Genomic DNA, 72,089 nt, shown 5'->3' with positions numbered 1-72,089 from the left:
CCCTACTGTGGGTTTTCCGACGGCCGGACGGTCGGTTGACCCTCCCCGCCCCCTCTGGCTCCATGACCCGCCATCGCAAAAAAAAACAGAAAATAAAAATTAACGTAAAAATAAAACTTAAAGCTAGATCATTACCTCGTCTTCGAAATCCTCGTGTTCCAGAGTTTTCGGATCCATAATTTTCAATTTTCTGTTTTGTTCGGGAGAGAGGGAGAGAGGTGAGTTCAAATTTTTTTTTGAAAATAATGGGGAGAACGTAATGGGTATGTAGGAGGTGGTAACAGTAAAGAAGCGAGTAAATAGCAACACCCTTCTTTTTTCATATGTTGTTGAAGCGTTTTAAGCAAGTGTATTGGGTTAATAAATCATTATAACCACATGTAAATTAACCACATGTTAAGATAATTTATTAGAATTTGTGTTATTTATTTTTATTCTAAATATATATTTTAGAAGTAACCACGGCAGGTGATGATAATACATAGATGAAGTTGGAAAATGCAGAAGTGAAGCAGCAAGAAAAGAAAATGTGGGCAGAAAAAGAGTGATGGTTCACATTGGGATTAATTCAAATCAAGGAAGATTCTTGGGAACCTCCCTCCAAATTATAAGGAAAAATTACAATGAAATTCATCTTTTAAAAACTATTTACAACTGTATTTGAAGTTATAATTTTGGATTATATCAAATTAGTAAAATCAGTAATTTTAATATATTCTAAGGATTGGAATTTATAAATTAAAAGTCTAAAATATATTTTTTAAAATTTATGATTTATGAATTGGAATTTAGAATTTTTAAATTATGGTGTAAAATCATAATATATAAAAAATAATTATATATTAAAAATTAAGTTTGATAATATGACTCGATTATAATTTTATTCTTAATTTTAAAATTATAATTATAATATTTATGTATTTGATCCAAATTATAATTGCATGGACCAGATCAGAATTATTAAAAACTATGGCCAAATAAAAAATATAATAAGGTGTTGCTCGGTTTTGATCAAATGAACCTTAATGATCATGTAGTATTTGATCATTCACCATTAGATTTAGGTTTATTAAAATTCTAAGGTTGAGATTCAAAGCATCCTACGACTTAGATTTAATAAATCTAGATCTAACGGTGAATGACCAAATTCACTTGATCATTAAGGTCCATGTGAATATTTCTGAGGTGCTGCTATACCTAGTCGAAAGGTCAACTTGGTTGTTTATACTACTTTTCCTTTTTTGGGTAAAATTATCGCAAAAAATAGGTACATCTAAAAAATAGTATAAACAATCAAAAAAGGAAAAAGACTTAATTTGTGATCATTTATACAGTTCCATAAAATAAATGCTTAATTTGTGATTTTAAGTCTTCAAAATAAATTAATTTTTTATTTTGTACAATTTTATGGCGTTTTTATAGATTTAGAGACTTAATAATCATGACATTTTAAACAAGTTTAGGAAGCTAATGAGACACCATGTAAGTTTAGAAGGTCAATCAACTTTTTTAGACAAATTCAGAGACTTCTGATGTATTAAGCCCTTATATAATGAATTAAAAACTTAACAAAATGCTGATTGGAACATTTTTATCACAATTTCCTTTTTTCTTTATATATATAAGAAACCACAATTTTCACCCATCTTATATCCATGAATAACTAAAGTACATTTCATTATTTTACTTTATTTTTTATTTTTTATTTTATTGGATTAATCTTTATCAGCACGAATTTCATCCTCGTTCGTTATCTCTTTCTAGTCAAATATTGTCATTTTTCAAGGGAGTATTGAAAGAAAACTACATACGAATTTCACGAAGCCAAATTCGTCTAACATTTTATATTCATTTATTCTTAGGCCCATTTACTCTTTTTTTTCTTTTTTTAAACAGCTTATAGATTGACCAAATCTACGTAGTTATTCGGTTTTTATCGAGTTTTTCGTAAAGTTCAATGTATAATAAAACCTCTATAATTAATAATGTTGGGAACATAAAATTTTATTAATTTATTTTTTTTGAATCAAAAGATTAATGAATTAATGAGTCAACTCATGGCAAAATTGTAACAATGAATCAGAAACAGAACTCAGTAATAAATTAAAAAAAGAAGGACAAGTGGATAAACGAGAAGACTGTGCTAACACATATGACATACCATTAGCTTGCCGCCATATCCATTTGACTAAGTAAGAGTCATTTGATGTTAGAATCGGTCGTATTTGAATAATTCTATCCTCAAATTCGGAATCATCAACAGAACTACAATTTATTGCATCAATCACTTGTTTAGCATCAGATTCGAAAACCGCATTCCTTATTTCATCAGCTTCTATCCATTGCATAGCCTATAATAGAGCTTCAGCCTCATATTCTCGTGTTGTCGGACAATAATAACAGACCCACACATCTCCCCATTACAAACTGTCCATTTGCATCTCGTACTGCTGCTCCCATCCCTGCACGACCATCAGCGTTAAAACACGCAGCATCAACACAACACGAGAGAAATCCTTCTGATGGCGGGTGACAAGCCATGCAACCAGCAGATGAACTATTTCTGATCTGCTGTTCTCCCGTACCAGTCTAATTCTTCAAGGCATTGCTTCTGGCCAATCATTAAGTACCGTGCAAGCATGAGCCACTATTTCATCTATTGTGTGAATCTCATACTGCCAAAGACGTGTATTTCTAGTCTGCCATAAAATCCAGAAGTGCATAAAAAATGTTTTAACAATTTGTTCCGGTGCTGCTCTAATCATATTATGAAACCATGCTGTCAGGTTCTCAGCCACCGCCGCCTCCGCATTAATTCGATCCAGAAGTCCCGCATTCTGCCACACTCTTATAGCTCCTGCGCATTCAATAAAAAGATTGTTGAAACACCTTTCCACAAGATTTTGATTTGACAAAATCATTTAAGTTTAATCCATGATTAAGAGACAATTAAATTTAAGTGCCTTGATTTAATTGTACTAATCCGTTTGTTCAATATTGAGTATAAATGCAAAAGGAAATAAAAATCAAGACAGGTCAAAGTCAGCATGAGAACACAACACAAACTGAGTGAAGTGCGACTCAGCATAAGAGAAGATAAGTCATCTTCAAAACAACAGCTCAAGAAAGAAGCTAATCAAAGAAGCTGAGTGGAACGGAACTCAGCATAAAAGAAGTTTGCTTCGGAACTAGATCTTGCAGAACGAAGATGACCATGGAAGCTGAGTGAAAAGGAACTCAGTATAAGAATTGGTGACAATCAAAGACAATGACTATCGAAGTGAAGCTGGGTGATCTTCAGGACAGCATGAATGGTCCATTAGCTAAAAGACAAATTCGACAACTGTCTGCACCAATAATAGAAGCCTTGGAATTACGCAAAAGCCATATTCCGAGGTGTATGGGTCAACTGTTCTTTGCTATAAGATAAACTTCCGCAAGAAGACAAAGCCTATAGGAAGAAGACAAGCCTGACATCTGAAGAAATCAGAAAACATGATTGGCCTGCACATCTGAAGCTGACCAGAAGGTTGTCCCCCAAAAGAGCCATTTTGGATTCAACGGACAAATCAAATTCAAATCATTTGATCCTCAAAGTTCAACTATAAAAGGACAAGCAATCCTCTTGGATCATTGCCGAATTACAGAATATACAAGAGAGAAAAATACAAGTTCAAAGCACTCAAAAACAAGAAAGAAATCTTACACCAACTTTTTATTCCTGTGTAAATGCTAGATTGATTGTTTTGTAATCATCTAAAGTGTTCTTTATCCCAAAAAGAGCAAGTTGTATCAATTGTGAATTGAGAGTGTTAAGCTGAGTGTTTGGTTGTAAATACTCAGTAGTAGAGAAATCTAGGTGCTGGGTTGTAGCACTTAGTAGGAGTTGAGTAGACGAATAGAGGAAGGTACTCTTGCATATTCAACTGCCTTGTAACCGGTTTGTTCTCTACCCTTAAAGAGCTCGGTATTGGATTCTAAAAGCCTAGAGAAGTCTGGGGACTGGACGTAGGCGGAGAGACCGAACCAGGATAAGTGATACTGAGTAATTTCTAACTCTGTTAAAATATATATATATATATATATATGTGCGTGTGTTGTTTTGTTATATTTACTCAGCATATAAACTGTTTAAAGCTGACACTGAGTAAATCACAGTGTTGAGTTGGAAGCTGACCACTAAAGTGTCAATTCCCAACTCACAAGTGAAACAGTCTTAGTCAACATCTAACTAAAGCTGTCTTGCACTAAGATCGGTCAAACTGACCAAAGCTGAGTTAATAAACTCACCAAACTTATCAAGTCAGCAAGATTAATTAGCGAAAAAATTACATTAGTTCCTAACCCCCCCCCCCCCCCCCCTTGGAACTAATCACACGGGACCAACAAGTGGTATCAGAGCCTAAGCTCACTACTCAAAGATATAACTTTGTTGAGCTGATCCCGATAAATGGCTGAGAATAGCACTCGTTTCCTTCCCGGGAACCAAACAACACAGATACTCCCTGAGGGATTATCAATTAGTCGGCCTCTCCTATTCTTTGGATCCAATTATATATTATGGAAGAATAGGATGAAGAACTTTATTCAAGCCACAAACATGAGTGCATGGCTTGCAATAGTTCAAGGCCCATACGTGCCATATAAAACTGTTAATAATGAGAAAGTTGTTAAGAGTGAAACTGAGTGGTCAGAAGATGACCTTAGAAAACTTCAAAACAATGCTTCGGCTATCAATATGTTTCACTGTGCTTTAGATGCTGCAGAATACAATAAGATTTTAGGTTGTGAGTCAGCACATGAGATTTGGAAAAAGCTGGAAGTAACCTACGAAGGCACAAGCAAGGTCAAGGAGTCAAAAATAAATCAGCACATGAGATTATACGAGCTGTTCGAGATGAATGATAATGAGGACATCTCGGGAATGAACGCTAGATTTACCAACATTATAAATGAGCTGAAAATACTTGGAAAGAACTTCACCGAGGAAGAACAGGTGAAGAAGATCTTGAGAAGTCTTCCCAAGAGCTGGCAGGCCAAAAAGACTGCAGTGGAGGAAGCTCAGGACCTGACTACATATAAGTACGATGAGCTGATCGGATCGTTGCTGACTCATGAGATATCAATGAAAAACTTTGAAGAAAAAGAGAAGTCAGAAGACAAGAAATAAAAATCACTTGTCATGAAAGCTGACTCCACCGAAGCTAATTCATCTGATGATGAGGAAATGGCAATGTTCACCAGGAAAATGAAGAAGCTGTTCAGGAAAAATGATAGGAACAACAAAAGGTCATTCAGAAGAAATGATAAATACAAAGCTGAGCCCAGCGACAACAAATATAAGAAGGACAGCTCAAAGCCTGTCACATGCTTCGAGTGCCACCAAACTGGGCACATCAAGTCAAGCTGTCCCATGCTGAAGAAAGACAAGAAGGGCAGCAGAAAGGCTATGGTAGCCACATGGAGTGATAGTGATGAATCAACTTCATCAGAAGCTGATGCAAATGAAACAGCAAATATATGCTTCATGGCCGATGATGCTGACCACACTTATTTTGAGCAAGCTGACCTCTCTGACGAAACTGACCAGGAGGAACAAAATAATGAGGTAACATCCTTACTCTTGCTTAGAAATGAGATGATAAACGCCCTGAGTGATTTATATGCGCTAACTAAGAAGTGCAATAAGAAAGTAAAGGCACTTAGCAGGCGATGTGATGAGATTGAAGAGGTCAAGCTGAGTGACCTCCGATATCTTCTCCAAGACAACTCAACTTTGCATAGCAACATAGAACTTATGCATAAGTTTGTCTCGGAGGTCCAATCAGATTCAAAGAAACTGAAAAATGATGTCACTACCCTACAGAGCCAAATAAGAGGCTCAAAAAAAAAAAAATCACATGCTGAGTACTTAAGTACTAGTCAGCATAAACAGTTCACATAGTGTGACTGCTGCGGGAAAAAGGGGCACACAAGAAAAGCGTATTGGTTCAATAAGCGGACTGTCTAATGTGACTTCTGCGGAAGGAAAGGACATACCACTAAGGTATGTTGGCATGCTCAGCACAATAATGATGACCACACTCAACATCACCCTCAAAGGGTAATTCATTGTGACTTCTGTGGCAAAAGTGGCCACACTATAAAAGTATGTCGTCATAAATTAAAATATGACTTTGCACCTGTTTATGCTAACAAACAAGGACCCAAAAAGAATTGGGTACCTAAAGATGAATAGTCTAAAATGCAGGTGAGCCTGAGATGCGTGGAGAAATCAAAACTGCGGTATATCGACAGCGCATGCTCGAGGCACATGACTGGTGATGAAACTCAGTTCATCACACTAGAGCTTAAACGAGGTGGGAGTGTAAGCTTTAAAGACAATAAGAAGGGTAAGATAGTCGGCTCAGGTACTATCGGAGGTAACCCAATTATTGAGTCAATCTCCTTAGTTAAAGGTCTCAAATACAATTTGCTGAGTGTAGCTCAGCTTTGCAAGAGCGGCAGAAAGGTTGTATTTGATGATACTCAGTGTCAAATACTCGAGGGAAAAACAAACGAATTAATTTTAACTGCCCCTCGTGTAGACAATGTATACATGCTGAGTCTAGAAAAACAGTTTTCTAAAAATATATGCTTAGTGTCTAAAGAGGATAACTCCTGGCTATGGCATAGAAGACTTGGTCATGTAAGCATGGACCTTCTTGCCAAATTAGCTAGAAAGCAACTAGTTGAGGGATTGCCCAAACTTAAATTTGAAAAAGATCAATTGTGTAATGCTTGTCAGCAAGGTAAACAAACTAAGAAGTCATTTCAAAGTAAAAATATTGTCTCAACCAAAAGACCATTGGAATTACTACACTTGGATCTTTTCGGACCTGTCTAGCCACTCAGCTTGGGAGCTTTTCGGTGCACTTGGATCATCTTGCTGAGTAGCAAGGATGAAACATTTGAGATGTTCACAACATTGATTAAGAAACTTGAAAATGACAAAGACCTAAGAGTAGCTCATATTAGAAGTGACAATGGTGGAGAATTCAAAAACCAACAGTTTGATGAATTCTGTGAAACCAGTGGTATTGACTACAATTTCTCTGCTCCTAGAACACCTCAACAAAATGGGGTTGTTGAAAGGAAGAACAGAACAATTGTCGAAATAGCTAGGACAATGCTGAGTGAAAATAGGCTTCCAAAGTATTTCTGGGGGTGAAGCTGTCCACACAGCATGCTACATTCTCAATAGGGCTTTAGTTAGACCTATTCTTAAGAAAACCCCATATGAACTTTGGAAAGGATGAAAGCCCAACATTGGCTACTTTCGTGCCTTTGGGTGTAAATGCTTTATACTCAACACAAAAGATAATCTTGCAAAATTTGATGCCAAAGCTGATGAAGCGATCTTTTAGGGTACTCAACCAACAGCAAAGCATATAGGGTGTATAATAAACGAACTCAGGTTGTAAAAGAGTCTGTCCATATTGAGTTCGATGAAGCTGACCCTGCAGGAAAATCAACTCAGCTCAATGAAGATGAACCAAGCTCAGCTTCCGCTGAACAAATTGGAGCCTCTGAGTCATCAATACAAGGGCTGACTAAAGGTAAGCAAGAAATTGAAATAACCTTTGCTGACCAATCTATTCCTGCGGAGATTGTAGAAACACCTGTTCCAAACAACTCAACATTGCCCAAAGAAATAAAAATTCCAAGAGGACATTCGGAGAAGTCCATTCTTGATGCTGCTAACAACAAGCTGATGACAAGAGATCAGCTTAAGAAGTATCTCAGCAATGTTGCCTTCGTCTCAATACACAAGCCAAAGAATTTTGCCAATGCTGAGCACGATGAATATTGGATCAATGCTATGCAAGAAGAGCTTGATCAATTCACAAGAAATGAGGTATGGGATTTAGTTCCTAAGCCTAAGAATCAAAAGACCATAGGAACTAAATGGGTCTTTAGAAATAAATTAGATGAGCAAGGCAACGTAGTCAGAAATAAAGCCCGACTTGTAGCCCAAGGCTATTGTTAGACGAGGTGCCGCGGCCTAATCTCCCGGGCGGACCGGGGGGTGGACAACCTCATGGCGACGTATGCGGTGATTGGCGCCGAAAGCAACCAATCGTGGAATCAAGCTGCTCGGCAGGACCGGAGCTCGGAGATATGGAAGAGTCGCCACCCACGAATGGAAAAATGAACACCGATCCCTTGCGGGAGACCGGTGTGGGTTCGGGAAACTTAGGTACGAGCCGAGAAGGCTAGCTCCTTTCCGGAGAAAGGCTACTAGGCACCCCGACATCGCCCGGTTATGAACCACCGGCCTCCTACTCAGCATGTTAGGCGATAACGGACTAATCGTATACTTCTTTAAGTTTAAAATTCATTTGAAACCCTTTTCTTTCTCTTTTTAGAAACCATTTTGAGCATATGATATTGAAAAGCCACCTCAGTAAAGAATCACCCATTTATGTTTATACATACACAGAGAGGGGGGAGAAAGAAGTGATTTATTTGCAACCGCATTTAAAGGTCATGTTGTGTGTTTATTCTACACTAACTTATTTCCCCAAAACGAGTTTTATTTACAATGGTTCGCACCTTAATCGCCGTTGGAACGATTTAGGTGCGTTTTAAAACCCCGTTTGATGAAGCTTACCCGAATCGCCGTTGGAACGACTCGAGTATTTGAAAACGTTTGAGATAAAGAACCTTTTAATAAGAAAACGTGGTTAAACATACAAGTCAATTTCATTTTGTACAAATCCTTTAAGAAAATGATTCAAAAATCTATTATTTGCAAAGAAAACGATTTTAATTACAATGATCCTTTAATCCGCCTTTGGAACGGATTAAGGTTTTAAAACGTGGTGTTTTGAAGACGATTTGGAATATTAACAAGAATGACTCTATTTATTTACATTAGAAAAAAAAACTCATTAGTTTAAATAATTCAATTGAAATCTCTCTTTTTGTGATTTATTTTCCCCACTTATTTAATGGACTCTCTAATTGTTATAATTATAACAATAAACTTATTTTAACTAATATTTACACTTAAATAAAGCCCATTTGAAATATGGACCCATGAATGGGCTCAAAGGGTAAAGAAAATAATTTGTACATACGTATATATATTTAAATCAAAAATAGAATATAAAATAAGAGTTAATACAAAAGAAAATAATAGGTGCAATATATCTATACTTCGAAAATGTGAAAATGATAAGTAAATCCTATAACTAAGAAAATAATTCTTATCCAAAAATAATTTTATTCCATAATCACTAAAATAACCCAAATGTTCCAAAAACTATACATATACATAACTACTATAGTTTTAAATACCAAAAATATCATATGCTAATATATATTAATTATTTCTCAAAATACCCAATAACTAACATTTAAAACATAATCCAAATTAATAAAAAGGAATACATATATATACTTATACTTATATTGTAAAATGGAATAAATAATAATATACAAATATTCTAGAATGATTATATATGCTAAAGTTCTAAAATAATTTGAAAAACATATATTACATACTTATATATATGTACTAAGGATTAAAAGTTTAAAAGCTAAGAAAAAGGGACTGAAATTAGGGGTGAGCATGGTCCGGTTCGGTTTAAAAATCGAACCGAACCAAATAAAACCGAACCATATAAGAGCTATTTTTGAAAACCGAACCAAACCAAATTTTAATTCGGTTCGGTTCGAACCGAACCAAACTATTTCGATTTGGTTCGGTTTGGTTCTATTCCAAACCGAATTGGAGATTTGGTTACAATTTTTTATGGCATGATCTGTTATAAACTTTACCAAATACCAAATTCTCAACATAATTGTTTCTGTAACTTCTTTTAAATCAAAATTCTAAACAAATCAATTAAATTTTAATTGATGTAAATCAAGTAAATCTTATAATAAAACTAATTATTCCAAATATATAATAACTAATTGATAAAATATTGATTAGGACTAATAGAAGAGATAGATTAGAGAGAGAGAGCAACGATGTTGTGAATGGTTGAGTAAAAAATTGTGTGTATGGAGGCTATATAAATAATTGAAACATAATACTAATTGCATTAGGACTAGATTTGTTGAGAGAGTTGGATTTGGAATTGAATTGTTTTAATTTATTTTAAATACACAAATTAATATTGAGCAGGTCTTAATTGTAGTTACATTTGAATTGAAATGGGCTTGGTCTTGGGTAGAAATATATATAAGGGCTTGGGCAGAAACTATACAAATAAATTATTAAGTGAAAATTCGGTTTTGTTTGGTTTTTCGGTTTATACCCAAACCAAACCGAACCGAACCAAAAACCGAAATTGAAGAAAAAAAAGAACCGAACCAAACCTAATTACATTTTGGTTCGGTTTTTTCGGTTTTTGGTTTTTTGGTTCGGTTTTGCTCACCCCTAACTGAAATGGCATTTTTTACATTTTGGCAGATTTACCGACGAAAAATCCGTCGGTAAACAACATTTAGTGACAGAATAGGTAAATTACAGCAGCACTCCTAAATGTTTCCAGATTTATTCAAAAGCTTTAAATTAAATCTAATTCAATCGTTTTGGGTTTCCGAACTATCAAAGATGGATCATAATCGAAAACGGAAATTCCTAAACGACGTTTTTTATTTCAAAACATTATTTGGAAATTCCTTTTAAATTAAAAACTTGTAATTACAACGTTTTCGATACCCGAACTACCTTTTATCGGATCACGGTTCGTATTGGGACATCAAAACGAGGTTTGCGAATTTTATTTAACACGAAACGAAAATTAAATAAATATGCCAATTAAACAAAAATGTGACAAAATAAATAAATGACTAAATGAATAAAAACTATAGCATAAAAATAGAAGAAGAGAATAAATTAAATAAAATAAAGAGTCTAGTCCTCGGATAATACCTTGAATTCGGTATCTGACAGTTGAAGCCGATTGATTCCACGAACCACGAACTCCCGTTTTTTATAAAAAATTTAGTAAAAATTGAACTTAGGAAATTTAGAGATTTTCAATTTTTAGGAAAAAAAATGTTTTTTCCTAAAAAAATCAACTTCCTCTCTCTAGAAAAATATCTAGTGTGAGAAGCTCTCTAAGGATTCCTCCTCCCTCTTCCCTCTTTTTTCTTTTTTCTTTCTCTTTTGCATGGGGATCCGTGCCTTTTATAGGCAAACGGGTCCCCGGACCAATGGGCGACGCCCAAAAGAAATTGGGCGTCGCCCATTGGGGTTGGGCGGCCGCCCAACCTAGTGTTGGGCTACCACCCAACAATGTTGGGCGACCACCCAACAATCGTTGGGCGATCGCCCAACGACGTGCGCACCCCGCGGCCGCCGAGCCATCGGGCGTGCGCACCCCGCGGCCGCCGAGCGCGCGTCCCGCGCCGCCGGACGCTCACACGTCGCGGCCGCCGAACGTGCGCTTCGCGCTACCGGGCACGTGCGCTCAGCGGCCCACGAGAGCGCGCCCCGTGCCACCGGACCCGGGCATTGCTCGGACGTCGAGAGCGTGCCACTTGTGGTGCGTCCGACGGACGCCGAGCGCACGTCCCGCGCCGCCGAGCGCGCGTTCGACCATTGTCGTCCGCGTGCCGGATGCCGCTAAGCACCCGCGTCGTGCCGCTAATTTTCCTTCGCTTATTATTCTTTATATATTTTTTGTTTTTCAAAACTTCCGGAATCAATCACTTCAACCGTCTTGTTTTCAGGTTTTCGTCACAGGTCCTCCGACTCAGTGTCTACAGTTGCCCCTACTTTTCTATTTTGACAGTGATGTGTGTGTTTCAAAATCGTTTTTTTTTTGCTAACGTAACACATGCAATGTAAAACATATAAAAGTAAAAGACACGTAAAGTGTAGGAGGGAGCATACCTGACCTTCGCGCTGCGCGCTCTGGTGTCGTTCTCTGATTCCTTCCATCCTCGCCTCTGAATCGGCCGTCGGTGGATGTTTTTCTCTCGGAATCTAGCGTACGTTGACTATGGGTAAGAATGGCTCGAAAGCAACCTCGGTCGTGGACCGTAGGTAAGATGGCTAAAAAGCTACCTCGGTCGTGAACCGTAGGTAAGATGGCTAAAAAGCTACCTCGGTCGTGAACCGTAGGTAAGATGGCTAAAAAGCTACCTCGGTCGTGAACCGTAGGTCAGATGGCTAAAAAGCTACCTCGGTCGTGAACCGTAGGTAAGATGGCTAAAAAGCTACCTCGGTCGTGAACCGTAGGTAAGATGGCTAAAAAGCTATCTCGGTCGTGAACCGTAGGTAAGATGGCTAAAAAGCTACCTCGGTCGTGAACCGTAGGTAAGATGGCTAAAAAGCTACCTCGGTCGTGAACCGTAGGTAAGATGGCTAAAAAGCTACCTCGGTCGTGAACCGTAGGTAAGATGGCTAAAAATCTACCTCGGTCGTGAACCGTAGGTAAGATGGCTAAAGAGCAGAAAAGTTCTTTCTAACGATTCTAGATTCTTCTAAAACACCATTGTCTGGAGCTAGTGTCTCGGAGGTTTAATGGGAACGTTTTTGGTCTGGAATGACATCGACTAACGATTGTTTTTCTGTTGACTGTCGTCTGTACTTTGACTGGTGTCACTGTTCTGTAAAAATTGGCTGTTGTCTGGAGTTCATATCTTGACAGTATTGGTTGCTGTCTGAGAGAAATGCAGGCTGAAACGGACTGCAAATCGGAGGTCTGTGCACCTAGTAATTAATTATTTACTTTTTACCTTTATGTCAAATCGTACTTTTTTCACTATTTACGGGAATGTCATTCCCTTTTCCTATATAAGGTGGTGGGGTTTCATTTCAACCCCACACCTTCTCTCTTCTCTTTCTCTCACTAGACTTCAATTTGGATTATTCTCGGGATGGATTTAGATGAATGGGATGGAACTAGAGGCATGGACGAGGTTTACGTAAACCTGGATAGAGTGGATACCTTTCACGACCCTACGACGCATTTGAGCAGAACACGCTGCAATGAGGTAAGTAATTTCTCACTTTTATTCGATTCGAACTCTAGGCTTTAGCATTCCTATACGAACATGATTTGCATGCTAACCCTTAGACTGCCTTAGAGGACTTTAGCTAGAAAACGTGAATTCCTTTATTTACAAGTAACACCTGTTTATTTTTGTAAGAATGCGCGCTATATGCATGTGAATAGTGACACTATGAATTTATGCATGCTAACAGTAAAAACGACGTGAATAGTGAAGACGTGAATAGTGCACGTGAATAATGAAAACGTGAATAGTGCAAATGAATAGTAAAAACGTGAATAGTAAAGACTTAGCTAATGCACGTGAATAGTAAGAAACGTGAATAGTGCACGTGGATAGTAAAAACGTGAATAGTAAAAACATGAATAGTAAAAACTTAGCTAATGCACGTGAATAGTAAAAACGTGAATAGTGAAAACTTAGCTAATGCACGTGAATAGTAAAAACGTGAATAGTGCACGTGAATAGTAAAAACGTGAATAGTAAAAACGTAAATAGTAAAAACTTAACTAATGCACGTGAATAGTAAAGCCTAATCTATGCTCCTCGTCACCGCAGACGAGGGTGGATCAAAGAATTGACTAAACCTTACGTGAATGACCCTACCGGAGAGATTTTTACAGAAAATTGGTCCTAACTGACCGGATGTCTCTAGGTTAGAAAATGAAAGAATACCTAGTCTTAACGCGTTCTTATCAATTGCATGCTTTAGGAGCTGTATTTAAATTTTCTTATCTTGTTCCTTTTTAGTTCATTGAGATTTCGGGGACCACCACCGAGGTTCATTCGTGGTATGATAGGCTAGGCGCCGCGGCGAGAGCCCGCGTGCGTGAGTTGGGCTTCGAGCCCTTTATTGCAGCGCTGCCCCGCACCAACGGGGTATGCGATCCTTTTGGCCTACGGGCCTTGTGTGAGCGGTGGGTTGATTCGACCCACACCTTCCACCTTTCCTTTGGGGAGATGACTATCTCGCCTCGAGATTTTTCGCTATTGACCGGATTGCGAGGGAGCAACACTCCCGTCCCTTTTCATTTTGGTATGATGCGACCGCGGGTCGACCCTGTTAGGCTCGCTGCCTTGATTGGACCGGGAGTTCGCCTATGCGCCAAGTCTACTCCGGCGAAGTTTGTTTCCACCGCGAGCCTCTTGAGTAGACGAGATTTTTGTGAGACTGACGATACCGACTTGGCGGTTCGTAGCTTCTTAGTATATGCTCTGAGTGAGACGATTTTCCGCACGAAGGGCGGGAAGGTACATGCGGGCCTCATTCAGGCGCTCAGCGATTTGGATGCAGCGGCTTCCTACGATTGGGCGGGGCAGGCTTAGCCTTTCTTTACAAGTTTTTGGATCTGACTTGCCGGAAGCGCAGGGACTTCGGTGGTTATACCTTTGCTCTGCTGGTACGTGACGTCTTCTTGACTTATCCGTCTTATCTTCTTCGTATTTTTCACACTCCTAGTCCTCGTTTTTACCGCAGGTGTGGGCGTATGAGAGACACATCCTTCCCAGCCGGTCTCGATCTCGACCGAGAGTACTGAGGCCGCCTTTCATGACTCAGTGGAGGGATTTTGACTTGAGCGCCGAGAGGAGTCGGACAGTGTCGCGGCTTCTGGATCGGATCGACTCGCTGACCCTCACACAGGTAGATTTTGCCTAATCATGCTTGGTTTTTTGTTTGAATCTTTCTGACTTTCTCTTTGTGCATTTTTTAGATTAAGTTCCGATGGGACGACCTCGACTTCGGCCCTGGTTATACATATGTATCGATGATCCAGGAGCAGCAGTGTGTGCTCACCGGCCCCTGCGTGCGGGCGTGGTATTTAGGGGATCGAGGCATCATCGGAGTTAGGGACGCTCACTAGACGCCGGGCGAGATCCCCGTCTCTATGTTTGCGGTGCGGACCCTGCCACTATCGGTCATTCGTCGGGACCTGACGCGTCGGTATGTTGGTAGAGCGGTGTGGATTCACGCCGGGGGCCGTGAGCCTTACTTGTCTACTTTGCTGAGCGCGAGGGATGCCCCAGCGGCGGCGATGGAGGTGGATCCGGTGGCGGATGTATTTTCGAGGGAGGCTGTCACGGCAGTCTTTGGTCAGGAGGAGGTCCCGATAAGTGATTCCATTCCCTTTTTATTTTACCCCTTTTATTCATGAGATGTTCAGAGGTTTTATGGTGTGTTTTGTTTGAAGGAGGGATCCTGCAGGAGTGCCCACTTATCTGATTTCTTTGACGGCACTCGGGCTCAGACGCCAGTGTGCGAGCAGCCCTACTATGTTGGCGAGTCCTCCAGCGCTGCCCGACCGAAAGGTCTTCCCTAGGCGTGCCTATACCAGACTATGGGAGAGATTATGCTACGATCTGCTATGACGAGTCCGGGGCACCTTACGCGGGATTTGAGGCGGTCCCTCCTATCTTCTCCTCGAGGGTCCCGTTTGATCCTTCGGACGCTTCTCTGACCACGAGAGAGACTTGTACGGATTACGTGGGGCTGTCTGGTTATCTCCGAGACCGCCTCAGCTTGCGCTGCACCGATCACCTGGTATGTATCATTACTGTACTTTAGTGTAGTGAAATGTATGCATGTATGTATGATTTATGTTTTTGCCTATGCTGCCTTTTATCTGTTTTTTTTTTCTTTTTCTGTAGAGTGATCTGCATGCCCACGAGCGGAGACAGAGCGAGCTAGTGCGGGAAGCTGATGCCCGAGTTGGTCATGTGTATCAAGAGAGGAACGACCACTGGTCGGGGATGATGCGACGGGAGACTGAGGGTCGCCTTGTCGTCGAGGAGAGGGCGCGTGATGAGTCGATCAGACGCCTTGCTGCAGAGGAGAGAGCACGAGCTGCTGATGAGAGAGCATGAGTTTCTGATGAGAGAGCGTGAGTTTCTGATGAGAGAGCGCGTGCTGCCGAGGAGGCACTATCTGCGGAGCGGGCATCACACCTGAGAGATTTTGAGAACTATTGGGACTTTCCTCCGTATTAGGCTCGTTATGTATTGCTTTGTAGCTTTCATTATTGCTTTGTAGCTTTCATTGTTGCTTTGTAGCTTTTATTAGGGTTTCTCCGATGTATAGCTGATGTATAGGGAGTGGGGTGGATAGTAGGTAGGCTTTTTTTGAAAAGTAGGACAAGAAATGTATAACCCGTGATTCATATTACCATGCATTCGGTAGATTATAATGATTCCAATCATTCTCGTCAAATATATTCATGCCTCTATTTATTTACAAACAACAGAAATACTTAGTCTCTTATACATTGTTTTTGTAATTGCTCAAGTTATAACTATTGTTACCAGGACCCGCCTTTCGGTTTTCGGATCCCGGCGATTTTTCTCCTCTCCTTTTACTATCCCAGAATTTTTAAATGAGTGCCCTTTCGGGTTTTCACCCATTGGGATTTACCTTATTGTTGCATAGGTCGCCCTTTGCGGGTTTTCAACCTATCGGGAATTTTTCTTTTTTTTCTTTTTTTTTTTACGAAAAGTATTTCTTAAGCCTATCCAGGTTGGTAGGTTCGGAGAATTCCATGCCGTCCATTGTGGTTAACTTCACCGCTCCTTTGCTTAGTATCTTCTTCACGACGAATGGTCCTTCCTAGTTAGGCCTGAACTTCCCCCTCGGGTCGGTGTGCGTCACACGGATCTGTTTCAGCACCAAATCTCCTTCTTTGATAGGGCTGGTCTTGACTTTTTTATTGAAAGCCCGAGCCATCCTTCTTTGATATAACTGTACATGGTAAAGGGCTTCCATCCTTTTCTCATCAAGTAAAGCCAACTGCTCATATCGCCTCTTCACCCATTCCGTTTCGGGAATTTCTGCTTCCACTGCGATTCTCCACGATCGCTTTTCAATCTCAATCGGCAGGACTGCTTCTGTTCCGTATACCAAGGAGAATGGTGTTGCCCCAGTCGAGGTTCTGATTGTCGTGCGATAAGCCCACAACGCGAGTGGGAGGTGCTCATGCCAGTTCCGATGTGATTCCACCGTCTTTACGAGAATCCTTTTAAGGTTCTTATTAGCTGCTTCTACTGCCCCATTAGCCTGTGGCTGGTACGGAGAAGATCTGTGATGTTCAATGCCATATTCTCAGAAAAGATTCCTTACTTCCCCCTGAAACTGAACTCTGTTATCCGTGATCATGTGATGAGGCACTCCGAACCTAGTGATCAAGTGTTTTTCAATGAACTTTCTCATCTGCTTGGATCCCAGTTTGCTAAACGACTCTGCTTCTACCCATTTGGTGAAATAATCGATGGCGACAGCAATAAACTTATGTCCATTTGAAGCGTTAGGCCTTACTTCGCCGATGATGTCAATGCCCCAAGCAGCGAATGGCCAAATAGGTGCTAGCACATGTAGTTCCATGGCCGGAAGATGACTGGAATCACCGTGGATTTGACAATCGTGACATTTCTTTGCATACTCGTTACAATCTCTTTCCATGGTGAGCCAATAGAAGCCTTGTCTGATAATTTTCTTAGCTAGTACTGCTCCTCCCATATGGGCTCCACAAATTCCCGAATGTACTGATTCCATTGCCTCGCGGGCTTCTCCCGCATTCAAGCATCTGAGTTGTAATCCATCAACGTGCCTTTTGTAAAGCAAGTCGTTGTGGATGACGAACTGACGAGCTAGCCTTCTAATCACAACTTGATCCCTAGGTTCTGACTCTGCCGGATATGTCCCATCTTTCATGAAGTTCACGATATCGAAATACCATGGTTTTTCATCTGTCCCTAACAGCATTACGTCCTCGTAACATGGTTTGTAAGATCTTCTCAATACCAACGGCTTCGAAGCAAGGTTCCGGGGGTTGTCCCAAACTGACACCAAAGTAGCCAAGGCATCCGCCGCCTGGTTCTGTGCTCGAGGAATATGATAGAAACGACATTCCTTGAATCTTTGTGCCAACCCTTCTAGCTGATCTACATATGGACGTAGTCTTTCTTCTCTTACCTCCCAGTTTCCTTGTGCCTGTTCGATGATCAACTTGGAGTTACCCCAAATTTCGACATATGATGCTCCCAGTGCCGCTAATGACTCTAAACCATAAATGCACGCTTCATATTCGGCCATATTATTAGTGAGTGGGAAGGATAACTTCTTGGCCATCGGGATCCTTTCTCCTTCCGGTGAGGTAAGTAGTACTCCTACTCCGGCTCCATTCGAATTAACTGCTCCATCGAAGAACATTTTCCACGGTATAACTTCGATTGCGTTCAAGTGCTCATCGGGGAAATCATAGCTTACTTCTTCCTCTTCTGCATTCAGGGGTTGGTTAGCCAGAAACTCTGCCACGGCCCTTCCTTTGATAACCTTTTTCATCACATATTCAATGTCAAACTCGGACAGAAGCAACAACCATCGGGCTAACTTCCCCGTCAAGGATGGAGTTCGGTACAAATACTTCACGGGGTCCATCCGAGAAATAATGATCACTTTATACGATTGAAAATAATGCCGTAGTTTCTTTGTCAACCATACTACTTCCACACATGTCTTTTCGATCATGTTGTACTTGAGCTCGTACTCCAGGAACTTCTTACTCAAATAATACACCGCGTGCTCCACACCGGTGTCTCCCTCTTGAGCCAACATTGCCCCAATAGATCGCTCCTCGATCGCTACATAGAGGAGAAGCGGCTTCCCTAGTTTAGGCGGTCTCAGCACTGGCGGATTAGACAAATAGTTCCGGATGCTCTCCAAAGCTTGTTGACACTTATCATTCCAGATGGTGGGTTGGTCTTTTCTTAACAACTTAAAGATTGCCTCGCAGATTGCGGTGAGTCTTGCTATGAACCGACTGATATATTGAACCTGCCCCAGAAACCCTCTCACTTCTTTCTCATTTTTCGGCGCCGGCATCTCCTGTATAGCCTTCACTTTATCAGGATCCACCTCGATTCCCTTATTTCCGATTACATAGCCTAAGATTTTCCCCGACGAAACGCCGAAAAAGCACTTCTTCGGGTTTAACCTTAGCTTGAATTCTGCAATTCGGGCCAAAAACTTCTCGAGCGCGGCAAAATGCCCTTCTCTTGTCTCTGATTTGACCATCATATCGTCCACATAGACTTCTACCTCCTTGTGTATCATATCATGGAACAGTGCTGTGGCCATTCTCTGATAAGTTGCCCCGGCATTTTTCAAACCAAACGGCATTACCCTGTAACAGTATGTCCCCCACTCAGTTGTGAACGAGGTTTTCGCTTTGTGCTTTTCGGCCATCTGAACTTGCATGTAGCCCATGAAACCGTCCACATTCGTGTGTAATACACTTGACGCTGCGCTGTCGATCAATACGTCGATATGAGGTAATGCGAACTCATCCTTGGGGCATGCCTTGTTAAGATCTCTGTAATCAACGCACATCCTCACTTTGCCGTCCTTCTTCGCAATTGGTACCACATTTGCGACCCAAGGGGGATAGTCGATCACTTCGATGAATCCTGCTTCTAACTGCTTCTTCACCTCCTCCCTGATCTTATCTGCCCATTCCGGTCTCATGCGTCGGAGCTTCTGTTTTACGGGCTTCGCCTCGGGATATGTTGGAATACGGTGAGTTACGATTGATTGATCAATTCCAGGCATGTCTTCGTATGTCCAAGCGAATACAATTTCGTATTTTTTTATTATTCTCTCAAATTCTTTTCTCTCTTCAATAGTTAATGCTTGAGCAATTTGTATAAGTTTAGGATTTTCATCCGTACCAAGATTGAAAGTTGACATTTCTATCGTATTGATTTCAAATGTAGGCATGTTATATGAATGAGAATGCATGGAATGATCATGATCAACATCAAGCAAGTAAGCAAAATCAGAATTCATTTCATTGATAGCATGGGTGATTACATCATCTGACTCAAAGAAAGCAGTAATACAATTTTCATCATTAGGGCCTTCGGACTTCTCGTGAATTTTGGAGGTAATAGGCTCATCTCCCGCTCCCGCAGCCGCTTCGATGGTGATGACCTGCTCCTCGGCATTTAAATCCAGCATCATGATCTCCTCGACAAAGCAGCTCGCCTTTCCTTTGCCCCAGTCGGCAACATCATTGAAGATTTCGAACCCTGGCAGAATCTTCCCTTCCGTGCTAGTCCATGCCTCGGGGGTTCCTGAATATGCCTTCCCATGCCCCTCGCTCATAAAATACTTCCTCAAGCCTACTTTTCCTTCAGCACTCGCATTGGACGGACTCCCCTGCTCATATCCCAAACCTCTCCGGGTTTTCTGACTCTTAAAGTCCGGAAACTCTGGCAGCCCCTGATGGTATGCTCCTAAACCCATTCCCGGGATGAAACCTCCCTTCATCATTTTCACCACATCGGTGGTCATGCTCGACTCGTAAATCCCGGAGACTTGGAATCCGGAGAAAAGTTGAGGCTCAATTCCCAGTGCTGCCACCGAGCTCAATTTCTCAGCTCTAATTGTTACTATCTCCTCCCCGAAGGGGAACTTAATCATTTGGTGGAGCGTGGAGGGCACACCTCCTAACTTATGGAACCAAGGGCGTCCCAACAGCACAGCAAAAGTTACCGGGATATCCAACACCGTGAACTCAGTTTCTTCCTCGTGCGGCCCCACTTTCAACTTGGCCTTGAAGACTCCTTCAATGTGCCTACGGCTGTCGTCATATGCCCTTATCACAGTTTTCGAGGCCGTTAGGTCCCCTCCTTCTACTCCCAACTTCCACAAGAGTTTCGAAGGACAAACATTAATGGCTGATCCATCATCGACCATCAGGCAACTAGTCTTCTTTCCGTTAATTTCCGCTCGGATATACAAAGGCTTATTGTGAGCCTTCCCCTCTTCTGGGAGATCCTTGTCAGTAAATGTGATCTCAGTCTTCTTTCGGGCCATAATCGCCCCTACTAGCGCTGCCGGCTCAGTATCGGTGGAAATGACCAGATTCTGCAATTCTTTCATCAAGTTCTCACGATGGTACTTAGAATGGCATAGAACTTCCCAGACTGTAGACTTAGCTTGTGTCTTCTTCAACTGCTCCATAACTTGGTCATCGGGCTTAGGAGCCGACCCTTCTCCAATCTTAGTTTCTATCATAGGTGCCTTTCCCTCGGCCACACGACCTGATCTCGTCATTACCGCGATTTCCAGCTCATCATCCGATTCGTCCCAAATGTTAATAGGAATCCTCTGATTGGCATCTTCCTCGTCCGAAGAACTCTCCCAAATGTCCACAACCATTAAATCCATGACGTGAGGAACATTCGGATTTAAGTAAAAGGGATCCGCCGATCCATACAAGGCCCAACCTATCAACTCATCATAATCCCGGAGGGACACTCTACTCATCCTTCTTGCGGCCAATGGAATAGCACCTCGTTGTATGCATATAAGCTGCACCTTATCACTCATTGTTTCATTACATTGCTCATAACGGCGTCTCCACCTTCTAGCATAATCCACAAACGGTTCCTCGGGGAATTGCCTGATCCTATCCAGATCGTCCAGGGATCCCGTCCACGGAATGTACATCTCATATCTTGCCACAAAGGCACTCCTAAGCGGTACCCAATGACCCATTTCTTCCTCTGATGGACCCTGATGCCACAATAAGGCTTCACCCATCAAGGTTTCCGGAAAATGTTCATGCAACTCACATTGCGGAAATCCGGCGTCATACATATGATTGCGGAATAACCTCGCATGCTCCACAGGATCCTGGTATCCACCATACCTAGGCATTGCTAACACCGCATCAGGTGTTTGGTAAGACGGGGAGTCAGGGGTTTGCTCTGCCAGCATCCATACTGTATACTCCTTGATAAATCTTTTCGTCATTGCGGCCCAATCGGTCTTAACATACATCGGCAGCGACATGTACCACATTAACGGTTCACCCATCAACGAATTACAAAACAAGCTAGTGATCTCTTCTTCTTTAAAACCCAAGGGTGCCATAGCCGACAAGTAAAAATGAAGGTGTTCCATAGGATCCTTATTGCCATTATACTTGCTAACTCTCGGTAGCGGACGCTTGATAGGTCCAATCTGCATTGCGAAGCGCTCTGCGGCCTTGTCCTCGGCTCTTTGGTACTTTTCTAAGAATAAATCTGATAATTGATCCCAATCATGCTTGCAAGAGTCGGGTAATGAGTGGAACCATTCCAAAGGCTCGCCTACCAGCGAATGATGAAACCACTGAGCAATCTCATCTACTCCGAAGGATTCAATAAACATGTTGTGCATATATTCACGCAAGTGTACCTCGGGATCTCTTCCTCCGCTAAACAAACTCAAATCTGGCACAATAGTCCGAGACGACCCTTCTCCGGTCTCTTCATCACTATCCTCATCATACGGTGCTCCACCATCTGACCCTTCCTCCATCGGTTCATCCTCTCGTTCCTCACCCAAGAATGACACATACAGACCTTTTCCCACATTGCTTTTTTTGACGGAGTCCAACAACTCCTCTACATCTTCCTCAAAGGATTCCATCACTACAGTTTCTGTCAAACCAGCTCCAATCACGCTCACCCTATGATTAGACAATGGATTGCGCCTAACAGAAGGGTTTGCTGACGAAGGATCATCTATCTTCTTCTCCTCAATCAAATCTTGGATTTCGTGTTTCAGCCTCTCGCAATTCTCAATCGTATGTCCATAACTGCTGTGGAACTCACAGTACCCTCTAGCCTGAATCTGCGGAGTAGGTTGAGCTTTGTTATACGGGGTAAGGGCTTTCAACAATCCCTTTTTCTGCAGACGCTCGAAAACTTTAGCATAGGTCTGATCGAACTTGGTGAACCGCCTCTTTTCAATAGCATTAAGATCAACCACTTTCACTGCTGCGGATTCCGTACTCGCGCTAGGCCCTCCGGCACTATATCCAGACTTCGTCCACTTGGTATAAGCTTTCTTCGGCTCCCCATCACCTTCGACAGTCAAGGCACAACTATACATCTGATTAAAATCCGTAAACGGCATATACCGCAACTCATTCTTAATATACGGCAACGTGTTGCCAACCACCATTCGGATCTGATCCTGCTCGAGCGGCTTTTGTTTCATCACTGCGGCCTTAGCCCTCCATCTTTTCACAAAATCGGAAAAGGATTCCCCAGCCTGCTGCTTAGTGCTCTCTAATTCTTTCAAAGTGACCTCCAGCATGGTGTTAAAGCTATACTGAGTGATGAACGACTTTGCTAATTCCTTCCAATCCCTCTTTGTTACCATCGGCAATGCATGAAACCATGTGAGGGCAGCCCCCTCTAGATAGGTGTTAAACAGCCCCAGGACTTGATCCTCAGTCAGGATCGTGTGCTTCATCACAGCAATATACTGATTCATGTGAGCGGTGGGATCTCCCGTTCCATCGAACTTTTTCATGTCAGGGAGCCGGAATTTCAAAGGCAAAGCTGTTGCCGACAAACAATTCTTCAAGTTATAGAAGTCCTGACTTCCGGAACTTCCTCCACGCAAGTCCTGCACTTCCTGTGTGATGTGTTGCTTCCACTCCTCTTCCTTAGCTTTCTCTTTCTCTAACTGTTTTCGGATATAATCCTGATAATCCTCCTCATTCCCAAAGCGAGGACCATCGTTCACCTCATTCTCAGCACGCTTACTACCACTCTTGTTGTCCTTCAGTGCTAACTCAGCTAGCTGGGCCAAGGTTGCGGCCAACTGATCATTGATATTGTTCACAGAGTTTTCCAATTCAGCCACTTTCTCGTCGGTCGCAGACATACTGACGGAAGACTAAGTATACCCAGACGAAGATGATTCAGAAGCCACAACTACTGATTCTGAACTATCTACTCGTAGCTGATCAAACTGTCTGACAAGCCGATCACTCTCGCGAAACCACAACCGCTTAATGATGACGTCTGCGCGAACGGTATCCATCAGTATGTATGCATGATTTTTATATGCATGATTCGTGGTGTGTGCGTTTATTTATTTACGATTATAAGATAAGAAGAACAAACGTTAGTTCTATTTACACGTATCACAACATCTATCTTCCACCCTTATTCCTCCACACACTCGTTGGTCCATGTCTCTTTCCTAGGATTTTGGTTTGGGGCTCACATTGCGGTCCAGGGGACGCGTGATGCCATCGATTATTGCGGGAAAGTAAATCATCCATCAGACAATACAGTTCGTTTTGACGTATCAACGTTCAGTGACTAAGAAATTGACCAAGTTGGATTGTCCTTTCAGAATAACTCGTCTTTTGTCCTTTTGCGAGACGCATTAATTCGGGTTTTGACTCCCTTTGAGTGTATCTCAGTTTTTCGACGTGGTTCGAGTTATTCTTCTAGTTCAATCGTTCGTTATTGTCGATGACTCGTTCCCTTTTGTTCGCGTGGGTTCGTGTCTCGATTTTGGATTACAACGGGATCTTTTGGATCTATCGAGAGACGTAACCACATGCTCATTTAGTGATGGAATCACTTTTGGATTTTATTTTAGGGAACGGACTCATCGCGTAACGTGTTTGTTCTTAGCGTCGAGGATCTGTTTGCTCATTTTAGCTACGTGAAAAGACGGCGAGTCTTATTTTGAGCCCACGGTAACCTTTCGGCTAGCAACAGTTCGTTGTTCTTCCCAATCCTACGGGATATATCATCTTAGTGTGGTTATAGAAAATCAACGTTTCGTTGAATCGCATGTTTATTCAAAGCGAGGACATCACCGTTCTCTTTCCTTTAGGCACGAATTAAGCAAACACGTACATCGGGCCATATTTCTTGCAGTTTTGGTAACGGTCGAAATGATCGAGTCGTTAGTCAAAACCCGCAGTCTCGTCCATATGGCGCAATTATATGGTTTGGCTTAATTCGGCTTTGTGATTTTAAACGGGGTATACACTCGTTCGAGGCACGTACTCAACGACATTGGTTTATTTTCTTTAACTACTCTCGGTATTGATATATATCGTAGATTTGGAATGATTTTGGTCGTTTAGTTCATTTTTCTCTTCTTTATTTTCTTAGTCATCTGTACGGACACATCCATTTCTCTTAAGAACGACACAAGGCATAACGTAAAAGCTCGTCTTTCATTCGGAAGGGACGGGCTACTTGTGCGAAACTTTTCACGTTGTGACAAGGTCGTTCAGGATAGAAATGTTCTTTGTTTTCGTTTCGTCTTGATCTCGTTTTATCCCAATTTATTTAAAGAATGTGAATAACGGCTACTGTTAATATAGTCTTTTGTATCGAGATGTAATTATCCTTAATACCAAACCGATTCATACTAATACGTGCTTACGTCATAACGCATTTCCTGAACATGTGCCTTCGTCGGGACACCGAAAGGGATAAGGCGGGTCGCACATGTTCATTCATATGAGATGACTAAGTCCTCTTTAGTTCAAATCGTTTCGATGTTTTAGGGTAATTGGTATGTCGATTCATGAGTATATATTAACGCATCGTCTCATTTTCTTTACATAATTTAGGATTAGACACGTATCATGGCGGTTTGAAAACACGAACTGATTCATTTATCACATCAAAAATAGTAACGGGTAATCCTATGGAAACTTCTAAGGCTACTATATGCTGACACGGCTGACCGCAGGACCTCACAGGACCGCACAGATTCGCCCCTAACGAATGGATGGGGACCCTCTGGTGCCTTACTGTAAGGGGGAACTTACGCTAGCCTCTTTCGAGCGACGAATGGACTCTCGCTAGAGGTTTCGCGGAAATTACCCAAAGGGTTTGCAATAATGCATATGAATGCATACGAAAAGAAGTAAAACGATCCGTCCCCGTTAAGGGCTTAATACACGCCTTCCGGAATCAAATTTCTCGCTTCCCCAGCAGAGTCGCCACTTGTTAGACGAGGTGCCGCGGCCTAATCTCCCGGGCGGACCGGGGGGTGGACAACCTCATGGCGACGTATGCGGTGATTGGCGCCGAAAGCAACCAATCGTGGAATCAAGCTGCTCGGCAAGACCGGAGCTCGGAGATATGGAAGAGTCGCCACCCACGAATGGGAAAATGAACACCGATCCCTTGCGGGAGACCGGTGTGGGTTCGGGAAACTTAGGTACGAGCCGAGAAGGCTAGCTCCTTTCCGGAGAAAGGCTACTAGGCACCCCGACATCGCCCGGTTATGAACCACCGGCCTCCTACTCAACATGTTAGGCGATAACGGACTAATCGTATACTTCTTTAAGTTTAAAATTCATTTGAAACCCTTTTCTTTCTCTTTTTAGAAACCATTTTGAGCATATGATATTGAAAAGCCACCTCAGTAAAGAATCACCCATTTATGTTTATACATACACAGAGAGGGGGGAGAAAGAAGTGATTTATTTGCAACCGCATTTAAAGGTCATGTTGTGTGTTTATTCTACACTAACTTATTTCCCCAAAACGAGTTTTATTTACAATGGTTGGCACCTTAATTGCCGTTGGAACGATTTAGGTGCGTTTTAAAACCCCGTTTGATGAAGCTTACCCGAATCGCCGTTGGAACGACTCGAGTATTTGAAAACGTTTGAGATAAAGAACCTTTTAATAAGAAAACGTGGTTAAACATACAAGTCAATTTCATTTTGTACAAATCCTTTAAGAAAATGACTCAAAAATCTATTATTTGCAAAGAAAACGATTTTAATTACAATGATCCTTTAATCCGCCTTTGGAACGGATTAAGGTTTTAAAACGTGGTGTTTTGAAGACGATTTGGAATATTAACAAGAATGACTCTATTTATTTACATTAGAAAAAAAAACTCATTAGTTTAAATAATTCAATTGAAAACTCTCTTTTTGTGATTTATTTTCCCCACTTATTTAATGGACTCTCTAATTGTTATAATTACAACAATAAACTTATTTTAACTAATATTTACACTTAAATAAAGCCCATTTGAAATATGGACCCATGAATGGGCTCAAAGGGTAAAGAAAATAATTTGTACATACGTATATATATTTAAATCAAAAATAGAATATAAAATAAGAGTTAATACAAAAGAAGCTATATGTATATATAAAAATAATAGGTGCAATATATCTATACTTCGAAAATGTGAAAATGATAAGTAAATCCTATAACTAAGAAAATAATTCTTATCCAAAAATAATTTTATTCCATAATCACTAAAATAACCCAAATTTTTCAAAAACTATACATAACTACTATAGTTTTAAATACCAAAAATACCATATGCTAATATATATTAATTATTTCTCAAAATACCCAATAACTAACATTTAAAACATAATCCAAATTAATAAAAAGGAATACATATATATACTTATACTTATATTGTAAAATGGAATAAATAATAATATACAAATATTCTAGAATGATTATATATGCTAAAGTTCTAAAATAATTTGAAAAACATATATTACATACTTATATATATGTACTAAGGATTAAAAGTTTAAAAGCTAAGAAAAAAGGACTGAAATGGCATTTTTTACATTTTGGCAGATTTACCGACGGAAAATCCGTCGGTAAACAGCATTTAGTGACAGAATAGGTAAATTACAGCAGCACTCCTAAATGTTTCCAAATTTATTCAAAAGCTTTAAATTAAATCTAATTCAATCGTTTTGGGTTTCCGAACTACCAAAGATGGATCATAGTCGAAAACGGAAATTCCTAAACGACGTTTTTTATTTCAAAACATTATTTGGAAATTCCTTTTAAATTAAAAACTTGTAATTACAACGTTTTCGATACCCGAACTACCTTTTATCGGATCACGGTTCGTATTGGGACATCAAAACGAGGTTTTTTTATTTTAAAACAAAACCGAATTTTATTTAACACGAAAAGAAATTTAAATAAATATGCCAATTAAATAAAATGTGACAAAATAAATAAATGACTAAATGAATAAAAACTATAGCATAAAAATAGAAGAAGAGAATAAATTAAATAAAATAAAGGGTCTAGTCCTCGGATAATACCTTGAATTCGGTATCTGACAGTTGAAGCCGATTGATTCCACGAACCACGAACTCCCGTTTTTTATAAAAAATTTAGTAAAAATTGAACTTAGGAAATTTAGAGATTTTCAATTTTTAGGAAAAAAAATGTTTTTTCCTAAAAAAAATCAACTTCCTCTCTCTAGGTTGGACGCCCGCGCCCAACCTCCGTCGGGCGTTCGCCCGACGTGGTTGGGCACCCGCCCGACGACCCTCGGGGCGTGCCTCGAGCCATCGGGCGTGCGCACCCCGCGGCCGTCGAGCGCGCGTCCCGCGCCGCCGGACGCTCACACGTCGCGGCCGCCGAACGCGTGCTTCGCGCTACCGGGCACGTGCGCTCAGCGGCCCACGAGAGCGCGCCCCGTGCCACCGGACCCGGGCATTGCTCGGACGTCGAGAGCGTGCCACTTGTGGTGCGTCCGACGGACGCCGAGCGCACGTCCCGCGCCGTCGAGCGAGCGTTCGAACATTGTCGTCCGCGTGCCGGATGCCGCTCAGCAGCCGCGCCGTGCCGCTAATTTTCCTTCGCTTATTATTCTTTATATATTTTTTGTTTTTCAAAACTTCCGGAATCAATCACTTCAACCGTCTTGTTTTCAGGTTTTCGTCACAGGTCCTCCGACTCAGTGTCTACAGCTATAGTTAGCAAGAGGGCATTGACTATGGTGAAACCTTTGCACCCGTTGCTAGGTTAGAAGCTATACGTATACTGTGTGCCTATGCAAGTTTTATGAACTTTAAATTATATCAAATGGATATTAAGAGTGCATTTCTTAATGGCTTTATAAATGAAGAGGTATATGTTAGTCAGCCTCCAGGGTTTGAAGATCCAAAATTTCCAAACCACGTTTATAAACTCAAAAAGGCCCTATATGGGCTAAAGCAAGCTCCAAGAGCTTGGTATGAAAGGTTGACCAACTTCCTGCTGACCAGGAACTATGTCAGAGGCAAAGCTGACACAACCTTGTTCATTAAGAAAAAAGGTAAAAATACCCTACTTGCACAAATTTATGTAGATGACATAATTTTTGGTGCTACTGACGATTCTATGTGCAAAGAGTTTAGCAAACAGATGCAAACTGAGTTCGAAATGTCTATGATGGGCGAACTCAACTTCTTCCTTGGACTTCAAATCAAGCAAGGCAAGAATGACATCTTCATAAGTCAGTCTAAGTACGCCAAAGAAATGTTAAAGAAGTTTGATATGGAAGAATGTAAACCCATATCAACCCCAATGGGTACTGATACTGTCCTTTGTGCTGACGAGAAAGGTAAGTCTGTAGACAGCAGGTTATATCGAGGTATGATAGGCTCTCTACTTTATCTTACTGCCAGTAGACCTGAAATTCAGTACTCAGTATGTTATTGCGCAAGATATCAAGCTGACCCCAGGGAATCTCACTTAATAGTTGTAAAAAGAATTTTCAGATATTTGCAGAGCTCAGTTAATGCAGGTTTATGGTATCCAAATACAAGTGACTTCACACTGATTGGATATATTGATGCTGACTATGGACGAGATAAGCTAGAACGAAAAAGCACTTTAGGAGGATGTCAATTCCTAGGAAGCTGTCTGGTTTCGTGGTATAATAAGAAGCAGTCATCAGTAGCCTTCTCTACAACTGAAACTGAGTACGTTGCTGCTGGAAGCTGTGTGGCCCAAATCCTATGGATTAAGCAACAGCTTGAGGATTATGGTGTCAAAACAGAAACAATAGAAGTCAAATGTGACAACAAGAGTGCCATTGACTTATCTAAGAATCCAATCCAACACAGCAGGATGAAGCATGTCAGTATAAGACATCACTTCATCAGAGATCATGTACTCAAGGGTGAGATCAAGCTGACCTACGTATCAACAAATGAACAGCTTGCGGATATCTTTACGAAGCCCTTGGCTCGTGAGAAATTTAACATATTAAGGGAAGCTATCGGTATGTCTAATCCTCTTCAATAATTCTATGTGCTTAATTGAATGTTGAGTGATTACCATGCTGAGTGATTTGTGATAAATTAGTAACTGTTGCATGCTGAGTTAAAAATGACACGATATCACCATATGCACAGTAGACATAGATGCTGAGTGATTATCCTAAGCTAAGTTACTAAGTCCACGAACAACCCTCCTACATAAAACTGACTACTCAGAATCTCAAACGTTTGATATCCTTTATGCTGAGTAAAACCCATTTTAAAACATTAAATGCTAGCACACGTATTAATAGCCACCTAGGATAACGTAAGCAATAATGAGAAAACCCATGCGCCGAACGTGTCATAAATGCCAGAATCTCTGTCGGTTGATCATCTTGAGGTTAAACGGCTAGTTCAACGAATATGATCAATTAGCACCTCTATAAATAGTGGAAGTATCCCCACTTATCACTCTTTACATTCAAAATCCTTAGCATTCAAATCTCTCTCTCTCTGAATCCCAAAATCCTCTCAAAGAATTCATAATCATGACGAAATCCCAAAATCTTTCCGGTGGCGGTAACAACGATGACCACACCGACGAAAACCTTAAGTCTCCACCTCAACAAAGTCAGCATGCCCTAACTCCAAATAAAAACCCTAAAACTGACCTCGCAACCTCTTCAAAGAAGAAGAAGAAGGACAAGCAGCTAAACGAAAAATTCTTCGTCAAAGTCTACCCGAGCGTGAAGAACCATGAGGTTCTTCGATGTCGATGGTTCTCTCCAAGCTTCATAACGGATGAGCAACCATTCTGTGAATGGATTGAGAAGAATGGATGGGCTGGACTCTTTTCACTTGCTGGTAGAACCTACCCTAGGTTAGTACGAGAATTTTACTCCAACCTCTGTGTTGATGGAAGTGATGCTGACCATCTGGTAACCCACGTTAAAGGTAAGAAGCTAACGATTACCCCATCCTATCTCGCAACCTTACTCAATCTGCCAAACACCGGAAAGGAATTCAGGACTACTAAGGAAAAGCTTGACCACACTGTAGCGTTCTGTAAACCAGCGAAACACAAGGGAGAAATACCCAGTACATGCATGGGTCAAAACCAAAAGATGGCTCACTATCTCCTCACAAACTTTATCTTCCCAAAAATCAACTCAGCATCATCAGCTTCAAATTTCGAGCAGTGCTTCATTTGGCACATGCTGACCTACACCCCACTCAACATGCCCGTATTTCTGGTAGGAGCACTTCAACGAAGTACTATCAAGCTCAGGCTGGGTTCCCTTATAACCAGAATCCTAGAAGATCATCAAATCGACTTGATTAATGAAACAGAAACTGTGGGAACCGAAATCACAGCTGCCTTGTTGTTTGGGTTAGTATATGACCAACCTATCAAGCCCAAGAAGGGAAAAGGGGTCATCGAGGAAGCTCAGGAGGAAGCTCAGGAGGAGCAACCTCAGGAAGAGAATATCGCTGTAGCTGATGCTCGTAAAGTATATAGCATTTAATAGGACAAGTGTATCCTATCGCAACAAGTAATATTGTGCTAAGCACGAGATCGAACCACAAAGACTATTCGTTATAACTAGCAAATCTACCTAGAATGATCTAATTGTTTAGAGGGTTGGATAAAAGTTGGGTTTTTGATAACTAATTAACTAATTGAAAGCAATAAAGATAACAAAATAAAGTGAACAATTGACAGGGTAGAAGGCGAATTGACGGATGGCACAATATAGGTTGAGGAATCCTTTGATTAAATCCTATGTATGGTTTTAGGGAGTTCAGATTTATGTTTTACCAATGATTGAAGGTAATTGTCCTAAGTGAAAGACAAATTTGTACGGGATTTGTCTAACCTATTCACATGCATTTGGGTGACTGCTTGATTAGGTATATACCCTAGGTCATGCAAAGCATTAGGTTTATTGACAACTAAGGCTAAAGCCGTAGCCCAGCCACAAAGCCTCATTCCTAGTGGTCTCTAGCGAAGTCAGGTTTACACAATTTCGGTATAGACGATTCCATGGTCAGGTTCTCATCTATCTATAATCCTATTTAATGTCAGGGTCATAGGCATTAAGCACATTATATACATAAACAGGCTAGTTGATCATTATCAATGTTCATTCTAGCATAAATCCTGTTCCTAACAATTTCTAGGCATTAAGCATGCATAAACTAATCAATCAAATGTCCTAGATCCCTAATCATACATATTCATACAATCAATTTCATCCCCATCCCAAATTGGATGGAGATCAGTTCATAGACAAACCAATCATAGCAATAGGAAAATATGAACAATGGAAAAAGCTTCAATTGAATATAATCGCAAAAGATGAAAGGGAAAGAGATAGAAATCCAAAACCCGTTTTGCCGATTCCAATTATAAAAATAGAAGATGCGGAGCTTCTCCCATCAATCGTTCTTGAAAAAAGAAAATAAAAACTGAAATAAACCTAATCTAGAAACATGAAAATAAAACTGAAATAAAAGCTAAATCTACATTGTGGAGGAGAGAAAGCCCTAGCGACTCTCCAATTTATTGAATGGCTAATCCCCCCTGAAAGATTAGGATTAGCTCCCTATTTATAGAGTTAGGAAGGAAACCATAATGCCTCAGGGGTAAAAATGGCATTTACAAAGTGTTAAATGGGCTTTTAGGGCCCTGATCCGCGAATTTCAGCCGCCTCGTCTCGTCGAGACAATGCCTGTCTCGACGAGACAGGTGATGTCTCGCCGAGACAGGTCCTATTTGAGGAACTGTGGCTCCGGCTTTTATCTATTTAGGTCCATGGGCTTCCGAAAAGTGCTCTAATGGTCCCTTATGAATCCCAAAAGTGCTTTGATGGTCCCTGAATGATCCGGAAATGCTCCAATAGGCTTGGGTCTGGTTCGGAAATGCACGAAAGGTCCCTGAAAATCCCTGAAAACACCGAAAATACCATAAATAAAGGAAATTACTAATTTTAACTAAAAAGTAATAAAACGATACTGAAATTAAATAGAAACAAAGGGAAAACAAACTAAATTAATCCTAAAAACCCTATATAAATGGGAGCAATCAGTAGCCGAAGCTGCTGAACAAACCAAGCGAGAAAAGAAACGCAAAGCAATCCAAACCAGCTCAAAAGATGTTGATGCTGTCCCTAAGAAAATCCGGGTTGTCTCAAAGGGGAAGAAAGTTGATGCTGATCAGGGTAAGTCAGCAGAGAAAAGAAAGAGGCAAGATGAGCCTGATGAACTGGAAAGTGAGGAAACCCCTCTGAAGAAGAAGAAGAAAACTTCTGAGCTGAGTCCAGTTGAAACTGTTCCTCTTGGCTTTGCAGTTCCTGATGATTCTCACTTCATCAGAAGCCAAGAGATTGACTTTGAGAAAATTCCTGCTGATTAAGAAGCAGAAGAACTAAGTAACAATGAAGGTCAGCATGATACTGATGAGGATGTTGAGCAACATCAAGAAGCTCATGTTGAGGAAGAACAAACAGGAAATGTTGAGCATGTTGGAAGTCCAGCTGTACAGAACGAAACAGTTGATGCTGAGCTCACAGAACAAGAAATGATGGAAGGTCTTGTTGAAACACCTTTCCACATAATTTTGATTTGACAAAATTGTTTAAGTATAATTAAAAACATATTCTAAAACACACTAAGTTTAAATGCTTTGATTTATTCTACTAATGTGTTTGTTCAATGTTGAGTTAAATTGTTTATAAGACACAAGATTAAAAGGCCCAAAGCCTAATACGGAAGTCAAAGCCCAAGTCAAACAGTTTAAAGCAACTCGGCCCGCGTATGTCAAAACGCTGTCGTTATGTACAAAACGCAGCTCAGCGGAAGAAGGATCTAGAAGACCTTCGAGGAACAACTTCGGGACGAAGCTGCTGAGTTGATTCGACAAACAGTACAAGACAGCAGTTGGCTAAGAACAACTTCCAGACAAAGTATTTCCACTTTGGGTAAAGTTCAGAAGACACAGTATGCTGTCTAGTTGACATTACCATAAATGGAGAGACACTCTGTCGAGCTGACCAAAAGCTGACCGAGGACAGAAGATACTCAAATCTGATTGGCCGAGAGCTCTGAGCAAGTCAGGATGACAACGACAGGAAGTCGTTTCCCTCCAACGGTTATTTCGAAATTCGAAATGACCGACACCTCAGACGTCTCTATAAATAGAGCCCTTCAGTTGCTTCATTCAACAGAGAATTTGATCAAGCCATTACGCTGACCAAATTTCTACGCAAAGTTCTCCAAGCAAAAGCAAAGCAAGCTTACACTAAATTTCATATCTTTTGTGTAAAAGTCTAGAGTGATTATTCGATCATCTAAGGTGTCTTAGCAATCATTGTTTAGGACAAACACTTATCATTTCTAGAGATTAGAAAGGAGAGGCTGAGTACTCGGTTATAGTATTCAGCGAGAGATTGGGATTGAGTAGAGGTATAGAGGAAGGTACTCTTGTTATACTCAGTTGCTAAGATTGTAAAAGGTTTGATGCTCTACCGTTAAAGAGCTCAGTAGAGAATTTGAAATCTCGGAACGTGTTCCGGGGACAAGACGTAGGCTTGGAGGCCGAACCTGGATAAATCTGCTGAGTAACATATTTCTAACCTTTAACTCCTTCATATATATATTGCTTGCTTAAACAAAAACTGACCAAGTAAAGAGGTCAAGCTGAGTTGTGCGCATTGAATATCTGAGCTCAGGAATAGACTCTAAGTGCTATCTCCTGACTCAAGTAAAGAAACTGACCTAGTCACTAGTTGACTAAGCCAGTATCTTGCTATTCACTCAGCGCCGCTGTCCAAACCTTTTTCTCACGAAAAAGAAGTCTGTCCTAGCTTAAAATTTTTTAAATAGTTCCTAACCCCCCCTTGGAACTATACTTGTAACGTTATAAGGGACCAACAGGTCTCAACACTGATCTCGAGGTAGAATCATCTCTTGACTCCATTCCTGCTGACCCTTCTCCTCCTAAGACCAAAAAGTTAAAAAGGATTTAGAAGAAGGCCTATAGATCTCCAGTTATTGACCTCCTGGATGATTCGCCTCTAAGGGATGAAATCACTGACCTTACGGACACTCAATTTAAGTTCTTCTCATCGCATCCTGAGCCCTCTACACAGGAAAAACAAGCCTCTGTTACTCATACTGAGCAACACGCCAAGACTCCGGATAATCCAAACCAAGCTGAGCAAGAGCTCGAGGTCCTAGCTGCTCAACGAGACAAGCAAGCTAAGGAAAATCCTGCTCAACATGAGGTGCCTCTTCCTGCACCAACTCAAGTCCATGTTGAGCAGGTCAATATCTCTGTGGATCCACCTCCTTCCCATCATATTTCCCAGAATATTGAGCAGTCAGTTCCTGCTGCTAATCAAAATCAAAGTCCAGTTGCTGCCCATACTGGCACTTCTACTCAAGGACAGCACCAAACACCTCCTCAATCAGGTGCTACTAGAATTCCGGCCACTGAGGTAAATCCTGAGGCACAATTTGCCTATCTTCATGCGACTGAGTCCGGACGTCGCATCATTGACTCGGCTCAACATCTTCTCCAGGACTTAAACAATTCTCATACCGATGCTGCTGGGTCCGCAAATGCTGAATCACAAGAGTTTTCGTCTGTCACTCAGCTTCTCAATGAGATCAAGAATCTCAAAGATTTAGTAAGTGTCATGACATCAGTCCAAACCCAGCAACCTAAGCAAGAATCCTTTGTCAAGCTGACCGAGCTAATATTGATGATGGTGAATCATATGAATTCACTTCAGGGACAGATCAATGCTTTACCAACAGTCAACATGGGCTATGCTACCTCTGCTGAGTTAGGTCATTACTTCACCAAGTTGTCCTCTGAGCTGACTGGTACTCGTGACCTTCTCTCCTCATCTTCCCAATGTTCGATGGATGAAATTAGCGAAGCTGTCCGTCTTCTAAACCTGAATAAAGAGGAAATGGAAACTGACTTGGTGAAAACCAATACTATCCTTCAGACTACTCAGAGCCTGTTTAGACATGTGCGTCACACCAACGCTCAGCGTGATATCTACGACAAGGCTGTACTTCGAATGTACCATCAAGCTTATGCCCAGCTGACTAACGTCATATCTTGGCTAACTAAGTCGCAGGAAAACATGCTCAGCATGATCAGCTCATCTATTCGCGTCCCTGGTACAGTTCTGGATGATGGAGTTCCAGTGCTTGATGGGTTATTTGAAAGCACGAAACGTCTCAAGGCATATTCGGTCAAACTAACTCGTGCTGCTCTCAATGATACCTCCATCCCTCCTCCGCCTGATGGTGGCAAAACGGGGGAGAAAGCACAAGCTGATGGAACTCAGCCAAAGGCAGGAAAGGCAGGAGAAACTTCGGGCAGTAAGAAGAGAGACAAAGGAAAAGGGGTAGCTCGGGCTTAGTTATAAGAAATTAACTAATGTATTTTTTGTATGCTGACCATTTATATTAAGCATCTTTTTCATTCACATTGTTTTCCATAAGTGATGCTTATTTTTATACTATATGCTGATCTGTCTAAAAATTGAACAAACAAATAACTTCAAATTAAAAATACTCGGTACACATTAACTCTGATACCAAAACTATTCATGTATCAAACTGAGTAAACATTGAACTCTTCTGAAAATTGACTTAGGTTCATCTGAATTAGATCTTAGAAAGTCTATGATTGAACTAAGTCAGTATAAACATGTCTTCTCTAATTACTCAATTAAATCTTACAAGGTTTAGAGTTAAGTTAAGACAATATATGCAACCCTTACGGGGAAGTAATTTCAGAAGAATAAAATATAATTCAATCATGGGAAAGTTCAATACTGAGTTCCATAAATTAAATATTTTACCAACATCAAAATGGGGGAGTTTGTTGAAACACTTTTCCACAAGATTTTGATTTGACAAAATCATTTAAGTTTAATCCATGATTAAGAGACAATTAAATTTAAGTGCCTTGATTTAATTGTACTAATCCGTTTGTTCAATATTGAGTATAAATGCAAAAGGAAATAAAAATCAAGACAGGTCAAAGTCAGCATGAGAACACAACACAAACTGAGTGAAGTGCGACTCAGCATAAGAGAAGATAAGTCATCTTCAAAACAACAGCTCAAGAAAGAAGCTAATCAAAGAAGCTGAGTGGAACGGAACTCAGCATAAAAGAAGTTTGCTTCAGAACTAGATCTTGCAGAACGAAGCTGACCATGGAAGCTGAGTGAAAAGGAACTCAGTATAAGAATTGGTGACAATCAAAGACAATGACTATCGAAGTGAAGCTGAGTGATCTTCAGGAAAGCATGAATGATCCGTTAGCTAAAAGACATATTCGACAACTGTCTGCACCAATAATAGAAGCCTTAGAATTACGCAAAAGCCATATTCCGAGGTGTATGGGTCAACTGTTCTTTGTTATAAGACAAACTGCCGCAAGAAGATAAAGCCTGTAGGAAGAAGACAAGCCTGACATCTGAAGAAATCAGAAAACATGATTGGCCTGCACATCTGAAGCTGACCAGAAGGTTGTCCCCCAAAAGAGCCGTTTTGGATTCAACGGACAAATCAAATTCAAATCATTTGATCCTCAAAGTTCAACTATAAAAGGACAAGCAATCCTCTTGGATCATTGCCGAATTACAGAATATACAAGAGAGAAAAATACAAGTTCAAATCACTCAAAACCAAGAAAGAAATCTTACACCAACTTTCTATTCATGTGTAAATGCTAGATTGATTGTTTTGTAATCATCTAAAGTGTTCTTTATCCCAAAAAAAACAAGTTGTATCAATTGTGAATTGAGAGTGTTAAGCTGAGTGTTTGGTTGTAAATACTTAGTAGTAGAGAAATCTAGGTGCTGGGTTGTAGCACTTAGTAGGAGTTGAGTAGACGAATAGAGGAAGGTACTCTTGCATATTCAACTGCCTTGTAACCGGTTTGTGCTCTACCCTTAAAGAGCTCAGTATTAGATTCTAAAAGCCCGGAGAAGTTTGGGACTGGACGTAGGCGGAGAGGCCGAACCAGGATAAGTGATACTGAGTAATTTCTAACTCTGTTAAAATATATATATATATATATATATGTGTGTGTGCGTGTGTTGTTTGTTATATTTACTCAGCATATAAACTGTTTAAAGCTGACACTGAGTAAATCACAGTGCTGAGTTGGAAGCTGGCCACTAAAGTGTCAATTCCCAACTCACAAGTAAAACAGTCTTAGTCAACATCTGACTAAAGATGTCTTGCACTAAGATCGGTCAAGCTGACCAAAGCTGAGTTAATAAACTCAACAAAATTATCAAGTCAGCAAGATTAATTAGTGAAAAAGTTACATTAGTTCCTAACCCCCCTTGGAACTAATCACACGAGACCAACAAAGATGTCATCCATCCTCCTAAGGTTCGTTACATATCACACAAGTACTACATACTTGTAACCCACGATATTGAAGATTCACCCGCGTTAGGAGACAATTGCGTGCTAGTTGCCAATCAAAATGTCGGACCTTGTGTGGAATTTCAGCATACCACAATTTTTTCCAGGCTCCCTGAACATGAAATCTCTCACCTCCTTCCAACGTTGAAGCCAATCGGTAAGCACTTTTCACTGTGTAACATCCTGAAGAATGGAATTTCCATATTAACTGATCCTCACTACTCAAAGTACCAACAGACAGTTTATGAATTTTTGTAATATCTCTATGCTCAAAAATTTCCTCCAACAGCTTTTCATCCCAATCCTTGGAATTATGGATAAACAAATCATTAACTTTTAAATACTCCAACCCTTCTACCATAGGGGTTCGTATATAGTCATCCTCTTCATCACGCAACCATCTCTCACTCCACACATTTATTGATTGACCGTTTCCAATTTTCCATCTGATTCCTTCTTTAATGATTAGTTGAGAACTCCAGATACTTCGCCATATAAAACTTGGTGAATGCGCCAACGAGGCCCCCATAAAATCCCTTCTTGGATAATATTTAGCTTTGAAAACTTCACTAACAAGCGAAGATGGATTGGTAAATAACCGTCATCCCTGTTTTCCCAACACAGCAAGATTAAAGGCCGTGAAATTTTGGAAACTCAGTCCTCCCATCAATTTTGGAGCACATAATCTATCTCATGTCATCCAATTCAGTCCTCTCTCACCTAACTTTTTATTATCCCACCAAAATGAATTCAGCATTCGTTGTAATTCCTCATTCGTCGATATAGGGAGCAAGAATACACTCATGAAATAGATTGGTATGGCTTTCCCTACTGCTCGAATAAGTGTAGCCTTACCAGCTTTTGATATTCTTTTCCCTCTCCAGCACTGTAGCTGCTGCCATAATCTATCTCTGAAGTGTGCAAAGATTGCTCGTTTCGTTCTACCCACCAATGATGGAAGACCCAGATACCTTCCCGTATTCCACGGACTAGTAATATCCAAAATCATAGAAATTCTCATAGTCAGGTCATTTGCCACATTTCTACTGAACATGATTCCAGATTTTTGGAAATTTATAGCTTGCCCCGAAGCTAATTCATATGATCTGAGTAATTTTTTTAACACTCTAATTTCAGATATAGTAATCTGGAAAATAAGAATGCATCATCAGCAAAGAGCAAATGTGAAATCACAGGCGCCCCTCGCTTAACTCAGCAACCATGCAATAACCCCCTATTCTCAGCTACCACCAATAATGACATCAACCCTTCAACACAATGGAGGAATAAGTACGGTGATAGTGGATCACCTTGGCGAAATCCTCTTTTTGGGCAAACAGGACCAACCAACTGACCATTTATTCTAACCATATATTGCACAGAAGTTACACAATGCATTATCAAATTTACCCATTTATCTGCAAAACCCAACTTTAGCATCAATTCTCTTAGATAATTCCAATCCACCCTGTCATATGCTTTACTCATATCAACCTTTAGTGCCACATTTCCTACTTTCTTAGCAACGTTATTGTTAATGCTATGAATAAGTTCAAATGCGATCAAAACGTTGTCATGAATAGACCTCCCTTTAATAAAAGCAGATTGATTTTCAGAGATAATCCCAGGCAAAAGCATTTTCAATCTATTCGCTAAGACTTTGGAGAAAATTCTGAGTATAACATTACACAATGCTATCGGACGAAGTTCAGTCATAATAACAGGATTCTCACACTTTGGAATAAGAGTAATGATAGTATTATTAAGCTCAAAGGGAAACATACCTTGATCAAACCATATTGACCCAACAGTGAAGATATCATCTCCAATTATGACCCAGAATTTTTGATAAAATCCTGGATTAGATCCATCAGGTCCTGGAATCTTATCAGGATGCATATCAAATAATGCTCTTGAATTCCTGTTTTGTAAATGGTCGCAGTAATTGCTCATTGTCCCGATCAGTGATGTGTGGCTGCATTAAATCTACTAATTCACTTCATTCGCTATTACTGTCAGAGAAAACCGATTCAAAATACTGTATTGCAATCTGCCCCATCCCATCTTTATCATCAATCTATTCTCCTACATTATTCCTGAGCCCTGTTAAACTATTCTGCTTCCGTCTTCCATTAGCGAAAGAGTGGTAAAAACGAGTATTCAGATCTCCCTCCTGAAGCCATAAGACTTTTGCTCTCCGTTTCCAGTGGTCTTCCTCTTGAACCATAATTCTCACATACTCAGCTCGGGTCGACTCATACTCATCACTATTATTTGGACCTCCCACATCACGTAATTGTATCAATTTCGCTTTTAATTTTTCAATTTTCTGACAAAAATTGACATCACTACTTCTGCTCCATCTCATAAGCACTTCTGCCACATGTGTTAACCGCGAACTCAGTACCGTTCGCCTATCTGATCCCCATGCCTCCTTAATCACATTCCAAATCTCCTCATCCCTTAGCCATTGTTGCTCGAATCTGAACTGCTTTTGCTTCGGAACAGCTAAGTCGGTTGACGTATGCAATATTATTGGGGAGTGATCTGAAGTGGGAGCAATAGAATTAACACAAAAATACCAGGAAAACGCCTTCCCCACGCTTCTGTACAAAGGTTTCGATCTAACTTCTCTTGAACTTCATTTGGTTTACCTCTGTGTCGTACCCATGTATACGGATAACCTTGTAACGGAATATTAGTAAGGCCACAACCAGTCAACGTATCTCTAAATCCCTTATAACACCACTCCGGATGCTCATTTATCCCTTTTTTATCACTATGAACAAGTAGATCATTAAAATCACCCAAAATAGACCATGGGAGAGAAGACGCGGCATCAAGGCTCCTTAGTAAATCCCAAGAAGTCCTTCGTCTAGCTCTCTTCGGGTACGCATAAAAACCAGTAAGGCGCCAGTCTTCCATCCCTAGGGTCATTTACAGTCAAATCAATGTAATTTGGTGAAAATGACCTTAAGGAGCACATATTGGCCTTCCTCCAAAAAGCACATATTCCCCCACTTCTCCCAATCTTATCAACAACAAAACACCCTTCAAAACCAATGTTTTGAAAACCGGACCGGACGTTAAACCGGTGAGACAACTGGTTCAAGGTTCAATAAGTTCAACCGGTTCAACCGGACTGGTTCAACCGGATAACCTAAATATATATATATATATATATATATATATATATATATATATATAATAAAATCTTGTTTAATTGAACATAAAATTAAAATTTTCATACCTATAAATAAACAGTTCTTAAGTTAACATACTAATTAAAGATTAAAAATTCACACATCAATAACCAATCCTTAATTTAACACATTAATTAAAAATTCACACATCTAAAATCAAACTCATAGTTTAACACAATACTTAAGATTAAACTTAAATTAATTAACACCAATCATTCCTTTCTTCCATAGTTTATCTCAACACCACTGCCATATATTAAAAACACTAATTGAAAATATTCTGGAGAGTTGGGGAAAAGAAAGTGCAGGAAAGAACTAGGAAAAGAAGGAGGTTCCATAACTTGAGCACATTGTTGTGAGTATAATGATTTTTCTGATTTTACTTAATTTAAAAAATAAAAAATGAAGCAGGCATGAATTGCAATATTCAAACCAATTTACTATCACACAACAAACCAGAAGAAGATAATCTGCCGATTTACAAACTGAACCCATAGAACAAACTAAACTCACTTCTTTAAATGTAAAGCTAATTACCTAAACTGAATAAAAGAAATGGAATATGATCAACTCATTGCAAAAAAAAAAAAAATTGAATCACATACCTTCTAATAGACGACAAGAGCCTGGGCGATCAGATTGACGGAATCGGCGAGTTGAGAGATTCTACCATGGAACGCGGGAGGTTCAACAATTAGGACGCAGTGCAGAAATGGAAGAACGCAGCGCAGAAACCAGGCTGTGGGAGAAGAAAAAGAAGAATTAGGGTTCAACGATTTTTGGGGGAAATGTGGAAGAACGCAGCGCAGAAGAAGAAAAGAGGCTGTTAAGTTTCTTTATTTGTTTAATTTAATTTTTATTTCAGTAATTAAATTGATTCAGTAATACTAATCTTTTAAATTCAAAAAATGGTAAAAAAACCGGGGTTAATCCGGTTCACCGGTTCAACACCGGTTCGCGGTTCAACCCCGGTTTGATGTGGTTTGATACCTTTAAACCTGTATAGGTAAAACCGGACCGGATACTGGACTGGTTCACGATTCGACCGGCCGGTCTGGTCCGGTTTTCAAAACATTGTTCAAAACCAATGCGTACCCTAATAACTTCAATGCGAGATTGACAAACCAGAGTTTCATACAAGAAAATAACATCAGGCTTATGAGCTTGGCAGTTCCAACTAAAGATTTTCGTTGCTCTGGGCAGACCATTTGGCCTATCTGTCCTGTTTGCTGTTTAACTTTGCTTTGAACTTTCTGGTTTCTCTGTTCTTGCTCACAAGCTTTATTATCATTATCATTTTCCTGGTTTGGGGATAGATCATCAACTGCCATGGTTTGAATGGTTACCTCTTGTATAGTCTCAATTGGTTTTGGTTGAAATGCAACGAGTTCTCCCCTTCGTCTTTTCCTTTCCTCTCCTACTTCTATAAATTTTATTAATTTATAGAGATGTTAATTAATCAATAAATTATTAATTTATAGAGTGATGAACTGAAGATGATTCAGTGCCTTTAGAATCAGTCACAAAAAATGAAGCAATTATAGCATCAATCATTTTTTACAATTTTTTGTTACAATTTAACAATGGTACACCAGAACTTTTGAATGCACTAAAAATAGCTAGAGATGAAATTACACTAAATTTAAATTTCAAGAAAAAACAAAGTACTGTAGAGTCATATTTTGTTAAATTATCCTAAGCATGTATCTATATATACATATGTATTTAAGAAATTATTAATTTATAGAGATAATAAAACAATATATTTATAAAAGATTGTTCCAAAAAAATATTATCTTATTAATTTATTAAAATTGATCATTTTTTTAAACTGGTCATAAGAAATCATTATTTTTAAAAAAATAATTAATTTATCAAGTATTAATTTATAAAGATTTTACAGTATTTCTTGAATAGCTAGATGGACCAATAGATATCTACAAAGTTATGTTGAGTGAAACCTACTCAAATGACTTAAAAGTTATTTCACAATGACAACAATCGTGAGGATGAAGATGAGGTAGTTAGGCGAGTTGGAAATTAAATTCAAAATGAGACTACTCTTCTTATTTGATACATGAAAAATAAGACAGCCATTTTCTCAACACAGCAAATCAATCAATTACTCTTACATACCAAAAACAAAATTTGTTACCTGTCCCTAAGGTTCAGCTGTTTCATCTTCCTCGTTTATTTCATCTTCCTCTGAAGCTGTTTCGTCTTCCTCATTTATTTCATCGTCTTCACCCATCTCTGACGGCTGCAGATGCATCTCAGCATCACTTCCATCGCCCTTCAATTCATTCTCACTAAAAAGATCCCTCTGAACAGGGACATTTCTTTGTTGCTGGGATGAGATGACATTTGCAATGGCTTTAAGAGCAGCTGATTTTTTATTACTATCCTCCCCCTCACCCTCACCCTGACCCTCCCCATCCACACCATATGGATTTGGTTTCTCTAACGACTCATCTTCTTGACATGGTGGCGGAACAAAGAAGGGTATTTTACCTCTCTGCCAGTCATGAAGAACCATCTTTGCTGCAGTCATCAAATCTGCCTCACCACCCTGTACACAACAATATATTTGAAAGATACGTTTCAATAAAAGCTGGTGCAATTGATCGTTTGAACAGCAATCCACACTTATAAATTAATTTTCAGTGCTAAAGGCTCTCCATAGTCTGCCAAGTGAGTTCTATGTTTATAAATAATGAACCATTCCTGAAGTGCAATCAATCTACGGGATGATAATCGTTTAGGTTAGTAACAATTCTATTCCCTACAGTCGCTAGTACTTACTGATGTAGCGAAGCTTGAAAATGTTATACTTCTATATGATGGCAAAGCATGGATGGGAAAATCAGTAAATATTCAAAAAGAAGTGAATGGGCTGGTTTTTGGTAGAAAATGTAGCAAAGATAAAGGTTCTAAGAACCCCGCTTAGAAGCAACTGCACCTACGCTTCGCACAGAAATCACAGATAAGGAGAACTGTATCACACAACTCAAAGAACAACTGATGGAAATTTAATTAATTGATCGTGAACTGAAACATAAAATATTCAGTATTTCAAGATTCTAATTAATATTAGACCTGTAAGACATTTAACTCGTACTAATTCTAATCCAGTCAAGGATTTCCACAGAAAACTGAAAAGAAAGAAACATATACTCCTAGAATATGAAGGCTAGAACTAAGAATCTAAAAATGAAATAAATAGATCTTAATCATTATTCTGAAAGAGCTGGAAACAACAGAAATACCCCTAATTAATTAAATTACACATGTAACAGCCCTCGAGTTAAAAACACAGAATAACCATATTAAAAAAAAAAAAATCTTTCAGGCGTTTATACTTCACACACACCTGGTTTTTCTTGAGTACGTTGTTAGCTTACTCGCTCTAGGAGTTTGAGCTCGTTATTAATTCCAGTTAGTTATGTTCCTCTTATCTTAAAAAGGTCCTTAAGCTCTAGAAAGAAAAATACGAAACACAAATGGCATATTTTCATTATTGTCAGCTCAGTAACACTCTAATCCGATTAGTTTTCCTTTATAGCACGGAATTGTATCCTGGAAAGTGTATCAAATTGTAAAAATTGTTCAATCAAGCACTTCAAGATAAAATCTACCTTCAAAAGTTTCCCCGATAATTTGCAAAGCTGAAATAGAAAATCATTATCATCAACCCTGAAAAGATAGCCACAATAGTTCAGAGAGTAAAGTAGAAACAAAAAGAAATCCAACATAAGGCTGTAGAAAGTTCTTCATGAATAGAAGCAATGCTTAAGGGATAGAAAATCTAAAATATTGTGAACTTGACTAGGCATGAAGTGAAAAATATGCCACAAACAGTTTCCCCACAAAGTTCTAAGATTCAATAAGTAATCCTTTTTGTGCAATCAAGCATATTTTTGGAGCAAAGCCAGTTCAGGCTTTGAGATTGCAGAAATTTACACCAAAAACTATGGCTGCATAGGGTGATATCAAGTAAACAATCCACCAGATGGCCATAATGCTCTGAAAAGCTTCTGAATTCAAAATGACTAACACCACTAGACTTTAACCAAGTACATCAATCATAAACCAAAATTCCTCACCAGTCTTTTATTTTGTATGCTCTTTGAAGGTGCGCCTTCTTGACACGTTTCAGGACTTCTCCTATATGTTCAGAAGCATCATGCAAATTTGTGACACGTACCTGCAAAAGGGGATCATCCACATAGCAATTAACTAAACATTGTAACTTATGTGCACTGAAAGCAAGATCAAGCACACGTCGCCTTGAAAACAATGGGTCAAGTGACTCATTTCAATATTATGTTCATGGAAAATAGGGATGATTAGTAGTTGTTCCGTTTCAGTTTTTTCCCACAACATTTGCCTCCAAGCATCCTAATAAAAGAACATAGATCCAACACTCGCAGAAGATAGAGAACTGGAGAAATTGAGTGACAGCCACATAGCGCCTATGCAAGCTAACAGACGAGATACTTACCACACCCTTCAATACAACATCAGTTTCGGTGTCATTATTCTGATAAACAACTCCAGGGCAATCAATCAAAAAGATCCGCTTTGTTAATGTAATATATTGCCAGACCTTGGTCTCGCCCGGGATAGGAGCAACCTTGCAGACCTTTAATTAAAGAAATAAATAAATGTGTCAATGATATTGAAACATCTAGGTGATATCAAGAACTAACTACAACTATTAAAAGGGAAAGAAATTTTACGTTCTTAGTACGCAAAGTATTGATAACTGATGATTTCCCAACATTGGGATACCCAACAAATCCCACTGATATTGCTTGCTTGTCACTTTTCAGGCGGGCATATTGTCTCAATACAGATAGAAGAGAACCCTGTACTTAACAAGAATTAGTTTGAAAAATTAAATGAGGTTGAATCTAATTACTACAATTTTTCCTATTTCTTCTTAACAGTTCTATGTTACCATGTAACCAGCATGTCATTGCAGAAAAAGAACATTGTCGAAGGAAAAATGTATGCTTGTGGTTGCAAGTATCAAATTTATGCATAGAACAGAAATTATCTATAAGAAATACTTGAGTATATATGTAAACACATAATAGATTGTTGGACTCTACATATCAAACAAAACATAGAGAGAAATAAGTGAAGCCAAGCAATAGTACTTTGGTACATGTATTTCAAGATTGATGTATACTATGTACCTTGCCGAAAGACTTGTTAATGCTCGCATGGAATGCGAGAGCTGGGCATTCCTTAGATAATATCCTCAACCACCCTTTTGTAGCCCACGCCGGAACAAGATCACACTGATTGAGAGCATAATAACATTCACCAAAAGTTACTCAAAGAACAAATAGATGAAGAAAAATCAAAACATCAAACATAAAAATGTCTGACCTTGTTTAACAGAAGAATCATGTGTTTATGTTTGCAATGCTCTCTCAAATGCTTCTCTAAATGGTAGCATCTAGTGCCTTGGGGATCTCTGGCATCTAAAACCTGTAACATATTGAAGAGAAAAAAGTTTCAGAATTATTCTTCCAAACAACCAAATGGATTCTTTAAAAGAGAGAGAGTGAGAGAAGAGCCAAAAAACTGAATGTAAATGGCATTTTGATTTCAAACTTTTTCATCAAGATAGAACAGTTATAGCTCCATATGCCTGCATGGGTCAAGGCAGGCATGCACATAGTGCAAACCAGACATAATGACAATGCATGACAAATCTTCATTAAGCATCTAAAAAGCATAAAAAAGTTAAATCTCAGACATCAAGTTTTATCTTTATTCACAGTAGAGAAAAATAGATGCAATGTCCTTTTATTCAGCCAAGGAGAAATGTAATAACCTGGACAACAACATCTGATGAGTCTATAACTTTGTAGAGTTCTCCCCATATACGTTTGCTTTGGCCCTTTTCAAACATTGTATGTCGAACCAGGTCCCTTAGCCCATCTTCTTCATCTCCTTCTGCAGATAAATAAGTACTATGCTTCTCCTCAAAAACATCTGCAGAATAAAAATAAAAATTCAGTATGTTATCTTTCTCTTTTGTTGGTAACACGACACCACATATATAATCTCAAAAATACAATGAAAAAATCACCCTTTACTATCAAGAGAAGAAGGACAACAGATATATGAAGAGATCCCATACTTCCCTAGTTCCCAACGAAAAGCAATCAGTTAATTTACCCTGAGAACCATCGGCTTTTATAGCTAGAGACTCGTAATCTGCAGCTAAAAGCTTTGGGCGCTTCCTCTTCCTCTTTGGTCCAAATGCATCCCCAAAAGGCTCTGTATCAAGAAGATGCACTCTGGCTTGCTTCACAGATTAAACATAAAGGTAAGGCATTTCAGAACATAAATCCTAGTAATTGTATGACTATTTATATTGTCTCTGTAGGTTCCCTATAACTACTAAAAAACATCAAATTATCTTAGTTTCAAATATCACCATATGAGAGCTCCACATCTAAAAATGAAATAAGAAATAAAGAAGATAAATAATACCTTCTGATGGTCATTTAAAAGGGACAGTGGCAGCTTTCTCTCCTTCAATATGACATTATAGGGATTTTTCATCCGATCTTGGAGCTCTTCACGGAAGAATTCAAGCTCTTTCTGATTTACAACCCTCGTATTTCCTGCAATAAATCTAGTAATTAGATATTCCAGGCCATTCAATTCTACAAGATTATGAAAAAACAAAAATTACATGGTAATAGTGAAACAACTGTGTCTGTACAAAGTTGTCCAAATAAATAACTATACTTCAATTAACATATTTTCAATATATAAGAAACAATTGGACCAATCAACACAGCAGAAAAAGGGTGAAAAATACATGTCAACAAGTTCTTGTGCTGAGAAAGCTCACCAAACCAGCGACGATCAGGTTGGATGCGCGTGTTTGGCAGCTCCTTGGACTGCAATTCGTGCTTCAAAATATGCCCTTTGCTGTTCCTCACGGGTTTATTTTTGTACATCTTGAGGCGGCGCACGGTGGCGGCGCTACGCTTTTCGCTGCTAGGTGCATTGCTACGGTTGGTATCCAGGGAATGCTTCGGCCTACCAGACACATTCGCCTTCCTCTCTTTCGACTTTGCCATCTTCACTTGTATATTCACAAAACAAAACAGAGATAATTCACAAAACAAAACAGAGATAATTCACAAAGAAAAAGCAATAGAGCCAAAAACAACAACGGTTCAAAATTAAGCTCAAAATACAATACTATTCTCAATTATTTTCAAAAAAAAAAAAAACAGTACCAAAATCAAAGAGCAAGAGCAATGGATCTCTCTGAGCTAAACAATGCAACAAACCAAAATCATGACAAAAACACAGTGAAATTACGGGAATCTTACAGGGCAGAGGTTAGAGAGAGAAAACGGGAGTGAGAAGAAAGAGGGTTCCCTGCGGCGACGGTGAAGGAGGGCTCCCTGTGGCGGCGAAGGAGGGTTCCCTGCGGCGGCGGTGAAGGACGGCGGTGAAAGACGGCGGTGAAGGACAGGAAACGCGAAGTGAAGGAGTGTTTGTTGTGCGGCGTTTGGAACTTTGGATGGAGGAGAGAGCAAACTTTAAATATTTTTATTTTTGTTTATAAAATTATATTATAATTAATATTTATATAATTATATAATATATTATAAAAATATATATGTTATATCAGGCCGGTCCGGACCGATATAAAATGTGTAAAGTCCAAGCCTACCCAATTTTTAACGGGTTTATACGGATTTAGGTCAGATCGGACTTGAATGCATTTTTATGTGTCCAAATCCGGCTAAATGAATCTGGACGGACTGGACGGACTCACCAGCCCATACGCAGGTCTAACATAATGTAATGATTCACATGTTTTAGGTAGCAATCCCTACTAGGGATAGGCAAAAAAGACCATTTATTACTATTAGCTCCCCTAAAATGTGTTCTTTTAGCTTTTGAGGAAAGACATTGCATTGTTCAACCTTTATCTCATTCTATTCTATGTTACATTATTACAATAATTATGTTTTCTGTATTGAAAAAAACCATTATCAATCCCTTAATTGTGTTTTAATTTTATGCACTGAGTTTTCAATTTATTAAATCAATCACATTAAATCAATCACATATACTGATTTATTGCTAATTAAACCACTAGTTGTAAATATTAAAATCAGTTAAATATGTGTAGTTTTTTTTTTTTTTGGTGAAAAGATAATTTATCAAAATTCCAAATATTTCTTTAAAAGAATTGAATATTCTGAAATAGAGTAGTAGTAGTATGTATGCATGATCACTAATTAATTATATTGGCATGTTTTAAGTGTGTCTAAAATATGGTAAACCTTCATTATCAAATTTTGTATATAGCTGTATGCAAATCATGTGAATCTTTTCTTTTTCTTGGCATTATTTGAAGTTTTGCTCAATTTAATGTGCAATGTTTATAATGTGTTCTAATTCACTCAATATCAGATATAAAAAAGATACCATATATATATAAAACATCGAAGCAGCTTTTCTCTTTCCCACTTAGCATTCAACTCTTCAAATTTTTTTTGTTCATCTTCTTCTTTTCCTTGGATTTTCGTGATTTTAAATAAAAAAAATTCAATTATCTTACATATTTTCAATTTTTTTTTTTTTTTGGTAAGAAGGGAAGGGAAAAAAACAAACAAACAAAACATAACCCGGGATCAGTCTAGGAAAACTGACCCCAATCATATCCTCAAGAAGAGAAGGTAACAGAAAAGAAGGAGGAACGGAAAGGGTAGAAACACCTAACATCCCCCCATGCCCAACAGCTGCCAAGCGATCCGCCACGCGGTTTTGCTCCCTATAAATATGGGAGAAGGCAAGAGAATCGAAGGCAGGACGAAGCCTCAAGATGGCTTTAATGAGATTCTGACTCTTAAGACAAACAGCCTGGCTATCCGAAATCCTGTTGATAGCCTCCAAATTGTCAGACTCCACCGAAAGCCTTTTAACACCCACTAGTTTTTGACCCGTGCGATGCACGGATTCATCTTAATATATAAATATTAACAAAAATATAATTAATAATTACAATTAATGATATAAAAAAGGAGGAAGTGACACCTCAACTCCATCGTTACTGTTTTATATTATATATAGATATGCAAAGAAATAGAGAGATTTTAAGGACTAATTTAAATTATGTAGAACTTTTAGATATAGATATGCAGAGAATTAGAGAGATTTTAGAGATTAATTTAAATTATGTAGAACTCTTAGATATAGTACGGATCAAATAATCTTTTTATAAATAAATATAATAATATAACTAAAGTTAATATATTATTTTTTTATCAGTAAAAAAGGAGGAAGTGACACCTCGGCTCCATCGTTACTGTTTTATATTATATATATATATATGCAGAGAATTAGAGGGATTTTAGGGATTAATTTAAATTATGTAGAACTTTTAGATATAGATATGCAGAGACTTAGAGAGATTTTAGGGATTAATTTAAATTATGTAGAACTTTTAGATATAGATATGCGGAGAATTAGAGAGATTTTAGGGATTAATTTAAATTATGTAGATCTCTTAGATATAGTACGGATAAAATAATCTTTTTATAAATAAATATAATAATATAACTAAAGTTAATATATTATATTTTTTATTATATTTTTTATCAGTAAAAAAGGAGGAAGTGACACCTCAGCTCCATCGTTACTGTTTTATATTATATATAGATATGCAGAGAATTAGAGAGATTTTAGGAACTAATTTAAATTATGTAGAACTAGATATAGATATACAGAGAATTAGAGAGATTTTAGAGATTAATTTAAATTCTGTAGAACTCTTAGATATAGTACGGATAAAATAATCTTTTTATAAATAAATATAATAATATAACTAAAGTTAATATATTATATTTTTTATCAGTAAAAAAGGAGGAAGTGACAACTCAGCTCCATCGTTACTGTTTTATATTATATATAGATATGCAGAGAATTAGAGAGATTTTAGGGACTAATTTAAATTATGTAGAACTTTTAGATATAGGTATGCAGAGAATTAAAGAAATTTTAGGGATTAATCTAAATTCTGTAGAACTCTTAGATATAGTACGGATAAAATAATCTTTTTATAAATCAATATAATAATATAACTAAAGTTAATATATTATATTTTTTATCAGTAAAAAAGGAGGAAGTGACACATCAGCTCCATCGTTACTGTTTTATATTATATATAGATTTAAATTATGTAGAACTTTTAGATATAGATATGCAGAGAATTAGAGAGATTTTAGGGATTAATTTAAAATATGTAGAACGTTTAGATATAGATATGCAGAGAATTAGAGAGATTTTAGGGATTAATTTAAATTATGTAGAACTCTTAGATATAGTACGGATAAAATAATCTTTTTATAAATAAATATAATAATATAACTAAAGTTAATATATTATATTTTATATTATATTTTTTATCAGTAAAAAATGAGGAAGTGACACCTCAGCTCCATCGTTACTGTTTTATATTATATATAGATATGCAGAGAATTTAGGGACTAATTTAAATTATGTAGAACTTTTAGATATAGATATGCAGAGAATTAGAGAGATTTTAGGGATTAATTTAAATTATGTAGAACGTTTAGATATAGATATGCAGAGAATTAGAGAGATTTTAGGGATTAATTTAAATTCTGTAGAACTCTTAGATATAGTACGGATAAAATAATCTTTTTATAAATAAATATAATAATATAACTAAAGTTAATATATTATATTTTTTATCAGTAAAAAAGGAGGAATTGACACCTCAGCTCCGTCGGTACTGTTTTATATTATATATAGATATGCAGAGAATTGGAGAGATTTTAGGGACTAATTTAAATTATGTAGACTTTTTAGATATAGAGATGCAGAGAATTAGAGATATTTTAGGGATTAATTTAAATTATGTATAACTTTTAAATATATATATGCAGAGAATTAGAGAGATTTTAGGAATTAATTTAAATTATGTAAAACTCTTAGATATAGTACGGATAAAATAATCTTTTTATAAATAAATATAATAATATAATTAAAGTTAATATATTATATTTTTTATCAGTAAAAAAGGAGGAAGTGACACCTCGGCTCCATCGTTACTGTTTTATATTATATATATAGATATGCAGAGAATTAGAGGGATTTTAGGGATTAATTTAAATTATGTAGAACTTTTAGATATAGATATGCAGAGACTTAGAGAGATTTTAGGGATTAATTTAAATTATGTAGAACTTTTAGATATAGATATGCAGAGACTTATAGAGATTTTAGGGATTAATTTAAATTATGTAGAACTTTTAGATATAGATATGCAGAGAATTAGAGAGATTTTAGGGATTAATTTAAATTCTGTAGATCTCTTAGATATAGTACGGATAAAATAATCTTTTTATAAATAAATATAATAATATAACTAAAGTTAATATATTATATTTTATATTATATTTTTTATCAGTAAAAAATGAGGAAGTGACACCTCAGCTCCATCGTTACTGTTTTATATTATATATAGATGCGAATGGCGAGTTTAATACCCGACAAAATCCCCAAGAGCTCCACAGAAAAGGAGGAGCCCGTACCCAAGTTATGGGTAAACCCAGCCAGCCAGGCGCCACCAGCATCCCGAAGAACTCCACCAGCAGCAATTCTGCCATTACTAAGGCAGGAGCCATCCATATTCAACTTGACAACCCCTTCTCTGGGCTTACTCCAACCAACTAACTGGACCTCTTTATCCGGGGAAGGGCGAACCAGGGGCTCTCCTTCAAAACTCTTTGTAATAACAGAGAGTTTTTTCGAGAAGTAAAACCGCAGGTCAGGAATAAGGACAGTCTTCTCAGCAAATAACTCTTCATTCCTCCATTTCCAAATTTGGTGACAAATAATAGCGAAGAGAATAGCCCCGTGCTCCATACTGGCCAACAAATTCCCATTAACGCCTTCAGAGAACCAGTCAATATCAGAGAAAACCATAAAGGAAGGAAGGATGTGGTGAGGAAGGACCCCTTCCCAAACCTTTCTACTATTCGGGCAATCCCTCAAAGCATGGCACAAGGTTTCCACATGGTCGCTGCATCTGCTACAGGCACCAGATACAGCCAAGTGCCTTCTGTGTATATCTGCATTCGTGAGGAGTCTGTCTTTGACTCCCAGCCATAGGAAACTCCTAATGCGGTAAGGGACTTTGAGGGCCCAAATGGACTTCCAAATTTCCAAGGGAGGATCAGCCCTATTAGGGGTAAAAGCTTCATAGGTCGATTTACAAGAATAAGTACCATTATTAGTCAAGGCCCAGCAGTGTCTGTCCTTATCCTCCTCCTGATTACTAATCTTCACACCTCTAATATTAAGGAGGGTCTCCAGGCTAAAGAAGGAGTCGAACTTAGACCAGATCCAGTCTCCTTCCGAGTCCACCACATCAGCAACTTTCCAGGAGAGGAGATCACTCGGCGGAGGGGCGATGCACACCTCAATCAACGGTTTGTCACCAATCCAGGTGTCATACCAGAAACTAATGGATCTCCCATTACCCACCTCCAAGCCAATCCCCGTACAGAACTCAGCAAAAACAGCACTAAGCCCTTTCCAAAGGAAGGAACAGCTGACAACCCTCTCCTTCGGGCCACCAAAGATTCTGTCTTTCCTATACTTGCCGCACAGAAGACGAACCCAAAGGGAGGAGGGGGATTGCCACATTCTCCAAAGAAGCTTCATTAACAGGACTTTATTATTGTCCTTAGCTTGCCTTATACCAAGACCCCCCCTGCTCTTAGGCTGGCAGGCTTCCTTCCAAGGGACCAGGTGAACCTTCCTCCCATCCCCAGACTCTCCCCACAGAAAACGCCGATTAATTTTATCAAGGTCGTTGAGGACCGGCTCAGGGAGCTTACAGGCTTGCATGATGTGATTTGGAGCAGCGCAGTTGATAGACTGGATTAAAGTAAGGCGACCTGCAAGGGAAAGAGAATTAGCTTTCCAGCTAGCACACAAACCGTTAGATTTGTCCAAAATGTCTTTAAAAGAGGCTTTGGAAACCCTGTCACTATGAAGAGGGACACCAAGGTATTTCCCAAACGATTGAGTCAGGGGAATGCTAGACATCTCACTCAGTCTTCTACACAAGCTATTATCCATATTCTTGGAGCAAAGCATACGGGATTTATGGATGTTAATCTTCTGGCCAGAAGCCTCATAAAAGCAGTCGAGGATATCCATCACAGCCTTAATTTGTTCCTCATTACCCTCCATAAAAAGCATGACATCATCAGCAAAGAGTAAATGGGTAACAGGGGGGCAATGTCTGTTGATGGAAACAGGGTGGAGAATCCCTTTGCTCACCGCCTCTTGGATCAGGTGAGACAATCTTTCCATGGCAATAACAAAAAGGAAGGGGCTCATAGGATCCCCTTGACGAATACCCCTGGATGGAGAGAACTCATCAGACATGTCCCCATTGATCATAACCTGGAAAACAGGAGAGGAGATACACTTTCCAATCAAATTCCTCCAGTTCTCCGGGATACCAGCTTTGGCTAAACTATCCAGAAGAAAGCTCCAGTTCAACCTATCATAGGCTTTCTCTAGATCCAGCTTGAGAGCCACGATCCCTTTCTTGCCTTTCTTAATCTTCATAGAATGGACAACCTCCTGGGCAATAACAACGTTATCCATCAATTGTCTTCCAGGAACAAAGCTCCCTTGATTTTGGCTGATAATATCCGGAAGGATCTTCCGGATTCTATTAGCCACAATCTTAGTAATAGCTTTATACAAGACATTACAAAGACTGATGGGTCTCATCTGGAGAAAGGAAGAAGGCTTGGCAACCTTAGGAATCAAGACAAGGAGGGTTTTATTAACCAAACTGATATCGTTCGAACCACCAAAGACACCTAACACAAAACTGTATATACCCTCTTTCACAGTGTCCCAGTGTTTATGATAGAAACTAGCGGGGATACCATCAATACCAGGAGCCTTAGTGGAACCGATGCTGGAGAAGGCCAGATCAATCTCTTTAAGCTCAATAGGATGGAAAGCATCATTAATAGCATCCTCCCCCAAACGAGGAAAGGAAATGCCAGAGTGGGCACTCTCCAGGTCCATAGCTTCCTCTCTAAACAGGTCCTTGTAGAAATCAAGGGCAAGGCACCGAATGTCCTCCTCCTCAAAAATCCACTCACCACTGGCGTCTTTAATAGCCTCGATCCTATTTCGATGTCTCCTAATGATCATTGAGAGGTGGAAAAACCTGGTATTCCGGTCCCCGTCTTGAATCCAAGCCTTCTTAGATTTCTGGAACCACAGAAGCTCTTCCTGTCTAAGCACAGCTTCCAACTCGTTCTGAAGAGCTCTAAGGTGACCATTTAGGCTATGATCGAAACGAACCTCCAAGCAACACTGAACACCTTCCATTCTCCTCAAGAGTTTGTTCTTCCTCCTGATAATATGGCCAAAAATATTTTTATTCCAAACAGCCACATTCCTCCTGAATTCCTCAGTAGCGAGGAGAACATCAGAGTGGGGATGCCAATTGCTTTTAACGAAATCCTTAAACTCGGGGTGAGACTCCCAAGCCACCAGATACCTAAAAGGTCTATTACCTTTCAGCCGATTTCCTTTGACCAAATTAATGAGGATAGGGCAATGGTCAGAGTGACGGAAAGGGAGATTAAGCACCTTGACCTTAGGAAACCTATAAATCGCTGCAACATTAGCGTACACCTTATCCAACCTAACAAACACATTATTCCTTTTCCAGGTAAATTTGTGGCCAGCAGCACCCAGGTCCGAAAGCCTGCACATATCCATACTTTGCTTATGATTAAGACACCGGTTCACATAATGATTACCCCCTCCTCTCTGATCACTCAAGAGGGCAATGTCATTAAAATCCCCGGCAACCAACCACGCCTCCACCATGTTAGAGCTAAAAGAATGAAGGATCTCCCACAGCCTTCTTCGGTTAGTCAAAACAGGATCAGCATAGACGAAGGTAATAAAGAAAGGTTTATTACCAGGGTAACACACCTTACTATGGATGAATTGACTGTCCATAGTAACAATATCAATATTGACTTGACCTGGCTTCCAAAAGAGCCAAATCCCCCCTGCCCGGCCAGTAGCCTCCAACCTGACACAATTCCAATTCTTAAACTTTCTAACCACCTCATCTGCTTTGGCTCCACTGACCTTGGTCTCTAGAAGAACAAAGCAGGAAGGGTTAAACTGTTTAATAAGATCATTGACATGAATGCGGGTAGCCTTGCTCGCCGCACCTCTAATATTCCAAACGAAGAAGTCCATCAGAGGGGGAGACTACAGACGCAGGCCCAAACCCTAGATCAGGTATTTGTTCGGGGCTCCGGAGAGCCTAGAGGAGGTCCCAGAAGGACCCCTTTTATCCCAAGAATTCAAACCATGAAGGTTCTTTTTAGGTTTCCCTTTGGGATTCTTCATGTTTAACTTACTCACTCCTATAGCTTTACCAATAGGAGCATCAACAGGAGGATGTAGAATACTAGCCTCCCTACTCAACCCCTTCCCAGCTGACAGGATAGACTGGGGAATCTCTTTGGCTTTAGCAGAAGCATTAGAGACAAAGAGAGGATTAATAGAATTACCCAGACTAGAGGCATGCTCTACCGACTCCAGACCAGGCATGCTTAAATCAATCTGCTTATCAGAAGGATCTGAGTCCTGATCTTCCTCCGTAGACAAAACACCGAACCTTGACCCGGAACCCGAAGCTAAGTCCACTCTAGTCTCAATCCCCTTCTTAATATCCGGGGGTCTGACCTTGATCTCAGGAGCAATCTGGAGAGTAGTCATCTTCATACTGGTATCTGGTGAATGATTAGAATTAACATTAGCCTGTGGCTTCCTTCTCACTGGCCTCTTGGCAAGCATCCATGGGCCAAAACTCCTTACTTCCCCTTGACTCTTCTCAGCTTCGCCTATGATAGGTTGCACCAACTCCTCCACGTCCTTCCTCCTCTTAGCACAACCCTCAAAGGTATGGCCAAACATACCACATTCATAGCAGATGTTGTGTATACCTTCATATTCAATATGAAAGACCTTGTTTTGAATACAGAACTGAGAAAGAAGAGGCTTAGCGAGATCAATATCGATACAGACCCTGGCAAACTTGCCTCTCACTGCCCCAATGGTAGTCTGATCAACATGGTGGACTTTCCCAACAAGGCTACCAATCTTGTTCAGGAACCTATCACTGTAGTATTCAAGAGGTAGGCCCGGGAACCTAACCCAAGTAAGGATCCTGTTAACAGAGCAATCATGGGGATCAAAATTTGGGACCCAAGGTCTCAGAGCCAACACATGATTGGAGATAATATACGGACCACCATTAACAACAGCATTGAAATCCTCAGCCCTTGTGAATTTAATGACATAATAGTCATTTTCAAGGTCTGTGATAGTAACATTTCCTTTCTTTGCCCATTGAGCCTGGATCCTCTGGGCAAAGTAATTGAAACTGATCCTTTTCCCCAACACAGTGACGATTAACGCCAATTTCCACTTCGATCTCATGACCCGCTTGTCTTCTGAGGACAGCCGGATCCTAGGACACAGCGGGTTATCAGGCTCTCCATCCTCAGAATCGGAATCAGAGAGAAAATCCCCGGATTCATTCTCAAAAGCATCCACCTCCATCATGGGATCCTCCTCTGACACCCCTAGCACCTTATCCCTCCAGGAGGGGGCTCCCCCATCCTTCTGATAACCTTGGACTTGCTGTCCCTGAAAAGCCTTAAGTCCTGGGGACAAAGCCCCTTCCCTAATAGTCTCAGTATGCAAACTACTCAAATCCACGGAAACTCCCGCTTGAGCGGCTTGCGCGGCCTGCGAAAGCCGCAAGGCATGCTCATCATGCTGGGGAGAGACGGCAGGTAATCCCTGTGGCCCAAGCACCGGAAGCGGCCCTACCACACCGGCTTCATGCGCGCCTCCACCCGCGACAAACGAGTCTAGGGCCGCGGCCGCAGCACCATCACCATCCAGCCACCGATCGGCCGCCGCATCCCTAGAAACCCCCAACGGAACCGTCGCACCCCTAGCACCCCCCATCGAACCCACCGGATCTGCCTCCCCACCATCCACCCACTCCGATCTGCTCCTATCCCTAGACCGATCCCTCCGAATCCCGTTGCTCCGCCTCCTCCCCCGAGGAGATCCCTCGGATCTCCCATCATCCGCCGCCGCCCACGCCTCATCGAGCCCGGAGTCATTGCCCCGCCCGCGCCCCGCCACCGCCAGATTTGACCCAGGCCAGCCGCCCGCCTTCACCGACCCATCCCCCTTAACCTTCACGATCGCCTTGGTCATCGCTTGGAGAGAGAGAGAGAGATAAAATATTTTCTAAGTCTCTATACATATTTTCAATTTTTAAGTTACTACATTTAACTTTTGGGAGTAATTTAGCTTTGCATTCCAAACAACAAATAACATAGTATTTGATTAGGTTTTATAAAACAACAGTTAACTTGTTTGTGATACTCACTCTTGTTTAGAGTTTTTGACGGAAAACATACTTTTGAAATCTTTGACATTTTTTTATTTATTTTGACAAAATTATTACCCTATCCTATTTTCACAAAACATATTACTATTCTCAATAGGATTTCTATTCTACAGTTTTTTTTTTAATTCTTCATTAAATAATTTAAATGATATTGTACATTTGTACTAATAATAAAATAATGAGAATATTGCATTGAGAGATGATTGTTTCTAGTTTATGGAGAGTGAAATACAAATGTATGCATCTATTATAAAGTTTTTATTTTTGTTGACTTGCGGTGGAGTGATTCCCTGAATATATTTTGATGCCAAAGTTAGTAATAAATAAGAGAAAGAAAGTATATACAATGTTCTAAGAGAAAAAGAGCAACCTTACCCTTTTATAAGTCTTGGTCGTGCGGCCATTTTACCATTTTTAAAATGGTGAAACAATTTATTTATGGGCTTCTCTATTGAGATGGACCTTTAAAATGTTTTGGTCTCGTCTAGTGAGTTTATTCCGAAAGAGATGCCGCCCTTCCCCCTTTATAGTTTACACATTGATGCAAAAGGAGCTGGGAAAAGTATAAAAACAAACCTTGTGGTTACACCTGTTTTCGAACAACACTCATGTGGTTTAAAAGTTTACAAAATGGTACATGTACTTCATTCCGTTAGCAAACACATACTAAATTGACTAACGGTGTTAAAAGTCAAAGGGAAAAGAGTTAATTTGTGCTTATATCTATTTATTTTATAAATTAACCCTCTTTATTATCTAATTATCATAAATAAACAACAAAATAAAAATTAAAAATCAAATACACCATCTTCTCAATCTCTTTAATTTCTTATTTTTGTTTTTCTTTCTCTCTCTTCTCTCTCCTCTTTATTAATTTCTCATCCTAAAATCAATTGAATTTCAACATGTTTGCTTGGATTTCTCTTTTTACAATTCCTTCAAATATTAGGAACAATTCCTTCCAATCTCTCTGCGGATCATTTGACGATTTCACTACTGCCAGACTATCCGAAAGACTCCGCCGAGAGCTTAAACTTGAACACAACGACACACTCTTCCTTCCACCACTAATTCTCCGGCTACCGATTCTGGGCGTGTTCACTCTCAGTCGTAATCCCGGCGAATTCACATGTCTCCTGTTGCTGTTGGAATTATTTATGTCTTTAGTTTCTTTAACCAAAGAGTCATTTTCATTGGTTTGTTTGTATTTGGCTGAGCTTTTTCTGTGTTTCGTTTTCTCTAAGGTCTAAGGTCTTCTTCTTCACATCTTCAACCTTAGCGTCGAATTGGACAGGCTTTGTTATGATTGGCGGAAGATCAAGATCAGATAGTTCCAGTTTATCAAAATTTGCAGAAAAGCGATTTACTGTCGACATTGATGATTATATCATCAGAGTTGCCGATTTCATGACAGACGCCATTAGAAGTCAAGCAGGCCACCATTTTATCAAATGACTTCGTGGGAAGAATTCGATCGGACCTGAAGGAATTGTCAACGTAACTGTAAGAGCTAGAAGAAGCGGAGTAATCAGGCGGTGAATCGGAGGATTTGTTAGTCCAAAGAGTACAGTCGGCGGAGACAGAGGAAGTGAGTAGTTTGGGAGAGGAAGATTGGAGGATTATGTTGTTGAATTTGGAGGATTTAGATTTAGATTTAGTAGGTGGATGATGAAATTGGGGGATGGAATTAGGAGAATCAGGGGAAGGTTTCGAGGGAAGTAGTAGGATTTTCTTGCATAGGAGTAAGAAAAGCGGGTTGATTTAGGCTTAGGTGAAATTGAAGGAGGAGGTTGTGTTTTTGGGAGGTTTGTTCTTCTTCTCCTTCTTCCACCCATTTCTTTGAGCTTGTAAAACCAGGCGTTAGGCATCATGTCTGATAATCTAAACCTGTGATTTCCCATTTGCTTTGAATCTGTTTGATAATGAAGGAATTGTTGCTAATATTTGAAGGAATTGTAAAAAGAGAAATCAAAGCATCAATTGATTTTAGAGAGAGAAATTAATAAATAGGAGAGAGAGGAGAGAGTGAAAGAAGAACAATGTAAGTCGTTGTTTTCTATCATTTGCTGATGATGCTGAGTCAACAAGTCAGCATTGTAAGTCGTCGTTGTTTTCTATTACAAGAATGGTGCTGGGTTATCAAGTCAGAATAATTGTATGTAATCAAGTCAGCATGAAGTAATTCAACAAGTCGGTATAATACTGAGTTATCAAGTCAGCATGGCTGTGGTCAGCATGGTACTGAGGTGTTAATACAGGTCAACATGGTCTTGCTGTGTTACCACTGGTCAGTAGGTCTTGCTGAGTTAGTACATTTTGAGTAAGGATATTTTGGGTATTTTCACAACCTTGTAAAGGCTATAAAAGGTCTGGGTTGGGAAGTAGTTTCATACGAGAGATTATTCTTAGACTAAGTCATTAGTGTACACTGTGATATACTGAAATTGGGGATTGGGAAAACACGAGAGTTTCTAGAGAGGAAACTGTTTCAATCTTGTTGTAATCTCCATTGATTAGTGAAGTTGTTGGATGTAGGCAGTTAAGCCGAACCAGGGTAAATTCTGTGTGTATTCTTTTTTATTGCTATTTCAAGATCCAATCTGTGATCTTTGTGAACTTTGTTTATCTGTGTGGTTGATTGATCGTTCGAAGTATAGTTCAACAATTGGTATCAGAGCTAATCAAGAACAGAGCAATGGGTTTTACAAAGATCGAGATCGAGCGTTTCAATGGTAAGGGAGATTTTGCTCTATGGAGATAGAGGATGAAAGAAATCTTGGTTCAAATGAAGATTGCGAAGGCTCTGAAGGGCGAGAAAGAACTTCCGGCGACAATGACGAAGGAGGAGAAAGAAGATCTTCTTGAATTGGCTTACAGTACGATCGTCCTATATCTTGGCGATAAGGTGCTGAGAGAAGTCTCGAAGGAAACCTCAGCTGCTGGGGTTTGGCTCAAGCTTGAACAGTTGTACATGACGAAGACACTCACCAATCGAGTTTATCTTAAGGGAAAGCTTTTCGGCTTCAAGATGAACGAGGACAAGCCAGTTGAAGACTATCTTGATGATTTCTCAAAGATCATAATTGACCTAGAGAACATAGAGGTAAAGATTGAAGATGAAGATCAGGCCATAATGATCTTGAATTCTTTACCCCATTCTTTCAGTCATTTCGTTGAAACCATGAAGTACGCTTGAGAAACACTAAGTTTGGAAGAAGTTCTTATGGCTCTAAAGTCAAAATAGATTGAGGCCAGCACCAACACTGAAGCTGCAGAAGGATTGCTTGTTCGTGGAAGGTCTGAGAAAAAGGACTCTCACAAGCCAAAGAACAAGAACGGGAAAAAGTCCAAAACTCCATCCTCAAGCAATAAAGAAGGCAAGGTCTACAAGTGTTTTCACTGCCATAAGGAAGGACATTTTAGGAAAAACTGTCCTGAGAGGAACAGGAGTCAAGGTCAGCCTAAAGATCAAGGCGAAGCCGCTGTGGTAGAAGAAGGTTATGAGAGCGCTGAGGTCCTTGCTGTCACTGATAAAGATCCAAACACTGACTGGATCTTGGACAGCGGATGTACGTTCCATATGACTCCCAACAGGACGTGGTTCGAAGACTTTCAAGAAGAATGTGGGAGGGTTCTTCTAGGCAACAACAAGTTGTGCAAGGTACTGGGTCAAGGCTCCATTAGGCTGAAGATGTTCGATGGTCAAGAAAGGATTATGACCGGTGTGAGGTATGTGCCAGAACTGAAAAGAAATTTAATTTCTTTGGGTACGCTTGATAAACAAGGATACAATTATAGAGCCGAAGGGGGTATCATAAGAATAGCTAGAGGATCTTTAGTTGTTATGAAAGGTACCATGAGTAATGGCCTATACACACTCTTAGGTAGTACTGTGTTAGTCTCTAAAGTAAATCTCACCGAGTCTAAAACTGATAGAACCAATCTTTGGCACCTTAGACTAGGTCACGTGAGTGAAGTTGGTTTACATGAACTTAGGAAGCAGGGTTGTTTTGGTAAAGATCACATAGGAAAGATAGATTTTTGTGAGAACTGTGTCTTAGGGAAGTCAAGTAAAGTCAAGTTTCCTAAGTCAGCAATACATAGAACCCAGGACATTCTTGAGTACATTCACTCTGACCTATGGGGGCCAACAAGAACTAAGTCTCATGGTGGGAGGACCTATTTTATGACCCTTATTGATGATTACTCTAGAAGAGTATGGGTTTATATTCTAGCTCATAAGAATGAGGCTTTGCAAACGTTCAAGGATTGGAAAGTGTTAGTGGAAAACCAAACAGGAAAGAAAATCAAAAGGTTGAGAACCGACAATGGTTTGGAGTTTCTTGACAAAGATTTCATCACTTTGTGCAAGAAGTCAGGTATAACCAAACATCATACCGTTCCTGGAACTCCACAGCAGAATGGCCTAGCAGAGAGGTATAATAGGACTATCCTAGAAAGAGTTAGGTGCATGTTAATCCAATCCAGTCTCCCAAAGTCTTTCTGGGCTGAAGCAGTGCAAACTGCGTGTTACCTAATCAATAGGTGCCCATCGTCTGCTATAGGTTTTAAAACACCTATGCAAATGTGGTCTGATCACCCTGAGGACTATGAAAAACTTAGAGTGTTTGGTTGTTCAGCTTTTGCACACGTTAGACAGGAAAAATTAGAACCTCGGGCTCTAAGATGTGTTTTTATAGGCTACCCTATAGGAATCAAGGGCTATAAGTTGTGGTGCCTAGAACCTGGTTATAAGAAATCCATAGTCAGCAGAAATGTTGTGTTCAATGAGATGGATTTTCCTTATCAGAAAAACCAAGAGAAAACTCAGTTAGAACCGAGTAGTCCTGAGTCCATTCAAAACCTTGAGAGTGTTAAGAATGAGGTGGAGCTTGAAGAAAATAGTGAAAACACCCATAAAACCGAGCAAGAAGTCAGTGATGGTAATTCTACTGAGTCCAGTCAAAGCTATAGACTTGTTAGAGACCGTGAAAGAAGAGTCCCTAGGGCCCCGGTTAGATATGGTTTTGAGGACCTTGTAGCTTATGCATTTAGTGTTGCTAAGGAAGTACAAGAATCTGAACCTGTAACCTATAGGGAAGCTGTAAATTCGGTTGACAAGGAACAGTGGCTTAACGCTATGAAGGATGAGATAAAATCCCTTGATAAAAATGAAACTTGGATTTTGGTAGATAAACCTCCTGATAAGAAGTTGGTCGGTTCAAGGTGAGTGTTTAAAAGAAAGGAAGGGATACCTGGTGTAGAGAAACCTAGGTTTAAAGCTAGGTTGGTGGCCAAAGGGTTTACTCAGCAGGAAGGTATAGACTTTAATGAAATCTATTCACCGGTTGTTAAACATAGGTCTATAAGGATTATTCTCTCTCTTGTAGCTCGTTTTGATCTAGAATTAGAACAGTTAGATGTCAAAACAACTTTTCTTCATGGAAACCTGGATGAGGTCATATATATGCAACAACCAGAGGGTTTTGAAATAGGAGATAAAGACCAGCGGGTATGTTTGCTTAAGAAGTCTCTATATGGTCTGAAACAGTCCCCTAGACAGTGGTACATGAAGTTCGATGAGTTTATGATAAGTCAGGACTTCCATAGGTCTAGTTATGACTGGTGTGTGTATAGTAGAGACCTTAGTGATGGCTCTAAGATTTATCTCTTGTTATATGTTGATGACATGCTTATAGCTTGTCACAACAAAGCAGCCATAAATCAGTTAAAGGCACAACTAAACACACGGTTTGAGATGAAGGATCTCGGGTCAGCACGGAAAATTTTAGGAATGCAAATTTCTCGAGACAGAGAAAGAAAGAAGCTGTTCCTAAGTCAGTCAGCTTATCTGAGCAAGGTGTTAGAACGTTTTGGTATGACGAATTCAAAGGCCGTTCTCACTCCACTTGCAAGTCACTTCAAGCTGAGCAGTAAGCAGAGTCCTCAAACTGATGAGGAAAAGGAAGACATGGAGAGGGTGCCATATTCTAGTGTTGTAGGCTGTCTAATGTACGCGATGGTCTGTACACGCCCAGATTTGGCTCATACTGTGAGTCTCATTAGCAGGTTCATGGCAAATCCAAGAAGAGCACATTGGTTAGCGGTGAAGTGGGTGCTGAGGTATGTCAAAGGCTCACTGAGTAAAGGTTTGAGTTATGGTGGAGCTGAAGCCCTAGTGGATGATGTAGCAGGTTTTGTTGATTCTGATTATGCTGGTAGCATTGACACCAGAAAATCCCAAACCGGGTACGTATTCACTGTGTTTGGAACAGCAATAAGTTGGAGGGCAAGTCTACAGTCAGTTGTGACTCTGTCAACAACCGAGGCTGAGTTTATTGCCGTCACAGAGGCAGTAAAGGAAGCAATGTGGCTGAGAGGAGTCTTAACGGAACTTGGAGTGACACAGATTGATGGTTTGAAGATTTACTGTGATAGCCAAGGAGCTATACATCTGTCAAAACACCAAGTATTTCACGAGCAATCCAAACACATAGATGTGAGAATGCATTTCGTCAGGGATGTGATTAGCACTGGTACTGTTCAGGTGGTGAAAGTGGGAACTGAGGATAACCCAGCCGACATGCTGACCAAATCTGTTTCAAGTAGTAAATTTGAACATTGCTTGAAACTGGTTAGGATGGTCAGTGGTCCTTGAGTGTATTTTTCTTCACTAGTTGATGGAGTGATTAGAAAGACAAGGTGGAGATTGTAAGTCGTTGTTTTCTATCATTTGCTGATGATGCTGAGTCAACAAGTCAGCATTGTAAGTCGTCGTTGTTTTCTATTACAAGAATGGTGCTGGGTTATCAAGTCAGCATAATTGTATGTAATCAAGTCAGCATGAAGTAATTCAACAAGTCGGTATAATGCTGAGTTATCAAGTCAGCATGGCTGTGGTCAGCATGGTACTGAGGTGTTAATACAGGTCAACATGGTCTTGCTATGTTACCACTGGTCAGTAGGTCTTGCTGAGTTAGTACATTTTGAGTAAGGATATTTTGGGTATTTTCACAACCTTGTAAAGGCTATAAAAGGTCTGGGTTGGGAAGTAGTTTCATACGAGAGATTATTCTTAGACTAAGTCATTAGTGTACACTGTGATATACTGAAATTGGGGATTGGGAAAACACGAGAGTTTCTAGAGAGGAAACTGTTTCAATCTTGTTGTAATCTCCATTGATTAGTGAAGTTGCTGGATGTAGGCAGTTAAGCCGAACCAGGGTAAATTCTGTGTGTATTCTTTTTTATTGCTGTTTCAAGATCCAATCTGTGATCTTTGTGAACTTTGTTTATCTGTGTGGTTGATTGATCGTTCGAAGTATAGTTCAACAAACAAAAATAAGAAATTAAAGAGATGAAGAAGATGATTTATTTGATTTTTAATTTTTATTTTGGGATTGATTTGTGATAATTAGATAATAAAGGGGATTAATTTATAAAATAAATAAATATAAGGATCAAATCAACTCTTTTTCCTTTGACTTTTAACACCGTTAGTCAATTTGATATGTTTGCTAACGGAATGAAGTATATGGTACCATTTTGGAAACTTTTAAACCACATATATGTTGTTCGAAAACAGGTGTAACCACAATGTTTATTTTTGTACTTTTCCCAAAGGAGTTAACTACTTTCACCTTTTATTGATCCCTAAGCTTAACATTTAAAGTGTCTAAAACTGTTGATGCAAAACTTAACGGTTACTTTAATTTTTGAAAAGGTATATAGGTTCATGGCTAGTCATAGAAATCACTTCACATTCACCCGAACTTGAGTATAAAGGGTGGAGCAAGCATTATACTAGGAAGAGAAAAATTCATTGACTACTAGGTTAGTCCTTTATTTTGTTGTTTCCTTTATTTTTAAAATGTTAGAAGTATGATTGTGAGTAAGTTAGGTTCCGTTTCGTTAAATTTTAACATGTTTACGAGTAGTGATTTATCAAGTCTATATTTTACTAATAAAAATATAAAAGTTAGACAATTGTCCTTTAGATTTATCGAAGGGAAAATTCAATTCGGTATTAAAACTTTTAGCAGCGTCACGAGTTTAAGGTATAATCAGTCCAAATTAGCTACGTTGGTTCAAAATTACTATCTAACTGACCGAGAATAATCCAATAAGAATATCTCGATTATTTTAAATTCTATTAATAAAATATTTTAAGCAACTTTAATAGTCAGAGTTAAAATAGATTGAAAGTAAAAGGATTAATACTGATATTGGTCAAGTAGAGTCACTATAAAATTGAATATAAAGTTTGTACAAGAATTTGAATATAAAATTAGTACAAATAGACTTATGACATTGTAACGAGTTTAACGGTATATTCGGTCTAAAATAACTATACCGGTTTAGTATTACACGTAACTATTCCGGATAAAGATAAGTCATAAAAGTATTTGATTTAAAATTTATTTAAGTTTATTTATATAATAGTTGAGTGATTTTAATTCTTGCAGTTTGGTGAATTATTAAGCTATGAATTTTTTTATGGATTTTAAAGACTATATATATATTATTTGAAATATTTGAATATTTTTATGATTTATGATTTCGATACTTTCGAATTGGGGTCGAGGAAAATGAATTTAACAATCTTACACGAATTGTTTTTGGATTAACAAAGCTGTTGCAGTTGTTATTGTTATTATTTATGTGATTTGGATTGAAGTCCAAATATAATTTTATGCTGTGATATTTTGAAAGATAGATAAAATGGTTTTGTCCATCTAGGATTGTCCGGGGTAGGGGTAGTTGTTGTAAGACCATACCTAAGGGCGGTATGGCCAGAGTGCACGACTGGTAGTCCTAACTTGGGCAAGGCGAGATAGGAATGAGATATCTCGATTATTAATATTGTTGATATTATTGATGATATGAGAAACTACACGGGTGGAATTCGAGGATGGACACACGAATTTTGTATTACTTTTTGAAAATATTTGATGATTTGAAATATAATGTTTCATGTTTGTTTGATTACAAGTTGGTTTGTTAAAGCGATTTATTTGATTACGAGTTGGTTTGATAAAACATTTATTTGATTACGAAATGGTTTGATAAAACGTTTATTTGTACATGAGCTAGTTTTGATAAAAACGTTATTCGATTTGATTCGTTTTGATAAAACGTTATTCGATTTGATTCGTTTTGATAAAACGTTTATTTGATTTGATTTGATTCGTTTTGATAAAATGAGTTATATATAAAAAATTATACAGTAATAAAGTGAAGCATGCAGTTAAATCATTAACGTGTCAATAAGTTAAAACGAGTTAATAAGCTAAGAGAATTACTTAAATTAAGAAAACTGCCTAAAATAGGTAGAACTACGTGGCTTCTATTCCCGATTTAAAGATTAAAAGACGTTCGGAATACGTAGGAAGCTTGATAGAATTATCAAGTCCAAACCAAATAAATAAATAAATTTTTTTAGTCCGAATAAATTTTTACCTATTAGAAAATAGGTTCATCTTTCAGACTGTTAGGCGTTCGTTATCTTTTCTTTCCTCCATGTCTGATGTCGTTTTGGATCGGGTGTGACAGTTGGAGTGTCCCCTTAGATACACTTTGATGGGAAAGTCGATATTAAATGTGTGAGAGAGAGAGAGAGAGAGCATGCAATGTCCTAATAAAGAGATGGAGTAAGAGAGAGAGCATGCAATGTTCTGATAAAGAGATGGATGGAGTAACCTTTACCATTTTATAGGTTTTGATCGTGCTAAAAGATCGTTTACGCTTTTTGAAGCGGTGAGGCTATTTTGTTTATGAGCTTCTCTATTGAGACTGGCCTTAAAAATTCTTTATTTACTAATTTTGTAAATTGCATGCCTTTTTCAAGAAAAAAACACTATATTCTTACATTTGCAAATCAATAAAATCACATGGTTTTTATTCGTACTTTTCTATATATTTTTTGAGTTTAAAAATAATAAATATTAATATTAATTACTTCTTGACTAAATCAATAAAAATTTAACAAAGATAAAACATTTAAGATAATTTACAGAAAATGAAGCAATTAGCAACTATACTATTGTTAAAGTAAAGTAAAAAAAACATACGGTTTGAACTTTTTACAAATGCACTCTCGTGGTTTGAATTTAAAGGATTTGCGACTTAATTTTTAAGTTAATAATTATTTGCGATTTAGTTAAAAGTAAGACCCTATATATAAGGTAGTTTATAAAGATAGACTTTTTAATTTCTCCAAATCACTCTTTTTTGTATGTATATCTATGGTAACATTTTTTTACGGAATGCTTGAGTTTGCATATGACACAAACTACAGATCCTTGTGTTGTTTGCAAGTTTTTAAACCACTAACATTTGCAAAAAGATCAAACCATATAGTTAGGGTTGTCAATTAGTTGGGAATACCCCATCCCCGTTGGAGACCCGACCTGCTGGATACGGGGAATCCCCATGGGGCGGGGATGGTTTTTATTTTGTTCCCGACAGTCGGGGACATGGCATGTATAGTTATAAGTGTCCCATCATTGTATTCGTTCCTATTCCCATCCCCGAATGTCCCCAACGGGGATTCCCGACTAAATACCCGAATATAAAAAAAAAATTAAAAAATATATATGTGATTTAGATAAACTCAAAAGATTTTTTTATTGAAATACGGATCTAGCCCAACGGGAATCCCAACCAGGTTGGCACCCCCGAAAAGGCAAAGAACCAAATATATAAATGAAGAGAGGAAAAAAGTATGAAACCATGTGTTTGCACCATAAATAATTTTTGGCTTTTAATTATTTTTAATATATTAATTGGCCTAACTTATGTTTAAATAGATTTTCCAATAGGGAACACCGGAGGAAAACTATCTTCTAGGATGAACCTCAAGGGGAACCTAAGGTAAATCAAAGGAACATCAGAAGGCCAGTTAATATTTTAACGTGTATTTTTATGAGTCAATTAGAATGCAGGAAAATTAGAAAGCGTCAATTTCATCGTGGAAGTCAAAGTGGAGCGGTTACTCAATGTGGTGGAGAACGTGGATTAGTGGAAAGAAGCATGAAGTTACCTCCAACATCTATAAAAGGAAGAAATCACGATGAACAAAGCCAACTCAACAACTCAACAAACCCAAGCAAAAACTCTAGCAAATTATCCTTAGACTTCAGCATCTTTAGATTTCTCAGTTGTTCTCTTAGTTTCAATTTTCAGATCTAAAGTTCATTCATTTCCCAGTACATTTTATTTTTATTTGTTGTTCAATCGTTTCTGTAAGGTCGGTTGTTTTGATAATCGAATCTTTAGGAATTTTACGGTCTCTTTTATTCCATACAATCGTTTTGATCATTAGAAGTTAGAAAGCGCACTCAATTTCATTCCATAGTTTGATAATACTATAATTATCTGGCATGCCCGCAATTTTCCACGAAAGAGCCAAACAAAAATTGGCACGCCCAGTGGGACTCATAAAAGAGCCAAACAAAAATTGGCACGTCCAGTAGGACCCACCGAAGAAAAGTGATAAGAGCAACAAAGATCTTGTAGTTGCTAGTTCTGAGGAGGAGGAGGTCATGGCAACAGGCAATGTTCCACAGATGGTGTGACGAATCGAAGGGGAAAAGGTTGCTAGCCCCTGAAGAGTGCGCTCAAGATCCTTTTTTGATTGACACGACGGCCTATATATTTTGTGTCACCTAAAGAGCTATCGTGTGACATCTTTTTAAGGATGTATTTTATTTTTATTTGTTGTTCAATCATTTTCTGTAAGGTTGGTATTGTTTTGATAATCGAATCTTTAGGAATTTTCGGTCTCTTTAATTCTTACAATCGTTTGATATTTAAAAGTTAGAAAGCGCACTCAATTTCATTCCATAGTTTGATAATACTATAATTATCTGGCACGCCCGCAATTTCCCACAAAAGAACCAAACAAAAATTGGCACGCCCAGTGGGACTCAATCACAATGCCGTCGAAGAAAAGCGATAAGAGCAACAAAGATCATGTAGTTGCAAGTTTTGAAGAAGAGGAGGTCAAGATCCCCTCAAACAAAAAAAGAGCTTCAGCGGTTCTTGGGGCAAGTGAATTATCTCAGGAGGTTCATCTCCAACTTGGCTGGAAAATCTAAGACATTTTCTGATTTGCTGCGATTAAAGAAGGAAGATGAATTCAAATGGGAGGAACACCATCATCAAGCCTTCCAGAGTATCAAAGAGTATCTATGCAAACCTCCTGTACTTATGCCTCCAAGGCCAGGTGTACCTCTGAAACTTTATCTATCTGCCGCTCATGATTCCATTGGATGCTTGTTAGCATAACACAATTCCAAAGGATATGAACAGGCAATATATTATTTGAGTAGATTCTTGAATGCAACTGAGGTAAAATATTCACCAATTGAGAAACTCTGCCTTATATTATATTTTGCTTGTACCAAACTGCGGCATTATATGATTGGGGCAAGGGTGTTGGTGGTATCTCAGACTGACTTGATCAAGTACATGTTGAATAAGCCGCTCATAACTGGGAGGATTGGAAAGTGGTCGCTGGCTTTGGCAGAGTTTACTCTGGTGTACTATCCTCAAAAATCAGTGAAGGGGCAAGCACTTGCAGATTTCCTTGCAAATCACCCTTGTCTTGATGTGAATGATAAAATAGATCAAGATCTACCAATCTTCAGTATTGAAAAATCCCGCTGGATTTTGAAATTTGATGGATCTAGCACCGAGACATCTGCAGGAGCAGGAGTAGTCATTATATCCCCTATGGGAACCAAAACAACAATGTCTTTCAACCTGGATTTCAAATGTACGAACAATCAGGCTGAATATAAAGCTGCGGTCATTGGCTTGGAGATCTTGAGGGAGCTAGGAGCAGATGATGTCTTGATTCAAGGGGATTCCCAACTCGTGCTGAGGTAACTATCAGGAGAATACAAATGCACTAGTCTCAGCTTGGCTCCATATTATACAGCCGATGTTCAACTACTGCAGGAATTCAATGACTTC

At 39.2% G+C, this 72,089-nt stretch overlaps 1 protein-coding gene and 1 pseudogene across 6 annotated transcripts; both read right to left on the bottom strand.

Annotated features, from left to right (window-relative positions):
- Window positions 1-32,189: 32,189 nt before the first annotated feature.
- On the bottom strand, window positions 32,190-49,113 carry LOC136219660 (nuclear/nucleolar GTPase 2-like). 6 transcript variants are annotated; one of them, XM_066007139.1, is made up of 16 exons: window positions 48,904-49,113; window positions 48,414-48,650; window positions 48,047-48,180; window positions 47,729-47,858; window positions 47,382-47,542; window positions 46,931-47,032; window positions 46,735-46,839; window positions 46,273-46,401; window positions 46,035-46,175; window positions 45,637-45,737; window positions 45,169-45,226; window positions 43,689-44,102; window positions 42,880-42,956; window positions 42,672-42,795; window positions 42,139-42,272; window positions 32,190-32,811 (listed from the first exon to the last, which is right to left on the bottom strand). In XM_066007139.1, exons 2-12 carry the CDS (start codon window positions 48,643-48,645, stop codon window positions 43,695-43,697), a joined length of 1,701 nt encoding a protein of 566 aa, XP_065863211.1. In that variant the 5' UTR covers window positions 48,646-48,650; window positions 48,904-49,113; the 3' UTR covers window positions 32,190-32,811; window positions 42,139-42,272; window positions 42,672-42,795; window positions 42,880-42,956; window positions 43,689-43,694. The 6 variants fall into 6 exon arrangements, with proteins under 6 accessions (XP_065863211.1, XP_065863210.1, XP_065863213.1 ...); XM_066007138.1 differs by lacking the exon at window positions 42,672-42,795; XM_066007141.1 differs by lacking the exons at window positions 42,672-42,795; window positions 42,880-42,956 and having other exon boundaries at window positions 48,414-48,645.
- LOC136217404 (transcription repressor OFP4-like) lies at window positions 48,813-61,377 on the bottom strand (annotated as a pseudogene).
- Window positions 61,378-72,089: the final 10,712 nt, after the last annotated feature.

Source organism: Euphorbia lathyris, chromosome 2 (assembly GCF_963576675.1).
Source record: "Euphorbia lathyris chromosome 2, ddEupLath1.1, whole genome shotgun sequence".
NCBI classification, from domain to species: Eukaryota; Viridiplantae; Streptophyta; class Magnoliopsida; order Malpighiales; family Euphorbiaceae; genus Euphorbia; species Euphorbia lathyris.
The sequence above is the reverse complement of the archived record's forward strand: the minus strand, read 5'-3'. Positions and strand labels throughout refer to the sequence as shown.

Bases quoted from the DNA above. Each gene is read 5' to 3' on its own strand.
- LOC136219660 (XM_066007139.1), bottom strand. From the start codon at position 48,645: ATGGCAAAGTCGAAAGAGAGGAAGGCGAATGTGTCTGGTAGGCCGAAG. The intron at 47,543-47,728 runs GTAAATTAACTG...TTTATTCTGCAG, and splicing joins AAAAGCCGATGGTTCTCAGG to ATGTTTTTGAGGAGAAGCAT. The intron at 44,103-45,168 runs GTAGATTTTATC...TGTTGTGTACAG, and splicing joins TATCGGGGAAACTTTTGAAG to GGTGGTGAGGCAGATTTGAT.